The sequence below is a fragment of the Coregonus lavaretus genome (assembly GCF_964263955.1).
Source record: "Coregonus lavaretus genome assembly, chromosome: 12".
In the NCBI taxonomy this organism is placed as follows: Eukaryota; Metazoa; Chordata; class Actinopteri; order Salmoniformes; family Salmonidae; genus Coregonus; species Coregonus lavaretus.
The window spans coordinates 55,100,185-55,162,317 of NC_139999.1; the positions used below are offsets into that span (position 1 = coordinate 55,100,185).

At 42.9% G+C, this 62,133-nt stretch overlaps 3 protein-coding genes across 3 annotated transcripts; all 3 read right to left on the reverse strand.

The window, feature by feature from the left end:
- Positions 1-10,385: 10,385 nt before the first annotated feature.
- LOC311138889 (zinc finger MYM-type protein 1-like) lies at positions 10,386-20,791 on the reverse strand (the record flags this gene model as incomplete). The annotated part of the gene is made up of 3 exons (XM_084173680.1): positions 10,386-11,420; positions 11,613-11,691; positions 20,775-20,791. The coding sequence occupies 3 exons, from the start codon at positions 20,789-20,791 to the stop codon at positions 10,893-10,895; spliced, it is 624 nt and encodes a 207-aa protein (XP_084029806.1). The 3' UTR covers positions 10,386-10,892.
- A 357-nt stretch (positions 20,792-21,148) lies between these two features.
- LOC311138609 (uncharacterized protein) lies at positions 21,149-28,608 on the reverse strand. Its single transcript, XM_084173367.1, has 4 exons — positions 26,040-28,608; positions 25,656-25,851; positions 25,425-25,552; positions 21,149-25,344 (listed from the first exon to the last, which is right to left on the reverse strand). The coding sequence occupies exons 1-4, from the start codon at positions 26,178-26,180 to the stop codon at positions 24,985-24,987; spliced, it is 825 nt and encodes a 274-aa protein (XP_084029493.1). The 5' UTR covers positions 26,181-28,608; the 3' UTR covers positions 21,149-24,984.
- A 79-nt stretch (positions 28,609-28,687) lies between these two features.
- On the reverse strand, positions 28,688-40,444 carry LOC311138608 (1,25-dihydroxyvitamin D(3) 24-hydroxylase, mitochondrial-like). Its single transcript, XM_084173366.1, has 12 exons — positions 40,046-40,444; positions 39,699-39,889; positions 39,480-39,573; positions 39,298-39,391; positions 38,950-39,041; positions 38,431-38,542; positions 36,556-36,707; positions 35,763-35,929; positions 34,568-34,646; positions 34,248-34,445; positions 32,891-33,002; positions 28,688-29,141 (listed from the first exon to the last, which is right to left on the reverse strand). Exons 1-11 carry the CDS (start codon positions 40,304-40,306, stop codon positions 32,892-32,894), a joined length of 1,551 nt encoding a protein of 516 aa, XP_084029492.1. The 5' UTR covers positions 40,307-40,444; the 3' UTR covers positions 28,688-29,141; position 32,891.
- Between the last annotated feature and the right edge of the window lie 21,689 nt (positions 40,445-62,133).

The following is a 62,133-nucleotide window of genomic DNA, read 5'->3' on the forward strand; positions in this document are numbered from 1 at the left end:
CGTTGTTTTAGAAAAAACGATGACTATCAAAATGATATACAGTGTGTATATACAGATTCAATCCTCTCTGATTTCAAATGGGATCAAGATCCTGACTGGACCATCAGAATCAGCAGTATCAGCACTTGCACAGAGACCAAGTTATTGTAGACTCCATAGTTCTCCTCTCCGTGCCTTTGTTCCTCGCATCCTAAATTGGTAGGAAACACATTTTAAGAGTCATTCGAATGAAGGTGCATGAAAAAAATAACAAGACAGTGGTAGTTATAATGCACAATGACTGCTTCAAGGTCATCTTTTACAGAAAGGTTGTCAGTGGAAGTGAAGCTGTAGAATACACATGGGTATGCAGTAGGCAGCAGAATTGGGCTCAAGATCTATCTGATTTCACAAGCATCTCAGTACGAGTGCTGATCTAGGATCAGCCCCCACTGTCCATAATCTGATTCATTATGCTCTAAATGGCAAAACTGATCCGAGGTCAGCACTCCTACGTAGTAAACTCTGAGACATGTTTTGAATATGGGCCCAGGGGAGCTCTGTCTTGATTGTGTCATGCTTGACTGCATTATTATGAGGAGCTTATAGCAATACAGCTGGGCAGTGTAGTGTACAGGCACCATAAGACTGCATGTGAATCAGACCTGGGTTAAAATACTATTTCAAATTATTATCAAAAGTTGTGCTTGATTGAGTTTGCCTGTTGCAATGGAGACAATTAGAAAAGTCCCAATAGTGCTAACCCCGCCCACCTGGCAGATTAAAGCAAACGCTCAAAGTATTTGAAAGATTTCAAATAGTCTTTGAATCCAGGTCGGATGTGAATGTAGTTAACATACACAGCATAGCTAGTCCTCTAACTCCACAGTAGCTAGCACTGCTGTATTCACTTTATGATAGATCAGCTCCCCTTCTAGCGTCTGGAAGGAGAAAAGGCCCTCTCCAGTGTCACACATCCTGGGGATAGCACAGTTTACCGTTTTGTTATTGGTGAATGGCTTATAAAAAATAAATGTGGTACAATATTCAATAAGTAAGGGATAATCAACGAAGGGCTATGCTCTGGAAAATAATGAACGACGTGGAAGGTGTGTTCCACGACGCGCTAGTGGAGTGGAACTGACCTTCCACGGAGTTGCATTATTTTCCAATTGACCCATAGAGCCCCGAGTTGATTAACCCTTTTATACCATAGCTATAATTTGTTCATTTGCAGGTAGAAATGTGTTCAACAGTAGCTAGCAAGTTTACTAGATAGCGACAGTAATTGCCTTGATAACCAAACAAACAGACTAGCTATTTTAGCTAACCAAACCATCAGTCATAGTTTGCCATTATGAAAATCGAATTCAACAATGCCAATAATGTTTTCAATTTGACTTTTGCTTTCTGTGTTCGTAAATTCACACCGATTTCAGAGCACTCTCATCTGAGTGTGCCAGAGTGCAGAATAACTGACACATTTTCGAACGCCCAACACCCATTGAATATGAATGACCGGTGTCAGTAAACGTTGGCAAAAGAAAAATGTAGTTAAATTGTTGCCAGCAGCACAGTTACAGTCAACAACGCTCTAGATAACTAGCTCTGCTAGGGCGAGTAAAATGGTCAGAGTGAGGTGTTCCCTCATTTGTGTCTGGAAGTAGCTAGCAAGCTAGCCAACTTTAGCCAGTTAGCTTGGGTGCTTGACTGCCATTGAGGACCTCTGACTGGTCAAAGGACTGGATAGGTATCAACCGTCTCACTTTCACCTATCAAGCTGTTTCAGATCAAGGGTCACTGGTAATGGAGTAAAGGAGAGCGAGTCCATTGGGCTCAATCCTGCATCCATCCTGTCCCCTAGCAGTATATTGTACACAAGCCTCTTGGTCTGTAAGGTCACTTTGTATTTAGATGTATATGATGTATGGTTTTAAATAAACATACAATACAGTACCCTCTATTATACCATTAATACTGACTGTTTCTTTACCCAAATCCTCACCTCCCAGCATCGAACGTGAACCAGGTTTGATGCCGACCGTAACGGCGAAGTGACCGCAGTGGCCAGGATTGGATTTTTAGACTAGGGTTCTGGATGTCCCACAGCCCAGAAAGTGTCACATGTGATCTGAAGAATACATTCTCCATTGAAATCCATACAATGTGATGGCTTCAGGAGTACATGGAACTTACATTTACATTTTAGTCATTTAGCAGACAACTTCTCTAGGAAAAGGGAACAGAATGCAATAATAAGCCAAATAAATATTTAAAAGGTGCAATCCAAGCTATTCACAGCCATTTTGGTAGTTGAAATGAATGAAATGTAACTTATGCAATTTATAGTTTAAAAATATGGTTAAATATCCATAGCTCCATCTATGAGTGTGAGAGTGCTTACTTTTTTAGAGCCCATCCCTCAGCTTTATATGAATCAAATGTATTTATAATGCCCTTTTTACATCAGCAGATGTCACAAAGTGCTATACAGAAACCCAGCCTAAAACCCCAAACAGCAAGCAATGCAGACGTAGAAGCACCGTAGCTAGGAAAAACTCCCTAGAAAGGCAGGAACCTAGGAAGAAACCTAGAGAGGAAACAGGCTCTGAGGGGTGGCCAGTCCTCTTCTGGCTGTGCCGGGTGGAGGTTATAAGAGTACATGGCCATTTAAAGCCAGATTGTTCTTCAAGATGTTCAAACGTTCATAGATGTCCAGCAGGGTCAAATAATAATCAGTGGTTGTAGAGGGTGCAACAGGTCAGTACCTCAGGAGTAAATGTCAAGTTGGCTTTTCATAGCCGAGCATTCAGAGGTCGAGACAGCAGGTGCGGTAGAGAGAGCGAGAGAGTCGAAAACAGCAGGTCCGGGACAAGGTAGCACGTCCAGTGAACAGGTCATGGTTCCCTAGCCGCAGGCAGAACAGTTCAAACGGGAGCAGCAGCACGACCAGGTGGAATGGGGACAGCCAGGAGTCATTAGGCCAGGTAGTCCTGAGGCATGATCCTAATATACAATTAAGTAGAGGCGCTTTCAGTTTGTTATATTTCGAATTAAGGATTTTGGCCTTTAAAGCATGTTTCTCATATTTTTTGCCCCATTTATTCAAAGCATTTGATCAGTATAGTAGCTTGTTGTATCATTACTGGACTATTATGCGAACGTGGTCTATACCCCTGTGCTCTCAATGTACACTACCAGTCAAAAGTTTGGACACACCTACTCATTCAAATTTTTTTTTTTTTTTTTTTTACAATTCTTTAAATTGTAGAATAATAGTGAAGACATCAAAACTATGAAATAACACATATGGAATCATATTTGAGATTCTTCAAATAGCCACCCTTTGCCTTGATGACAGCTTTGCACACTCTTGGCATTCTCTCAACCAGCTTCATGAGGTAGTCACCTGGAATGCATATCAATTACAGGTGTGCCTTCTTAAAAGTTGATTTGTGGAATTTCTTTCCTTCTTAATGATTTTGAGCCAATCAGTTGTGTTGTGACAAGGTATACAGAAGATAGCCCTATTTGGTAAAAGACCAAGTCCATATTATGGCAAGAACAGCTCAAATAAGCAAAGAGAAACGACAGTCCATCATTACTTTAAGACATGAAGGTCAGTCAATACGGAAAATTTCAAGAACTTTGAAAGTTTCATCAAGTGCAGTCGCAAAAACCATCAAGCACTATGATGAAACTGGCTCTCATGAAGACCACCACAGGAATGGAAGACCCAGAGTTACCTCTGCTGCAGAGGATAAGTTCATTAGAGTTACCAGCCTCAGAAATTGCAGCCCAAATAACTCATCTCAACATCAACTGTTCAGAGGGGACTGTGTGAATCATGCATTCATGGTCAAATTGCTGCAAAGAAACCTCTATAAAGGACACCAATAAGAAGAAGAGACTTGCTTGGGCCAAGAAACATGAGCAATGGACATTAGACCTTATTTGATATTTTTGATCCAATCGCCATGTCTTTGTGAGACGCGGTGTGGGTGAACGGATGATCTCCGCATGTGTAGTTCCCACCGTAAAGCATGGAGGAGGAGGTGTTATGGTGTGGGGGTGCGTTGCTGGTGACACGGTCTGTGATTTATTTAGAATTCAAGGCACACTTAACCAGCATGGCTTCCACAGCATTCTGCAGCGATACGCCATCCCATCTGGTTTGGGCTTAGTGGGACTATCATTTGTTTTTCAACAGGACAATGACCCAACACACCTCCAGGCTGTGTAAGGGCTATTTTACCAAGAAGGAGAGTGATGGAGTGCTGATGACCTGGCCTCGACAATCCCCCGATCTCAACCCAATTGAGATGGTTTGGGATTAGTCGGACGGCAGAGTGAAGGAAAAGCAGCCAACAAGTGCTCAGCATATGTGGGAACTCCTTCAAGACTGTTGGAAAAGCATTCCAGGTGAAGCTGGTTGAGAGAATGCCAAGAGTGTGCAAAGCTGTCATCAAGGCAAAGGGTGGCTATTTGAAGAATCTCAAATATGACATAGATTTGGATTTGTTTAACACCTTTTTGGTTACTAAACTCAGCAAAAAAAGAAACGTCCCATTTTCAGGACCCTGTCTTTCAAAAGACAATTAGTAAAAATCCAAATAACTTCACAGATCTTCATTGTAAAGGGTTTAAACACTGTTTCCCATGCTTGTAAAGATACCCAGGGTCCCTGCTCATCTGCGTGAACGTGCCTTAGGCATGCTGCAAGGAGGCATGAGGACTGCAGATGTGGCCAGGGCAATAAATTGCAATGTCCATACTGTGAGACGCCTAAGACAGCGCTACAGGGAGACAGGACGGACAGCTGATCATCCTTGCAGTGGCAGACAACGTGTAACAACACCTTCACAGGATCGCAACAACAACTGCCCCAGTTACACCAGGAACGCACAATCCCTCCATCAGTGCACAGACTGTCCGCAATAGGCTGAGAGAGGCTGGACTGAGGGCTTGTAGGCCTGTTGTAAGGCAGGTCCTCACCAGACATCACCGGCAACAACGTCGCCTATGGGCACAAACCCACCGTCGCTGGACCAGACAGGACTGGCAAAAAGTGCTCTTCACTGACGAGTCGTGGTTTTGTCTCACCAGGGGTGATGGTCAGATTCGCGTTTATCGTCGAAGGAATGAGCATTACACTGAGGCCTGTACTCTGGAGCGGGATCGATTTAGAGGTGGAGGGTCCGTCATGGTCTGGGGGAGGTGTGTCACAGCATCATCGGACTGAGCTTGTTGTCATTGCAGGCAATCTCAACGCTGTGCATTACAGGGAACACATCCTCCTCCCTCATGTGGTACCCTTCCTGCAGGCTCATCCTGACATGACCCTCCAGCATGACAATGCCACCAGCCATACTGCTCGTTCTGTGTGTGATTTCCTGCAAGACAGGAATGTCAGTGTTCTGCCATGGCCAGCGAAGAGCCCGGATCTCAATCCCATTGAGCACGTCTGGGACCTGTTGGATCGGAGGGTGAGGGAACTTGCAGGTGCCTTGGTGGAAGAGTGGGTTAACATCTCACAGCAAGAACTGGCAAATATGGTGCAGTCCATGAGGAGGAGATGCACTGCAGTACTTAATGCATCTGGTGGCCACACCAGATACTGACTGTTACTTTTGATTTTGACCCCCCCTTTGTTCAGGGACACATTATTCAATTTATGTTAGTCACATGTCTGTGGAACTTCTTCAGTTTATGTCTCAGTTGTTGAATCTTGTTATGTTCATACAAATATTGACACGTTAATATTGACAGTGAGAGGACGTTTCTTTTTTTGCTGAGTTTACATGATTCCATATGTGTTATTTCATAGTTTTGATGTCTTCACTATTACTCTACAATGTAGAAAATAGTAAAAATGCACCATTCCTTGGCTTCCAACTCAGTTAGGAGTTGTTGAAAGATACACTTTTAGAATGTGGTAGTTAAAGTCAAGTCAACTCAATTCAATATAATACATCTTTCAGTTAATGTGTCCCACACTCACCTGAATCACATGCAAAAGCCTTTGGTGAGTCATCGTTGAAAGTCAGAACCCCTGCATGCTTCTTTTTATCCCATGGTGGTCTAATAACATTTCTTATTTTTGAAAGTATAATAGGACAAATGGACAAAAGAAAGAAGGCAAATGTCCGCTCCCTGTTCGCTGCTCCCAAAGGTGATCTTTAATAATAAAGCCTTAGTGATACAATAACAACACTTCAACCAACACAGTCTTTGTCAGGATGTTGAAACATTGTTATTCAAAAGCTACGTCCAAGCTCACTTTGGGAGCAGCAAACAGGAAGCAAATGCTTACCCTCTTTATATATCTACATCTTTATACTTCGCAATAATTATATCTCTATCTTTTCTTGGCCATCCCCTCTGCTACGTTTGAGACAGCAATTAGTCTCCTGTCAACAAATGAATGAAAGAACCACCACTCAATTTCATTGATAAAATATAAAAGAAAAAAACAACAACAACCACAATTACAACAGAGGTTGTGAGCAGTTTAGCGGATTACTATTTAAACTATGGTACTACTCTGGTATTTGAGATTGGTTGCTTACTTTGTGGTAACAGTGGAAGTTGGCCACTTGTTCATTTGAGAACCGATCTGGTCCTTTACTGGAGGATTTACTGAGAACGAGCCAGCACCTTCGATAGATCTAGAGAATGATTAGAGTACAACTCTTCCAGTAAAGCCATACTTCATAACGTAACTGTATTACTTTCTTCTCCTTTATCTTCATGCAAGATAAACTCAATATTAAGTCGATATACACTGAGTGTACAAAACATTAGGAACACCTGCTCTTTCCATTAAATAGACTGACCAGATGAATCCAGGTGAAAGATATGATCCCTTACTGATGTCACTTGTCAAATCCACTTCAATCAGTGTATATGAAGGGGAGCAGACAGGTTAAATAAGGATTTTTAAGCCTCGAGACAATTGAAACATGGATTGTATATGTGTGCCTTTCAGAGGGTGAATTGGCAAAACTAAAGATTTAAGTGCCTTTGAACGGGGTATGGTAGTAACTGCCAGGCGCACCGGTTTAAGTGTTTCAAGAACTGCTACGTTTTTCACGCTCAACAGTTTCCCATGTGTATGAAGAATGGTCCACCCCCCAAAGGACATCCAGCCAACTTGACACAATTGTGGGAAGCATTGGAGTCATCATGAGCCAGCATCACTGTGGAATGCTTTCGACACCTTGTAGAGTCCATGCCTCGACGAATTGAGGCTGTTCTGAGGGCAAAAGGGGGTGCAACTCAATATTAGGAAGGTGTTCCTAATGATTTGTACACTCAGTGTATATTCAGAGAGAAAGAAAGAGAGAGAGAGATTCTACAGCAGCAGACAAGTGCAGTGATAAAATTGTCAATATTATACTGTTGCAAAATACGCATAATGGATGAAGTGTTCAGTCTGACAGTCCAACCCCATTAAATAATCAACATATTATCAGATCAAATCGACTACTCCCACTCAAAGGAGTGATCTACAGTACAGGCACAACAGGTGGATTCAGGACCATGGTCAGCGCATAAACTGGACACCAGCTTGGCACTGGATTAGAATATTATTGCACAAAGAAGCAAGGAAAAATTAGAAAGCCCTGAAAGTGTTTTCATTAAGCCCAAAAGTGCACACTTTTTGCCATATGAAAACAGCCACACACAATACAATGCAAACACTTTAAGTCTACATCTTGAACTGTACGGTGGGAATGAAATGAATAGCTCACTTTGAATGAGAAAACACTACTGTATACAGCGCATTCGGAAAGTATTCAGACCCCTTTACCTTTTCCACATTTTGTTACATTACAGCCTTATTCTAAAATGGATTAAATTGTTTTTTCCCCTCATCAATCTGCACACAATACCCCATTATGACAAAGCAAAAACAGGCTTTTAGAAATGTTTGCTAATGTATATATAAAAAATAAAAAACTTTAGTGCTGCAGAGAGACCTTCCTGCTGGAAGGTTCTCCCATCTCCAAAGAGGAACTATGGAGCTCTGTCAGATTGACCATTGGGTTCTTAGTCACCTCCCTGACCAAGGCCCTTCTCCCCCGATTGCTCAGTTTGGCCGGGCAGCCAGCTCTAGGAAGACTCTTGGTGGTTCCAAACTTCTTCCATTTAAGAATGATGGAGGCCACTGTGTTCTTGGGGACCTTCAATGCTGCAGAAATTTTTTGGTACCCTTCCCCAGATCTGTGCCTTGACACAATCCTGTCTCGGAGCTCTACGGACAATTCCTTCGACCTCATGGCTTGGTTTTTGCTCTGACATGCACTGTCAACTATGAGACCTTATATAGACAGGTGTGTGCCTTTCCAAATCATGTCCAATAAATTGTAGAAACATCTCAAGGAAGATCAATGGAAACAGGATGCACCTGAGCTCAATTTCGAGTCTCATAGCAAAGGGTCTGAATACTAAGGTATTTCCGTTTTTTATTTTTAATACATTTGCAAAAAATTCTTAACCTGTTTTCGCTTTGTCATTATGGGGTATTGCGTGTAAATTGATGAGGTCAAAAATGAATTTAATCCATTTTAGAATAAGGCTGTAACGTAACAAAATTTGGAAAAAGTCAAATGGTCTGAATACTATCCAAATGCACTGTAGGCATTCAGGCATGAAAACATGAAATCATTATACATAATACCACGGTGGGTATGAATACAGTAGCTTACTTTCAATATAAGCATATAGGCCTGGGTTACCAAGGCAGGCATGAAAACATTAGGCTAAATCATAGCCTAAATAAACAGTATTCAGGGTTACTTTTCTTGTTTCATGTTTTACCGCACAAGGCGTAGAAGCCTACAGGCTTGGTGTTGAAGAGATTATTCCATCATTGTCCAAAGAGTCACTGAGTTCTCTTTCAAAGGACAACAGGGCTAGATTGTTGAGACGTGCAGTCAGCATGCAATATCTGATAGATATTTTGATATGGCCTGTAGTGGAGAAGAGTCTCTCAACACTATATGAAGTCATAGGAAGGCTGATGATGAGCCTTAGTAGTCTATTGATGTTAGGGAAAATGTCAGGGCTGCATGCAGCGGTCCAAAACTTCAATATGGGATGGGAACTTCCTGACCTCCCCCCACTTTTCGACACAGTTGCTGAATAAACACGGTTAACCTATGAACGTGATCACATTGGGCCAGCAGTGATTATTTCAATGCAAAAGTCCTAGACCCTAGCAGACAGGCCGCTGCTGCTCTCATTATTCCATATTTATCCTCCTGGAACCGGGTGTGCAGCTCAGTCAGATGAGAATTCGTTTTTTGATCATATTTGGATATGAATTTACACATTTCCCAAAGATTGTCCTTATTAAGGGCCTCTTTACTCTCCCTATGTCATAGGCAGCACATTAGTTTGAAGTTAGGGGAAGCAAAAAAATTATAATACAAATTACATGCATCTATCATAGCATTTGCAGACTAATGTAAGATAGCAGCATACTATTCCTAATGTGATATAAACACATTTCATACAATTCTACGTCACTTTACTTTCCATGACTGGAGACAATAGCAGACTCTTTAATACGACAAAGATGACAGGGTAGTCTACTCTGCTGACACTGACAAACTGATTATCAATAAAAACGACCTTGTCTTGATTGCAACCAATCTAATCGAGGCCTATGAAAAGGGGAGACACATATTGTGGGCTATGACGTCCATCTAGCCTGGAAGATGAAATTAGTGTCCTAAAAAAAAACTTTACAAGAGCATGGACAGTGAGTATGCGCACTCAACGGTGATATGGCCGATGCTCTCCGCTATAGTGCCAATAATATAGGTTACTGTTGGGAGTTGAGAATTTTGAACCAAAGACAGGTTAGAGTTTTTTCTTTGTCTCTCTTTTGTGTTTTTCCAGCGATTGTATTTTGAAATATCATGATAGGCCTACTTTAGATGCTTTTCACTGACAGCCGCAAATCACCTATTTGAAATACTGTGCGTGCTGCCCTAATTGTGCGCTTCCAGACTATAGTCTATAACCTGGCCTTGTGATTTAAAACAATTCACAGCAATTTTTTTAAAGAATCTAATGATCCTCTGTGACAATATCATGCTCTCTGGTTTAGTGTTTTGAAGGATTTTATTAATTTTTGTACAGATAGGAGTAATAATATAATTTTGGCAAGTTCAATTACATTCACTAGAGTAAGCTTCCCTAGCCTATTTTACAAACCGCCTATGCCCTATGTCCACGTAGTGCTATGTCCTGTTTAGCGCACAGCATAATAATGTCCAGAACCACTTTGACCAGTGGCGGCTGGTGAAAAATATTCTCGGTGGGGCTGTGCCATACTTTTTTTTTCCTGTAACCATCGCGATATATTTTAACACAAACTGCAGGACAGCAGTGCTCAGTGAAACATTCAGTAATTATTTAATGCCAATATTAAAAAGTTGAGGCATTCTTACACAAAAACATATTACACAAACCCAAGCCTTTCATTTGCATTTAAAGTGAACTTTTCACCATTGGTAGTAAACAGGCAACGCAACAGGCATGCTGTCAGAACAGAGTGGAAAGTGGACAATAACATGAAATTATTATAAAGTTTATAGGAAATCTTACACTGTATAAAAGGATGTATAATATAGAAATGGATATCAAGTGGATGAACTCAAACCTTTGACTGGAAGAATAGCATACAGTATTTTATGATCATACTAAATGTGACTAATTGTTAATGTGCTCCAGAACTGCAACAATTAATTGATACAAAACAACATATATACAGTAATATTAGCAAAGACACTATTAAGACTTTCTAGAGTACCATATATAACTGGATTTTTTATGCTAAGGTCAACTATATACAAAGAAACATGCGGCCAGAGCTGCTCTGTGTGTGTGTGTCTGTCATCTTATTTGTACAGGAATTTTGCCCGTCTGTCCTTCTGAGTGGCAAACCTCTCAATGACCCTTTGATTAAAGTCAGGAATGTCCCTGACAAGTTTCTTCTCCATGGAGAGCATGGCCAGAGCGTTCAGGCGATCCTGTGTCATGCTGTTTCTCAGGAAGGTCTTGATCCTTTTCAGTGTAGAGAAGCACCTTTCTGACTCAGCAGTTGTCATGGGTGTGGTGATGAGGATCTTGAGGAGGCTGGCAGTCTCTGTGAAAGTGCTCTGAAGGTTGTTCTCCATGAAGAACTGGTACAGGGGCACTGCACCACTACAAGCCTTGAACTCACTGTTCTCATAGATGAGGGACAGTTCGGTTTTGAGCTTGGCCTTGTTCAACATGGGGTACGCCTCCACGGTTGTTTCAAGCGCTGTATCGGGGAACTTCACACTGTGTTGTGGGAACAACTCTCCGTGCAATAGTGTTGCGCTGATGAGGTGCTGGGTGAAGGAGAACCTCTCTTTGGCATGACTCAGGATGGTATCACATACCTGTAAAAGATACATCATCAGCTTTAATTTGCAATTAAGCTATTTTGATGCAAGTGATCCTGACTGACACATGCCTATGTCCAACTCAAGTATATGATTACCAAGGTGCTGATTGTTCAGGGTTTTGGCTACATACTACCAGGCCTGAAAAAAGTTCTAGGGGGAAACACTGACAATTACATCACAACTTACCTCTATAGCCAACCTCTGTTGTTCTCCTGGTCCCAGCATCCTCCGTCGCTTGATGGGCTGTTGCTGCTCGTCAGATGCGCTGTCCCCACACAAAGAGGGAATTGAGGCCCTGGGTCCAAAAAATAAAGTTTAATTTGATAACTTGCAATCAGACTTCTTAACTCACTGTAATTCCCCCTCAACACACAACCAGTGACTTTTATATATATATATATATATATATATATATATAGACAGACAGACAGACAGACAGATAGTGTGTATATACACACAAACTATGTCTAGTAACTGCTTTTAACCTGTGATGTACATAATTAACTGATGTTATTACGTTTTAAAGCCTTTTTCTATTACATTTGTGAGAGGGATGCAACATCATTTTGTTCTGCTGTGCACTTAGCAATAAAGTTAATCTTCAATAACAACTAGGCCTCTTCTAGAAATTGACCTGGTGGACACCTGAATAATTATTACAAACTGTGTAGTACTTTCCTGCATTATTATCAACGTCTGATTGTGTCTTCTCTTTCCTTTTAAAATACTAAAACAAATATAATTGTGACGGCTCTATGATAATCACTCACTTTGATGACCAGACACATTTAGGCTTTTAAACTGTTGTAAGTGAACTATTCATCTTTCTAACAACATCTTTATCAGCCAATAGTAAATATAGTTATTTACCTGATTGTTAGCATGCTGTCTGTGAACCTCTGGACAAGTGCTTTAATGAAGACAGGGTCGATGTTCCTCTTCTGCAGCTGGCTGAAAAGCATGTCCACATTTGGCATGATCTTGTGGAACAGTGCCAGGAAAAAACAGAAAGCCTCGTCTTCGAGCATCCTCACAAAGCCCCCCGCCTCTCTGACAGTCGGGGCATCAAAGTTCCCAGAGTCTCTGATGGTCTGGAAACACGTTAGGAGGTCATCCCTGTACTCGTACACAGTGTTTACAGCGCGACTGTGGAAGTTCCACCGTGTTGTAGAGGCTCTGGGGAGTCTATGCGCAACCACTTCGTCAAGCACGGTGGTTCGCTTGGGAGACCTGGAGAAGAAAGCAGAAAATCCTGCAAGGTCGGAAAAGAAAGTGCCGATCCTGGGGATGCGTGAAGTAGCCTGCTGCATGATGAGGTTCAGCTGATGTGCATAGCAGTGGACGTAGTGCGCATTTTCGTACACATCCACTATTTTACGCTGCACTCCGCCGGTGGCTCCCCTCATCACACTTGCTCCGTCGTAAGCCTGGGCAATAAGTTTGGCCTTTTGTCCATGTGAGAGTATGGTGCTGAGCCTCTCCAGCAGCGCTGTAGCGATGGTGTCGGCGGTTGCGTTCTCGATCAAAATGAACTCGAAAAAACGCTCTTGGACGTTACTTTTAGCATCGATGTAGCGTATCACAAGCACCAACTGGCAGTGGGTGGAAACGTCAGTAGTCTCGTCAGCTTGAATGGCGATAAAATCAGCACTCTTTACTTCCTCCAGGATGTAATCCTTAAGCACTGACAGCATACAGTCCAACAGCTCGTTCTGTATCGTCTTTGACGTGCCCTTAAAAACGGTAGCTGTCTTCAGGTGCTCCTCCAGCACACTGTCGAGGGAGGCAACAAAATCCACTAAGCCCCGGAAAATGCCGGGGTTGTCCGAGGAGTCAGTCTCCTCGTGCCCACGCAAGGCCAACTCAAAAGCCCCACAGAACTTCACACAATCGATAATTTTGGATAGAATGTGCCTGTTTTTATCCACCTCCTCATTGTGTTTCCTCACCGCAATCCTGTGGCCGTCATCCAGCTGCGTAGCAATGTTCACCCTTCCTAATACAGCTAGCTTTACAGAGTTGTCCATGTGTGCCCTGGTGTTCTCATGTTTCTTTACCTTCTCTGACAGGTGCTTCATATCCCTCACTCCGGTACCTGTCCATGCTGAATCTGACCCCGTCGTTTTAAAAAGCAAGCACGGAAAGCAAAATAAAGCATTAGCATCAGTGCACCCAGCTAGCCAAGCCTTCCTGGTGTACCAGCTACGGGAGAAGCCGCGCATATACTGCTTCCCTTTCTCGCTAGCCTGCTGTCTGATTGAGAGGTCAGGTTGATCTGGGCCCAGCTCTTTCACCCGAACTTTCTCTGACAAAGTTCTCCTCTCAAACGGATCTTGGAGGAGAGATTTCACCGAGTTAGGGTTGGGTCTTGGAGGAGTAACATTTGCGCTCGCCATTGTCGTCTAGTAAAAATGGCGCCACTGGAGCCCGGTCCTTATTTTATCAGGGGCGAGCTTGGGGCGATAAAATAATCGCCCTCCTTGGATTCGATTTAAGATCGCTGATTGGCTACATTTTATGTCATACATTCATATCTTAAATTAGCAATTGGCTTAACTGCTACGTAGACCCGCCTCCTCGGGGCACTTTCTGTATCGCCCAGAGCTGACGAGGCGTTTGACAGGCAGAGGAAAGGTTGCGAATATGATTTTCTATCATATCTTACACATATTACTGTGTGCATTCCATATTTCAAACACACAAATATTGACATACTGATGTTTTTATTATTATTATTATTTTTATTTATTTTTTATTTATTTTTTAAAAATAATTTTATTTAAGGGGGCGGCGCCCTAGCGCCCTCTATCGGCCAGCCGCCACTGACTTTGACGTGATCACGTCAGGGAAAAAATATGAAACTGCGATGCGCATTCTGACTGAGTGACAGGAACCAGTAAAAGTTGATGACAGAAAAAGTTGAGGACACACAGACACACCCCTCAGCACGCTGCTCCTAATCTGCAGCTTTTTTGGTCTATAAACATGCAGGGAGATAGGTATTTTGCCAACCTGTGGAGTGTTTGGTGCCGAATTCTTCAAACAATCCGCGGCTTCACGGAGAAACTCAGATATAGACTTGAGCAGAGTAGCTACATCCAAGGCGAAAGAACATGCCGTTGAATGCTCGACTTCAGCGATATCTTTCACTTTAGCCACTAAAGGCTTTGAACCAATGACTTGCTTGACCTCGCCCACTTCTATTGATTGACATACCGATTGCAATTATGGAAATGAAATGAAAAGAGTTCTGACTAGGAGGGATACAGCTTTTGTCATATTTAACTTTTCGTAGCAGGTTAGGAGAAGTTATGCAGCAGGTTAGGATAATTAACGTAGCACGTTAGGAGAATTTAGGTTAAGCTTAGGAAAGGGGATGGCTAAAATGGTCTAGTCAATGTGCCCCCTCCGCAAAATACTGCTGACAGATAAAAATGAAGTTTAGTAATTATTTAAAATCAGGACAAATCTGAGAGGGCAAGTGCCCTTGTGCCCCCTATGGGCATGGTGCCTCTGGTGTGGAGTGTATAAACAGCATTGAAGCCATGCACTCAACAACTCTTCAAATACACACTTTTCAGTCTCACTTTAAACAAACTATAACGTGTGAAGACTTTATAAGGCCGACATAGATGCTTCACAAATTATTTATAAGTAAAATGATCATAAGTCCACATTTAGCAAAGCACATATCTAAGGACTGGTTATATCACCCTTAGATAGTGTATATCTGTTAATACATTATTTGAATGGCATCGAAGTATGCTTTCTAAAGGGCTTATGAAGGTTTAATCTAGCTTTAATTTATCTGCAATGATGATGGATCACCTTATAATAGGCTATATTAATAAAAACAATAAGCATTCATTAGCAGCTAACTAGTCATGAAGTCTGTCAAGACTCCCTCCGAAGCTGCCACCTCTCCTTGTTCAGGCAGGCTTTGGCGTTCGTCGTCACCGGCCTTCTAGCCACTGCCGCTCCTCATTTCATAATTCCATTGGTTTTGTCTTATTCATCACACACACCTGGTTCATATCCCCTCATCAGTACCTGTATAAGTGTTCCCTCTGCCCCCTTGTCTTTGTGTGTGATTGTTTATTGTGAGGATAGGGAAGTTCGATGGAGCTCCTTGTATTTTGTATCGCCAGGTTATTTTCCCTGTGTGCCTTGTTGGTTCCAGTGCGCCTGTTTTGCACACTGGACTGTTTTGACGCATTACTGCATAACTCTGTTTTCCGAAATAAATCCTGTTGTTCTGTGATTTACCCTCCTGCGCCTGACTCCTTCAACTCACCCATCACAGAATCACACACCCGTCATGGAGTCAGCAGGAGAAGAGCACATGCAATGGATTGGGTTCTTCAGGTCGTCCAACGCCTGGAGAGGAGAAGACCCGATCTTTCGGGACCAGCTGGCCGACCGGATCCAGACACCCACACCCCAGCACCCAGAGGGATCCATATATCCCGACCACAGGATTTCGACGGGACAGCTGCTCTCTGCCAGGGATTCCTCCTATTACTGGAGTTGTACTATTCGAACATCAGCCCAGCTCCATTGGAGCGGGAGAAGGTGTCCACCCTCGTCTCCTGCCTCTCGGGGAAAACCCTGGAGTGGGCAATGCGGTCGGAGTGAAGGAGGAGCCGCGTTGGACAACTACGGGGAGTTTGCTTGCCTCTTTCGGGCCGTCTTCGATCACCCGCCCGAAGGTAGAGAGGCAGGCGAGCGGCTGGTCCACCTGAGGCAGGGGACGAGGACAGCGCAGGACTTCGCCCTTTAGTTTTGGACTCTAGTGGCTGGGTCAGGGTGGAACGAGCTGGCCCTCATCGACCACTTCCGGTGCCATCTACGAGAAGATATCCGATGGGAGCTAGCCTGCCGGGACACCATGTTGTCCTTCAATCAACTGGTGGACATGGCCATCTGGTTGGACAATCTGTTGGCTGCTAGAGGACGTCCTGGAATGGGCATGCCCGTTCCACCCCCCCCCCCCCCCCCCACCTCCCCCAACCCGGATCACGAGCTGATGGAGCGGGGTGGAGCGGCGATCCGGGAGAGTGGAGGAATACTTTTTTCTGCACGCTGTCGTCTGCGTTCTTTTGGGTCTGGAGGCGGCAGGCAGGGCACTCTCGCATCACCCCAGGTATCGAACACCCACACTCGTTCAGAGCCCTCTGCTGTGCACTGTACCCTACACATCCACTTTCCTGATTACACAGTAGTTCCCCAGTGTAAGGCGCTGGTCGATTCAGGCGCAGCTGGGAACTTTATGGACAGGTCATTTGCATATAGTCTAGGCATTACATTGGTTCCCCTATCCATTCCACTCCCCATCAGACAGTCAACCATTAGGGTCCGGGTTCGTTAGGGAAGTTACAGCACCAGTCACTATGGTTACGCACAAGACCCATAGAGAGCAAGTCACCTTTTTTATTATTCAGTCTCTTGATTTCCCTGTTATGTTAGGTCTTCCCTGGTTAGCACTACACAACCACACCTTTTCATGGCCGCAGAGGGTTCTCACGGGGTGGTTGCGAGAGTGTCAAGGTAGGTGTCTAGTTGTTTCTGTTGGTGCAACCACGGTGGAAAGTCCAGACACTACCTCCACCGTGCACATTCCCTCCGAATACCTCGATTTGGCGCACGTGTTTTCCAAATTGCAGGTGACCAAATTACCACCTCATCGGGCGGGGGATTGCGCGATAAACCTCCGGGTAGACGCTGTGCCTCCCAGGAGTCATGTGTATCCCCTGTCGCAGGCTGAAATGGAGGCTATGGAGACATACGTCTCCGAGTCCCTGTGTCAGGGGTTCATACGTCCCTCCACTTCGCCCGCCTCCTCAAGTTTATTTTTTGTGAAGAAGAAAGACGGAGGTCTGCGCCATTGCATTGATTACCAAGCACTGAACAAGGGGACAGTACGTTATAGTTATCCTCTACCCCTCATTCCATCTGTAATCGAGTCAATGCATGGGGCGCGCTTTTTCACAAAATTAGATCTCCGGAGTGTGTACAACCTGGTGCGTGTCCGAGAGGGGGCAGAGTGGAAGACAGCATTCAGCACAACCACGGGGCATTACGAATACCTGGTGATGCCGTACGGTTTGATGAATGCTCCATCAGTCTTCCAGTCCTTTGTGAACGAGGTGTTTCGGGACATGCTTGGTCATGGTGTAGTGGTCTACGTCGATGACATTCTGGTGTATTCCGCTACGTGCGCCGAACATGTGTCCCTGGTTCGCAAAGTGCTGGCCCGACTGTTGGAACATGACATTTATGCCAAGGCAGGAAAGTGTCTGTTTTTCCAACAGTCCATCTCCTTCCTCGAATACCGCATTACCACCTCAGGTGTGGAGATGGAGGGAGATCGAATTTCAGCCGTGCGTAATTGGCCGACACCAACCACGGTTAAGGAGGTGCAGTGCTTTATTGGCTTTGCCAACTACTATCAGAGGTTTATCCAGGGCTTTGGCAAGGTCGCAGCTCCCATCACATCTCTGTTGAAGGGTGGGCCGTCCCGGCTCCGCTGGTCTGCTGAGGCTGACGGGGCCTTCAGTAACCTGAGGGTTCTGTTCACCTTAGCCCCGGTACTGGCCCATCCCGATCCATCACTACCGTTCGTAGTGGAGGTGGATGCATCCGAGGTAGGGATAGGCGCTGTCCTATCTCAACGCTCGGGCACGCCACCCAAGCTCCGCCCCTGTGCCTTCTTCTCCAAGAAGCTCAGTCCGGCGGAGCAGAACTACGACGTTGGTGATGGGGAGCTGTTGGCTGTTGTCCGAGCCCTGACCGTGTGGAGGCACCGGCTCTAGGGGGCGAAACAACCTTTCCTCGTCTGGACGGACCACCGTAACCGGGAGTATATCCGGGCAGTTAGGAGGCTGAACCCTCGCCAGGCCAGATGGGCCCTATTCTTCACCCGGTTTGATTTTACATCCCAGGTACGAAGAACGTGAAGGCAGACACACTGTCACGGCTGTACGACACAGAGGAGAGGCCCATAGACAACACCCCCATACTCCCGGCCTCCTGCATTGTGGCATCGGTAGTGTGGGTGGTGGACGCGGACATAGAGCGGGCGTTACGCACAGAGCCATCTCCACCTCAGTGTCCAGCTGGGCTGCAGTATGTGTCGTCTCTTGTCCGTGACCGTCTGATCTATTGGGTACACATGTCCCCCTCCTCTGGTCACCCAGGTATCGGTCATACAGTGCGCTGCCTGACCGGAAAGTACTGGTGGCCTACCTTAGCTAAGGACGTGAGGGTGTATGTCTCCTCCTGCTCGGTGTGCGCCCAGAGTAAAGCACCTAGGCACCTCCCAGCGGGTAAGTTACAGCCCTTACCAGTTCCACAACGGCCTTGGTCCCACTTGTGTATTGACTTTCTCACTGATCTTCCCCTCTCTCAGGGTAACACCACCATCCTGGTTGTTGTGGACCGCTTTTCAAAAGCCTGCCGCCTCCTTCCTCTGCCCGGTCTCCCCACTGCCCTGCAGACTGTGAAGGCCCTGTTTACTCACGTCTTCTGGCACTACGGGGTGCAAGAGGACATAGTGTCTGACTGGGGTGCCCAGTTTACATTCAGGGTCTGGAAGGCGTTCATGGAATGTTTGTAGGTCTCGGTCAGCCTGACCTCTGGTTTTCACCCCGAGATTAATGGGCAGGCGGAACGGGTGAATCAGGATGTGGGTAGGTAATTAATCTAGGCCTACATTTTCTCGATTTTTGGTCTTGGCCATTGTGGAGAGGTTGGAGTCTGTTTGATTGAGTGTGTGGACAGGTGTCTTTTATACAGGTAACGAGTTCAAACAGGTGCAGTTAATGAGTGGAGAACAGGAGGGCTTCTTAAAGAAAAACTAACAGGTCTTGTGAGAGACGGAATTCTTACTGGTTGGTAGGTGATCAAATACTTATGTCATGCAATAAAATGCAAATGAATTACTTAAAAATCATACAATGTGATTTTCTGGATTTTTGTTTTAGATTCCGTCTCTCACAGTTGAAGTGTACCTATGATACAAATTACAGACCTCTACATGCTTTGTAAGTAGGAAAACCTGCAAAATCGGCAGTGTATCAAATACTTGTTCTCTCCACTGTACATAACTTTCAGTGGCATACAGTATACTCTTATTTGCATAGCCTTGTATTCGCAAAGCAACAAATTATATTTGTTTTGAGTTCAGCTCCACACACATTTCAGGTGAATGACACTTGGCAGCGGTGCAAAGCAAAGACCATATTGAGAAACCAAGGGTAATGTTACTGTCACCCGTTTTATAACACTTGCCAATGTTTTTGTGTACTTCACGTCAAGGCTTTGAGTTCGAAGCTTTTGAAATACCAGAACATGAGGATAATATTGAGTCTGTGTCAATCAGGTGGTGACAGACAGTCCCCTTTGGGAAAACACATATTGTAAAGGCCTTGTTTGAAGATAAACATGCTGCATGTGTGCACAGTGTGATATTTTCAAAGGGGAAAGAATGTTTATTTGTCCTTAAATATGCTCTTATGAAGATCTGGTCCACTTAAACCTGGACTTTAGTCAAATATCATGATAGTTGTATACACTTGACTTAAGAGGCCACCAATAATGTACACAAATAGTGTTGTACAGTGTGATGCATCAAATCAAATATTTTTATTAGTAAAGAAACATACAATACATTTTCACTTGATGTGTTATGACTGAACTTAAAAATGCATATAAAAAAGCATGATATGCTCTATGATGATATAACTATATTATACTGATAATACTAATACATTACTACATAATTATTTGGACTATTTAATTATTACTAGATGTATACTACATAATTTTTTTTTCCTGTATCACATTCATTGATTTAGTAGTCTTCTTCAATTTCCTGTTGCATGCAATTCAGCTTTTAGCTCCCATATATACTGAAATAAAACTAAATTAAACATTACTGCAGATTCATTTTCACAATGTCAACATAAATTATGTAATAAGAAATTACAATATTATGTAATTCAGTCCAAATAAGTTCCTTCTTGTGATACAAGACATCTCAACTTGACCATAAAGTAGATGTTTTGAACAGTAGATGGTACACTGTCTTAAATACCCAGCTGTGTATTTCAAATCAGTGTATGGTGTGTGTGAAATTATATAATAATATTAATGAAATTAAATATATTGAATATGATGCAATATAGTCATATTTCTCCACACTGGAAACTTCTCCCTATAGGATCCCAATTGGTTGATTAAAAATATATATATAATTCATATTATTCTTATCAATAAGACATTAAAACAAAGTTATATCAGTTTGTCAGAGTCTGGTCTAGTGATAGTGCTGTCAACTTTTGATCTCACATTGCTCCTTGCGGCATGGGGTTTATACCTGTATTCCTCTACAGAGTAAATTTGAAAGTGTTAAATCAACACTATAAGTGTTAAATTTATCACTGTCAGCGAGTACATATGGTCCCACTCTACACAGAGTAAAAAGTACACTGATCAAAGTGTTACATTTATAGTGTTGATTTAACACTGAGTGCAAAACGTTAACACTGCGGGTGTTGATCAAATTTAACACTAAGAGGTAATCAACACTTTGAGTGTTATAGTGACACTCACTAGTGTTGATCTAGGGTGACTCCTATTAGAGTAAAAATGTGTTTACTCTATTCAGTGTTAATTTATTTAATCTTCCTCCATGTAAAATAACTCAAGCAAAGCTGTTTCAACATTCAAATATGTTTATTATGACCAAACCATAAGTCTCAGCCTTGGCTTAAACTGTTATCAAGTGACAGTAGGGGAAAATGTAGCCCAACAAATCCCTTGCTCCATATGACATGAGCAAATCAAAAGGTTTGTGGTACATGATGTCATTTACATGAAATACCTTGCATGGTGGACTTCACTTCAAAACAACTTTAAATGCATGCAAATGATCATCAAAACATAAGGTTTCATGAGCTGACCCAACCAAAAAAACATTTTCCTCTTTCAGAACAATAGCCTTAATTTTGTAAAATACTGGCATTTAAATGACTACTTCACCACATATGACCAAATCAAGACGATATTCTGTGCCATGGTGCATTACCCATTTAACTGAGAAAACATTTGTGTGCACTGAGACATTCAACTTGGCAGCAATCTCATGGCCTTCTTTCAGGTCATTGAGCCTTGACATCTTTCCTGGACCTATAGCTAGTCTATCCTGGCTGAACGTTTCACAATTATATGCCATGTACTTTTGGTGTTTCTTGGCTAAGGTCATAGTGACATTCTTAAAACTCTTCAGTCGTTTTTTTAATAAATTATGTTTTGCCTCATAGCGCATACACCACGAGTGAAGAATGGGCCCAACATTCCTTATACAACGAGGATAATGTATCATGAAGTGGTGTTTCGGTAACAGATTTCTATCAGGAAACAAATACTTGAAAAGCCTATGATGTTCAGCAATTAGGTGCTTCAGATAGATAGTCATGCCCTCTGTTAGTATAGGAGAAAACCCAATATTTACAATTTGTAGTAGTAACAGAAGCAGCTGCCAGTATGTATCTTTCTGTTCCAGATCACCAAATATCAATGGAAAATTACAGAGAAGACACCAAGACTGAATAGCATTTAGACCCAAATCATTGCTCCCATCATCCAATTTGACTGCAGGTGGACAATTCCTCCTCTCTGTGTAGCCATAGTTATATACTGTAACAAATTACCTCAAATTGTGCAAATCCTTCTAAAATGTAATGCATTATATCAACAGAAAAATTGTCTGTAGTATTGAAGTACTGCAGAGAGTTCAATAAGCAAGCATGCTTCACACCGTACACGAGGTAGTGTTGGGTTTGACTGAATAGTTTGACAACGGTCTGAGTGCAAGTGTTTTGTTCGTAAAGTCACTCTTGGGTCATCCTCAGAGAACACAGTTTGAAAGTCCACTTTCTCAGTGAGGCACAAACGGCAACAATAACGAGCACTAAATGATTCCACAAAACCAAACAGGCAATGTATACCAAGATTACCTCCAGTTACTTGGACAATACTGCCATGTATACGACCACTGAAGAAGGGAACTTAAATACCCTCAGTCTCAAGCACTTTCAAATCCCTTACTATTGGCTCAAGAATAGAATCAAAGGTCCTGGGTATGGAAGAGTGCACATAAGTGAAAATGTACCAAAATTGAATTAAACTTGGGGGGAACATTTCTCAAAGTAAAGTTTATACCTCTCAACTTGTGAATACTCTTTTTTGATCCCAATGGTCCCTAGCAAAAGTATTCATCCCCCTTGGCATTTTTCCTATTTTGTTGTATTTCAACCTGTAATTTAAATTGATTTTTATTTGGATTTCATGTAATGAACATACACAAAATAGTCCAAATTAGTGAAGTGAAAAAAATAACTTGTTTCAAAAAAAATCTTTTTAAAAAATTACGGAAAAGTGGTGCGTGCATATGTATTCACCCCCTTTGCTATGAAGCCCCTAAATAAGATCTGGTGCAACCAATTACCTTCAGAAGTCACACATATAGTTAAATAAAGTCCACCTGTGTGCAATCTAAGTGTCACATGATCTCAGTATATATACACACACACGTTCTGAAAGGCCCCAGAGTCTGCAACACCACTAAGCAAGGGGCACCACCAAGCAAGCGGCACCATGAAGACCAAGGAGCTCTCCAAACAGGTCAGGGACAAAGTTGTGGAGAAGTACAGATCAGGGTTGGGTTATAAAAACATATCTGAAACTTTGAACATCCCACGGAGCACCATTAAATCCATTATTTAAAAAATGGAAAGAATATGGCACCACAACAAACCTGCCAAGAGTGGGCCGCCCACCAAAACTCACGGACTAGGCAAGGATGGCATTAATCAGAGGCAACAAAGAGACCAAAGATAACCCTGAAGGAGCTGCAAAGCTCCACAGCGGAGATTGGCGTATCTGTCCATAGGACCACTTTAAGCCGTACACTCCACAGAGCTGGGCCAGATAAAACCCATTGCTTAAAGAAAAAAATAAGCAAACACGTTTGGTGTTCGCCAAAAGGCATGTGGGAGACTCCCCAAACATATGGAAGAAGGTACTCTGGTCAGATTAGACTAAAATTGAGCTTTTTGGCCATCAAGGAAAACGCTATGTCTGGCGCAAACCCAACACCTCTCATCACCCCAAGAACACCATCCCCACAGTGAAGCATGGTGGTGGCAGCATCATGCTGTGGGGCTGTTTTTCATCGGCAGGGACTGGGAATCTGCTCAGAATTGAAGGAATGATGGATGGCGCTAAATACAGGGAAATTCTTGAGGGAAACCTGTTACAGTCTTCCAGAGATTTGAGACTGGGACTGAGGTTCACCTTCCAGCAGGACAATGACCCTAAGCATACTGCTAAAGCAACACTCAAGTGGTTTAATGGGAAACATTTAAAAGTATTGGAATGGCCTAGTCAAAGCCCAGACCTCAATCCAATTGAGAATCTGTGGTATGACTTAAAGATTACTATACACCAGCGGAACCCATTCAACTTGAAGGAGCTGGAGCAGTTTTGCCTTGAAGAATGGGCAAAAATCCCAGTGGCTAGATGTGCCAAGCTTATAGAGACATACCCCAAGAGAGTTGCAGCTGTAATTGCTGCAAAAGGTGGCTCTACAAAGTATTGACTTTGGGGGGGTGAATAGTTATGCACGCTCAAGTTCTGTTATTTTGTCTTATTTCTTGTTTGTTTGCATGTTGTGTAAATCAAATGACACAAACCCCCCAAAAATCCATTTTAATTCCAGGTTGTAAGGCAACAAAATAGGAAATATGCCAAGGGGGGTGAATACTTTCACAAGCCACTGTAGTCCATCTTCCAAATCAAAGTAAACTAAAATTGTGCCCTGAGTTAAACATGCCACTTTGGGTTCTTCAAAATTGACTGCAATGTCTCGAGAATTGGAACGTAAGAAAATGTATCAGTTATGACTATTTGATCATAGGTTCCAGTAGTTTTGTTTCTTCTACAGTATTGTCAAATCTAACCAAGGACTTTCTCAACTGGTTGAACTGCTCCCCATTTTTGTATGAAATAAGCACTTCGTTTTGATATTGAATTCAACAATGTGAAAGGATTTTCAATATCCTGAAAAGAATGTTGGATTTTTCAGACAGTTTCTTTGTCTTTTGAAGATATACATGTAAGAGCGGTCGTTTTAGCTTGACTCTGTATCTCTTGAACTGCTTCTTCCACGGAAGATACAAAACTATTTACAGTTGTCTGACCTACACTTGCAGCCTGCAGTTGTGCAATAGCAGACGCACACATATCAAGTGTGTTCTTGTTAGATATTGGTACAACATGGTTTCAACTAGAATTTTAAGGAAAATTAGCATTACTTGGCTGATTATCAACAGCTGTTTTAGCATCCAAGTTAGCCATTTAACACAATTTGACAGTCTCTGGAATGTGCCCTGTTCAAATGCTTCCTAAAGCCTGAAAATTTACCAAATACACAACAACAATCTGCTTGACCACATTTTAGTCTAAGAATTCTACAAGGGCACATTCCATGCATCAACTAGAGATGCCTCACGAGCAAGTTGGTACTTCCATGACTAGCATGGCAAACAAAACGTATCATAAGCTCAGCAACCCTTGGAGTCTCCTTAACCTTCCCAATGTCTATGTTGTACACAGTTGTCTGTATGAAGGTGTACATGTTGCGCAGCATTGTATTGTAAGCAGTACCAAAAACAAAGTGAGTCTTGAAAAGCTCATTGAAGGCACCAAGAGAACTCGTTGACTTGCACGGCAAGGCTCGCTTGTCCAGGATGATGAAGTAAGCATGGATGCTGCTCTTCCTGGTCCCGACTGCAAGAAGATATGGTTGGCGCCTCTGGTCAATCGCATCAAGGTGCTCCTGGATACTGGTTCCTGCCTGAAGACGACAAAAACAAACTCCATTAGTTCATCATAACGGCTGCAGCACTGTCCAAGAATAAGAATGCCAATACAAACCTTTTGGAATATCACAAGATGCTGTTCAGCTTGGGATGGAGACATCTTGCCTGGTCTTTTGCGGCCTTGTGATGAAGGAGGAATCAAATGGAGTAGGGGAAGGATGGAGGAAAGGTCAGCGTCCCATCCTAAACAAAGAAGAGATCCTGATTAAAATGGTAGTTCCATCATCAGTGACATTAACATTTCAGAGTTATTTGAAATATAAATGATAAATTATGATCATCTAACCGTCAGCATTCGTGTCAGCTCCCTCATCAACTGCAGATTCTGCCATCTGGATCAGCTCCTGAAGTTCAGCTCCCTGAGTGGCCTTGCTTAGGGTCTTGCTTAGCATGATGATCTTTTGCTTGAATGTAGTTGGCCACCTCTCCAAAAACTTGGCTGATGTTCCCTCTCCAAACAGCAGCACAAAATCCTGTTCAATCTGAAACAAATAAGACAAAGAACAAAAACATTAGTTTTGTGCAAGTCAATTTCTTTCTCACAAAACATTCCACTTAATTTGAGTATATCACCAGCATACACATTAATTGAACTACTATTACAGAAGTGGCATCTAGAGATGAAATGCAATTTATACAACTTAAAACTGTTCTTTAAAAAAAGTCTTACCAAGCCCTTCACATCCAGAAAGCGTGGAAATTCGGTTAGGATGGTGGAGCATTTACTCGGGTCGTGGGTCATCTTCTTCCTGTACTCAAAGGTCAATTTCATCTTCTGTTTGACTGTTTCTTCATCAGAAGAATACTTCATAAGAGAAATGACCTCTCTGCACTGGTCTTCACTCACGGTAACCAAAGTGGATGGACTGGACTCCCTCTCAGCAGTTGGCCCTCCAGAGTATAGTTGAGTTTCTCAGATTAAGCCAATTTTCTCTGAACGGTTTTGATTCTATACGAGAGGTACCCTTCTCCACTATTAGGGTCATAATAATGTTCCTTAAGAAAATGAACATGGTTACTAATTTTAAAAGAAAAAAAGAAATAACCATAACCCATTTGCTCAGATACCATACCAGACTAATTAAACGCAGATGCCCTTTGTCATATCCATTTGCGGTGTAGGGATCCTTCAGGTATGGGAACAAGGAGACGATGCCTTGTGCAAACGTTTCTCTCACACTGCGCGGTGGTGATGTCTTGACAAGAATATAATATTATGTTTAGGCGGCAATCAGAATCTCCACAAGCAGCATTGGTCCCCAGTCAGCTAAAAATCAGGAGTGATTTTTGAAGCAGTATCATGGCCATCGAGTTTGATACAAGATAAATCTTCTACCAATAGCAGTGGATGGTCAGCAGTAGACTAACCAATTATGTGACTGAGATACTGATACAGAAGTCATTTTTAACATTCAGCAGATATGGGAGCAAGTAAAGCTCAACAGGTTTCCTTATGAATCTTTCCCTTAAACTTACCCGTGAGTCTCTGTGACAAACATTAAAACAACAACCTACAATTAGAATTGCAATCGTAATGGTAAGAGTAATCAGACTGACTTGTAAATGTATGAAAACAATACATTTATTTCCAATCACAAATTAAATGTTTACCTCCAATCAAAAGGTTTTCAAGTGTCAGGTCAATGATCTTGACATATTTTTGTTCAGCGTTGAATTTCAGGGTTGAATATGGACACGGGCTAATTAGTCCAGTAAAATACACTCATAATTCCAGCTAGACACTGTAGTATGTTGTCATGTTCTAGGAGCAGTCTTACAAGATCGCCAGAATGAACTGGTGATAAAGCGAGTGGGAAACGCAGTTAGCTAGACTAGCTAGCTGCCGATGCAATGGCCACAATATTTATCTAAAAGCATCACCCACAAGTCGAAAATTCAGTTATAATTTAGCTAAATAAACAACTCACCTTAATCTGATTAGTCCTCAATATATAGTAAGCAGCTGAAATAAAGAGAACAAACTAACATGAGGCTGAAAAAGCTTGGTGCTGAAATGAGACGGGCCCATGGAACCACCAAGTAGAGCAAACTAACTGCACGGGACAGGGGCGAGCTACTTAGCTAGCATGCTAGCTATCTAGCAAAAACGTGTAAAAAGTGAAACGCAAGTAACTCTTACGTTAGCTGCACACACACAATCAAAACTGTTAGACGTTTTATGTTACACTGCAGTCTGACAACCAAGTATCAAGTATTTAAATTAAAATAGCAAAATAATATCAGTGAAATAATTGTTTAAAACTCACCTTTGCGTGGAACAAATTAGGATTTTGTTGATCCAACAATGGCGTCAAGAAAAGAGGAAATTTTAACGGCAGAAACTGAATTTGTGGGCGGGGTTGTGATGATGTTTACACTTACTGAGTAAAAGTCTACACTGATAGAGTAAAATGTTATACCTTAGCAATTAACACCAGTTATCAGCACTGACGCTAGGGGTCATTTGGCACTGCCAGTTGTTAAAACAACTCTATGGGAGTCGATCACTTTTGACACTGTTCATTTAACACTGGTGATTTTACCTCTCTCCCCTCTTTTCATAAGATGTTAAATCAGTAAGATGCATGCAAATGCTATATGCAAATGCTATGTAATGAAACTGGCAGGGAGCACGTCTCGAACCCTCAACCTTCTAGCCCGAAGTCCAGCGCGCCATCGACTGTGTCCCCAAAAGCATGCTCCCGTGGCGGAGTCGATATCCGCGCTTATAAACCCAGGGTCGTTACAGTATGCTCCCTCAAATACACTAAATTCCCAAAGCAGAAATTAACAATATTACCACTTTTTCAGGAGATTATGTATTTCAGACAATTGATACCAGATTAGTAAAAAATCCTAAACATTTACAGTTAAGTACATTTATGAAATCTATATTATAATAGGTTCATATTATACCCATCTATTACCATTACAGCTACTTGTAATATTAAAGACGACTGTAGCAGAACGCTGAATGGCAGAGGGGGGCAGTGGACATTACCTTTTATCTCTATGATATTTTTTGTTATAAGACTAGCCGTACTATGGTGTGTGGATAGTTGAGGTAGCTATTGCTAATGCAGGTTTGACTGAATAGGAGCCCTGAGCTGAGCACAAGAGCCGGTAAGATTACCATGGAGCATTCCATGACATTATCACATGCAAATAACACTTGATTACTATGATATACCAAAGCCATACATCATTAGGTCCTTATCTTCTGTGTGTGGCCATGATACAGTTGTATTAATCTTAAATCATATTCCACAAAGTAACTTAAATGTCAAACATTGAAAATACTGCAACAAAAACAAAAAGTGGATGAAATATATTTAGTTTTATTTGAATATAATCTCTCTAAGAAATACAATGTTTTAAATGTACATCATGTTGACACTATTATTGCAATTTATACACAAAATATACATAAGTAGCCTTTATACATGTACTGTATATAATTTATCATACAAAGACACAACATATACAAACGTCATAATTTAATTAATATTTTCGACATAAGAACAGTTGTTTAAGATTAGTGGGCAGTAAAGTGCAGTTATTGGTCAACAAGTAGGCTAACTCTCATAGTTAATAGTTTAAATACATTTATATTAGTTTGAGGTATATGTGACAGGATTACATAAAAATATATTTATATCTGATATTTTCTCTTTGTTATTTACAGAGCAGCAATATAGGGAGTCTCTCTGGACGTTCAGGCCCAGAACTATTATCTTTCTGTTGTGAGGTCTGAATGATCTGTATTTGAAGCCTGTTTAGGAAAAAATAACACATGGAATCAAATATAACATTTCACAGCCTGCTAATATGTTTCCTTACTTTTTGGGAGTTGAATGTACCTTTTTAACATTATGTATTTTGTGTTTAGACAACGGGTGGGCCTAATCCTGAATGCTGATTGGTTAAAACCGCATTCCAGACGGTGTTTATTCAACAAGTGTGTGTGTGTGTGTGTGTTATATTCATTTGAGATATGATATATACAGTGTACATATATATATACAGTGAGGGAAAAAAGTATTTGACCCACTGTTGATTTTGTACGTTTGCCCACTGACAAATACATGATCAGTCTATAATTAATGGTAGGTTTATTTGAACAGTGAGAGACAGAATATCAACAAAAAAATAACCGAAAAACACATGTAAAAAATGTTATAAATTGATTTGCATTTTAATGAGGGAAATAAGTATTTGACCCCCTCTCAATCAGAAAGATTTCTGGCTCCCAGGTGTCTTTTATACAGGTAGCGAGCTGAGATTAGGAGCACACTCTTAAAGGGAGTGCTCCTAATCTCAGCTTGTTACCTGTATAAAAGACACCTGTCCACAGAAGCAATCAATCAATCAGATTCCAAACTCTCCACCATGGCCAAGACCAAAGAGCTCTCCAAGGATGTCAGGGACAAGATTGTAGACCTACACAAGGCTGGCATGGGCTACAAGACCATCGCCAAGCAGCTTGGTGAGAAGGTGACAACAGTTGGTGCGATTATTCGCAAATGGAAGAAACACAAAATAACTCTCAATCTCCCTCGGCCTGGGGCTCCATGCAAGATCTCACCTCGTGGAGTTGCAATGATCATGAGAACGGTGAGGAATCAGCCCAGAACTACACGGGAGGGTCTTGTCAATGATTTCAAGTCAGCTGGGACCATAGTCACCAAGAAAACAATTGGTAACACACTACGCCGTGAAGGACTGAAATCCTGCAGCGCCCGCAAGGTCCCCCTGCTCAAGAAAGCACATATACATGCCCATCTGAAGTTTGCCAATGAACATCTGAATGATTCAGAGGAGAACTGGGTGAAAGTGTTGTGGTCAGATGAGACCAAAATGGAGCTCTTTGGCATCAACTCAACTTGCCGTGTTTGGAGGAGGAGGAATGCTGCCTATGACCCCAAGAACACCATCCCCACTGTCAAACATGGAGGTGGAAACATTATGCTTTGGGGGTGTTTTTCTGCTAAGGGGAGAGGACAACTTCACCACATCAAAGGGATGATGGACGGGGCCATGTACCGTCAAATCTTGGGTGAGAACCTCCTTCCCTCAGCCAGGGCATTGAAAATGGGTCGTGGATGGGTATTCCAGCATGACAATGACCCAAAACACACGGCCAAGGCAACAAAGGAGTGGCTCAAGAAGAAGCACATTAAGGTCCTGGAGTGGCCTAGCCAGTCTCCAGACCTTAATCCCTTAGAACATCTGTGGAGGGAGCTGAAGGTTCGAGTTGCCAAACGTCAGCCTCGAAACCTTAATGACTTGGAGAAGATCTGCAAAGAGGAGTGGGACAAAATCCCTCCTGAGATGTGTGCAAACCTGGTGGCCAACTACAAGAAACGTCTGACCTCTGTGATTGCCAACAAGGGTTTTGCCACCAAGTACTAAGTCATGTTTTGCAGAGGGGTCAAATACTTATTTCCCTCATTAAAATGCAAATCAATTTATAACATTTTGACATGTGTTTTTCTGGATTTTTTTGTTGTTATTCTGTCTCTCACTGTTCAGATAAACCTACCATTAAAATTCTAGACTGATCATTTCTTTGTCAGTGGGCAAACGTACAAAATCAGCAGGGGATCAAATACTTTTTTCCCACACTGTGTATTTTTATATATATATATATATGTATGTGTATGTGTGTATGTATAAATATATGTATATACAGTGCATTCGGAAAGTATTCAGACTTGACTTTTTCCACATTTTGGTAGATTAAAGCCTTATTTTAAAATTGATGAAATTGTTTTTTCCCCCTCATCAATCTACACACAATACCTCATAATGACAAAACAAAAACAGGATTTTTGAAATTTTTGCTAATAGAAAGTACAAATAAAACGGAAATATCACATTTACATAAGTATTCAGACCTTTTACTCAGTACTTTGTTGAAGCACCTTTGGCAGTGATTACAGCCTCGAGTCTTCTTGGGTATGACTCTACAAGCTTGGCAGACCTGTATTTGGGGAGTTTCTCCCATTCTTCTCTACAGATCCTCTCAAGCTCTGTCAGGTTGGATGGGGAGCGTTGCTGCACAGCTATTTTCAGGTCTCTCCAGAGATGTTCGAACGGGTTCAAGTCCGGGCTCTGGCTGGGCCACTCAAGGACATTCAGAGACTTGTCCTGAAGCCACTACTGCGTTGTCTTGGCTGTGTGCTTAGGGTCGTTGTCCTGTTGGAAGGTGAACCTTCGCCCCAGTCTGAGGTCCTGAGAGCTCAGGAGCAGGTTTTCCTCAAGGATCTCTCTGTACTTTGCTCCGTTCATCTTTGCCTCGATCCTGACTAGTCTTCCAATACCTGTCGCTGAAAAACATCCCCACAGCATGATCATGCCACCACCATGCTTCACCGTAGGGATGGTGCCAGGTTTCCTCCAGACGTGACGCTTGTTAGATATTACTTGCTAGATATTACTGCACTGTGGGAACTAGAAGCACAAGCATTTCGCTACACTCGCAATAACATCTGCTAACCATGTGTATGTGACCAATACATTTGATTTGATTTGATTTGGCATTCAGGCCAAAGAGTTCAATCTTGGTTTCATCAGACCAGAGAATCTTGTTTATCATGGTCTTAGAGTCTTTAGGTGCCTTTTGGCAAACTCCAAGCGGGCTGTCATGTGCCTTTTACTGAGGAGTGGCTTCTGTCTGGCCACTCTACCATAAAGGCCTGATTGGTGGAGTGCTGCAGAGATGGTTGTCCTTCTGGAAGGTTCTCCCATCTCCATAGAGGAACTCTAGAGCTCTGTCAGAGTGACCATCGGGTTCTTGGTCACCTGCCTGACCAAGGCCCTTCTCCCCCGATTGCTCAGTTTGGCCGGGCGGACAGCTCTAGGAAGAGTCTTGGTGGTTCCAAACTTCTTCCATTTAAGAATGATGGAAGCCACTGTGTTCTTGGGGACTTTCAATGCTTCAGACATTTTTTGGTACCCTTCCCCAGATCGGTGCCTTGACACAATCCTGTCTCTGAGCTCTACGGACAATTCCTTCGACCTCATGGCTTGGTTTTTGCTCTGACATGCACTGTCAACTGTTGGACCTTATATAGACAGGTGTGTGCCTTTCCAAATCATGTCCAATCAATTGAATTTACCACAGGTGGACTCCAATCAAGTTGTAGAAACATCTCAAGGATGATCAATGGAAACAGGATGTACCGGAGCTCAATTTCAAGTCTCATAGCAAAAGGTCTGAATACTTATATAAATAAGGTATTTCTGTTGTTTATTTTTAAAACATTTGCAAACATTTCTAAAAACCTGCGTTTGCTTTGTCATTATGGGGTATTGTGTGTAGATAGCTGAGGATTTTTATTTATTGAATCAATTTTAGAATAATGCTGTAAAGTCAAGTGGTCTGAATACTTTCCGAAGGCACTATTATATATATATATATATATATATATATATATATATATATTTGTCTTTACTCTGATTTAAGCTTCAGTATATGGATGATTTTTAGGTATATTCAAGAGTGAATGTTATTCTTACCTCATCGTCTAATGAAAGCCACAGGGAGTTCACGGTTGGGAACTAGCGTCCCCGAATGGATAGTATCAACTGGTTCACTATCTGTCGCCACAATTTCATAATCTCTGACGACCTGATAGAAAGGGAGAAATCATTAGATTATGACAACCAAATCATTAGAAAGGACAACCAGTATCAATTGAGGTAAGACTCACAAAATATTTTTCAAGGTTAACACACATTGTTGGACAAAGTCTTCTTGGAACTTAAGGTTATACAGTGCCTTCAGAAAGTATTCATACCCCTTGACTTATTTCACGTTTTGTTGTGTTACAGCCTGAATTCAAAATGAATTAAATAGATTTTTCTTCTCACCCATCTACACACAATACCCCATAATGACAAAGTGAAAACATGTTTTTAGAAATTTTAGCGAAAATATCGAAAATTAAATACAGAAATATCTTGCCTGTGCTTAGCTCTATTCTGTGTATTTTTATCCTAAAGAAAGTTTTACTTTAGTGCCTTATTGCAAACAGGATGCATGTTTTGGAATAGTTTTGTTCTGAACAGACTTCCTTCTTTTCACTCTGTCATTTAGGTTAGTATTGTGGAGTAACTACACTGTTCTTGATCCATCCTCATTCTCCTATCACAGCCATTAAACTGTTTTAAAGTCACCATCCCTGAGTGGTTTCCTTCCTTTCCGGTAAATGAGTTAGGAAGGATGCCTGTATCTTTGTGGTGATTGGGTGTATTGATACACCATTAAGGAAAAGCTTAAGTGTAATTAATAACTTCACTATGCTCAAAGGGATATTCAATGTCTGTTTTTTCTTTTACCCATCTACCAATAGGTGCCCTTGTTTGTGAGCCATTGGATCTGTGTTTGAAATTCACTGCTCGACTGAGGGACCTTACAGATAATTGTATGTGTGTTGTACACAGATGAGGTAGTCATAAAAAAATAATGTTCAACACTATGATTGCACACAGAGTGAGTCCATGCAACTTATGTGACTTGTTAAGCAGATTTTTACTCCTGAACTTATTTAAGCTTGCCATATCAAAGGGGTTGAAAACTTACTGACTCAAGACATTTCAGCTTTTCATTTTTAATTAATTTGTAACAATTTCTAAAAACATAATTATTGGGGTATTGTGTGTAGGCTAGTGACACAAAATATAAATGCAATCCATATTAAATTCAGGCTATAACACAACAAAATGTGGGAAGGGACTGTATACATTTAAACTTGACACAGGAAGAGGGAGTAATATACTGTATATCGCCCACAGGTGTTCAGCACTACCTGCGGTGATACTCCCATGTTGGCAACTTGGTGGCCACTTTGGGGGCACATGAGGTTGTTCTTACCCAGCAGAGTGCCAACTGCAGCTGTAGCTCTGCCAGACGCCGCCCAATGCACATCCTCTTCCCAATACCAAACGGCACATGGGCAAAGGGGTTGATGGTGCTGCTCTCTTTTAGCCAACGCTCTGGCTTAAACCGGCTGCTGTCGTCAAAGTACTCCTCATTGGCACCCAGAGCGTGGCTGTTGATCATCAACACTGTCTGCAAAGGAAAAACAAAAATCTTGATTAGACATCAATCAAAATGTACGTGTGAATTGATCCGAGACTGTAATCGCCCCAACATGAGCTCTTAAATGAGGGAATTTGAAGTAATCCACTTACCCCCTTGGGAATGGAGTAATCCCCCAACACAGTGTCTTTGTCTAAGGTCCGACTCGTGAAGGGAACTGATGGCGATAACCTGCAGGAATTTGAAAAAAGTGTTTGGGAATATAGTGTTGAAGCAGGAGGATACATGTACATATAAGCTCTTTAGGATCAGTTAAACATACTCAAACAATTTTTAAAAGGCAAGTTGAAAGGAAATATAACTAATCCCCTGTCAAACATCCTAAACATTCCCTGCGTGACTTTCCGCATTAAACTCGAGAAACACTTGTAAATCGAACGTCTGTATATCAAAAAGAAGACCGATTTTGGTTTGTAACCCTGAAATGTTTTTCTTTCAACTCACCAAATTGAGCCCTGTTTCAAATGATCACTCTTTGAGAATAACTGTTCTAGATGCGAGATGCGCATCACTTCACACTGCCAACTTTTTTCATTTGGAAAAATATTCTGTTCTATTTTATTCTGACATATTACTTTTTTTTTTACTATAAAATAGGTGTGTGATGACTGTGATAAGGGCTCGGGAAATAAAAGTTTATTGTCTGCTAAATTAACAAAACAAGGCAATTCCATTGCAGAGCCATAGTCTTCTACAAGCAAGCTCCACTGCTGAGGTTACTGCCTTTTTGAAGATTGTGTTCCACAATATAATATAACTAGTTGATATTATGGTTTCAATAAGTCAATCTTAAATGGCACTTGTTTTTTTATTGACTGAATATATATGGGGCAATTTAGCAATTAGGATTTGTTATCTTGAATGGTTATGATACATTTGGCATTGTTGCACACTGTTGGCAAATAGGCCTAGATAAATGTATAACTTTTTACCGGCCTTGTGTTCTAAATTATTTTTTTATTTTTTTATTTGAGTACTTGAGTTCAATATAATTTATTAAGGCAGAACCTAAGAAAATGTTTTGTGTTCTGTTCCCCCTGTGAAGAAACAGTGTAGAATTGCAGGAAATTGTTAAAAAATTGCAACAACTAAATTTTAGTTCTTTTGTTTGTTTCATTCAAATTATTATTGGTGTTTTTTGCACCCCCACTTTCAGACAAAGTCAAGCGCCCATGCCTCGACTAATTTGTTTTGGACTTGTGTACCGGTTTGAGTGACATACAGTGCAGTTCGTGACTACAGTGTTATTGTTTTTGCGTCACATTCCAGTGTAATGTCTTACTGTACCTCATGGACTCCTTGAGGCAGGCCTTGATGTAGGGCATTCTCTGGAGGTGCTCAGCACTGGGAGTCTGACTGGCAGGAAGAACCTCTCTGATTTCTTGGAGCAGCTTCCTCTGAACGCAGGGGTTACGGGAGAGGTTGAAAATAGCCCACAGCATGCTGTTGGCAGTCTAGAAAACATCAGCAGAGGAAGAGAAAGAGAGCGCGAGAGGGGAGAGTTGTCAGACTCATTCAGAGAGATACTATAAACTGCAGTAAATGGAGCTGAGGAATGTGACGGGTTCCTCAAGGGCTGTTTCTGTCACATCCGGACTGCAGACCAGATTTCCTTAGCCTTTGAACCACTACTACTACAGTTTGCACCTGTTTGTTTCTTCTCTCACAGGGAGGGAATACCACTTCAAGTGTAGAGTAAATTAGTTCAAACAACGTATGGGAGTAAGGAATGAAGTCAACAACAATAAAGGATTAAGTGTAATGTTTTCCCCTCTTATTTTTCTGAAAATAGAGGAGCAAAATAGGCACTTGTGCAATTGAATGATACATCTGGCCCTATCCTTGTTTGAACGACCAAGATTCAAACCCGGGTCTCAAGACTGTGTTAGCCCGCTAAGCTAAAGCCTAGGCATAAAGCAAGTCTTCGGGTGACAAGCAATGTTACTCATCACAGTTCACCGGAAAAAAATTGAGGCCCATCACACTTCAGTGTTGTGATGCTAAATTATTAGTAAGGATACTCATCATGCGAGCGTGGTTCACTGAACCATCACTGTTACATTTGTCAACTTATCCTTACCGTCTCCACTCCTCCGATCTGGAGTTCTGTGATGGCGGCGTACAGCTCTTTCTTGGACAGCTGACTGTGGCGGTAGATGTCACACAGGAAGTCGTCACTGGGCCCTGTTGCCCCTGCATGGCGCTTTATCTTCTTGTCTATGTAGACTTTGGCTGGGGACAACAACAAGAGACAAACGTGAAATAATGAACTGAAAGATGTAAAAAAAAGACTAGGTAACAATGACTTTGCATATAGTCCATTTTTAAAGCCATTCTAATGGTCAACTTTATTCACCAAAACATGGATTCCATTTGTGGAAAGCTGAAACCAGTCATAAAACAATGATAATTATAAACTTCTACAAACAAGTAATCTATAGTAAACAAGCCATAAAATGAACTCACTTCCACTCCCTATCGCTACTTTCAAAAGCCCTCAACCATCTTTTATCTCCAGAATCTGGCCACGAGCACAACATACATGGCCACTGTTTACAGGTTGGGAATGAGCGATGAGCCCCCTTAAATGCAACAAAAGTCAAAAAGTCTAAATAATGCTAATTTAACCATTCTCCTTTTTATTTAAAATGCTATTTTGAACTGCTACAATGGTAAATATTAAAATAAAAGCTTTTTCCAAATCAAACGTTAGTGGAAACGAAGACTGTTCTCAGGACTGGACTGGTTGTAGCTAGATATGTTCGAATCACGTCAGGGACAATTTTAGGATTTTAGCTAACCCTAACCCCTTTCCTAACCTTAACCTAATTCTGCTAACGTGCCACGTTCATTCTCCTAACCTACCATGTTAATTACCCTAACCTGCTGCGTAAGTACTCTTAACCTGCTATGAAAAGTCACTTCTGCTAGTCAAAACCAGCAGACCTGCCCTGAGAGCAGTGTGAGTATCCACTAATGCGATACAGCCCACCTCTATGGTAAAAAAATAAATAATCCCATGTGGCTGCATTTATCATCCCGGGACAATCCCGTATTTCAGCACCTTTTCATCTGAACCAACTTTTTTTTTTTTTCTGTCAGCAAGGTGTATCAATTAATTCAGGCTACAAGAGTGAAGTTCTAATGACGATCGCCAAATGTCATTACACTTTGTGCTTTTGATTGGATGCTGGAATTATTTGAGTGGACTGAACGTGCGCAGGTAGCCTACTTTTTGAAGTGATTTGTTTGACAATCAGATGAAAACATCTGGACAGGTTGTGTTCATGCCACATTTAAAATTCTTCATTTTACCATTAAATTACATGTCTTTACAATTAGGCCTTAAGGCCACACACACACACACACACCACACACACAATAGAGCCCCCCCCCCCCCCCCCCCCGAATGTCACGGTATAATTCACACTCTGTGTGTGTGTGTGTGTGTGTGTGTAAGAGAGGGTGGACATGTGCCTACAAGCCATCGCCAAGCAAGCAGCACTGATCGCAGAGGCACCCGGTTCATATATCTCTCTCTCCTATCACCTGACTGGAAATGTGTTCAAAGTGGTTATTGGGTCATACTTCCTCTAGAGAAAGAGCTGCGGAGCACATGCTGTGAGTGGAGGGATTGGGGGGTGCCAAGGGAGGGGTTGGAAGTGAACGTGGCAGGCATTGAGATTTCAACAGGGGGAGAGAGGACATGGAGAGGAGGTTACTTAGAGGTAGGGCAGTTGAAAGTGAGAGCAGGGTGGGGTAGGGGGGTTGCTTTAGTGGTGGTTAGGTGCGATGGGGTTGCTTTAGTGGTGTTTGGGAGCGAGATCAGGGGGCATTGAGGTTTCAGGGGGAAGAGAGGGGACATGGAGGGCAGGTTTCTTCAGAGGGATGGGGAGGGGAGTTGGAACCGAGAGTTGGGGGGCATTGAAGAGGTTTTAGAGGGAGGTGTCTTTACCTGTGCTGAATATACGGTCCCATGCTCTGGTGTGGTCCTGCCATGTTTTGGTGTTCAGTTTTTTGTGGAGCTCCACTGGCGTGACCATCATCATGCCAAATGTGCTCATCATCTACACATCCACAGAGAGAGAGAGGGGAAGAGAGAGAGAGAGAGACTTTAAATGTAACAATTTATTGTGGAGGTATTTCAATATCAATTTATAGCACAGGACCATGGTTACTATAACAAAATGTTGTTTAAAAGATGTTGTAAATACATGCATGTCTCCTGGCTGCTGAAGATATTGGTTTCCCCCAGTAAATTTCTGCCTGCCCAGTGCTCAGTTTCAGATATTGATTCATCAATAACTGTAGCAGTGGTGATTAGCCCACTCACTAAAGTGAACTCGGTGAACTGCGCTCTATCTATAGACTCAGAGCGATATAGCTATGTCACAAAAATATCACTAAGATCATCCCCAATCCAGGGGTCTTCATGCAAATAGTAACTGGATGTGTAAAATCAATGACCACTTACCGTCTTTATGGATGTGATAAAGGTCATAGCCTCCTCGTTGACATTGTCATGCAGAAGTCCGAAACGTTTGTCGTAGAGCACTAAGCAAATGGCTGTAATGAGATAATAAACAAAACATTGAAAACATTTAACAAAATGAATTCATGTATTATTGATGTAACTTTTCCTCAGTAACAAATCAATTATAAGACTTGTACTTAATTTTATTTTTTAAAACAATTAAGTTATCATTAGAATATTTCGAATGATTTAATACATCCAAATTACATATAAGCAACAATCTTTACTGTAACAATTTATATCTAGCTAGAAATATGTTATGTATAGTATAATCAATAGGCTACTTACTCTCCATTGACCATTTATTCAATTCGAAGTACAAGTCCTCAAATTGTCCATTGTCAGTCACTTGTCCAATTCTACTAACAAAATCGGCCAACACCTACATTTTGGAGACAATGAAAAGTCATTATTTGATCAAATTCAACTTCAACTGTGCAGTTTTACCGCAGAGAAATTATCTTACAAACCTGGTTTATTTTTCCATCAAGTTTCGCGACTTCTGTGGGTTTCATCAGTTTCTGCTGAAACGCGCTTCTCACCCTCTGCCAGTCTTCCCCTTCCCTGAAAATCAGCAGGAAATATATTAATTATTAGGCTATAGGCTACGTCTGTTAAAATAGATTATCTGTATATTTCTGTTAGGCAAATAGCATGATATCATAGGAATACTGAAAAGTGCCACTTACAGAATAAGAAGTCCATATGCCTCGTCTCTTAAGTCTCGGTATGCTTTCCAGGGTTTGATCTCCAGACGCTGCGGGTAAGCGCTCTCCTTTCTGTAGAGTGCCTCCAGCAAGCAAGGTGCGCCAATATGGACCGATTCAAAGGAGCCGAGTTTCATCCGGAAAATCTTACCGAATTTCTTATGGTAATCAATCTAAAAGGAAGAAATATCAGACACAAAACATTTAATGCACCAATAAAACAATTTAATCAGTTATTAAAACGAAATAAAATAAAACATCTGTCGAAATCATTTTTCTATTCTTCATACTATTATTCTTATCATTATAATATTTGTTTTATCATTTACCAATGCATTGTGTTGTCTTTGCAGCCCTCCTTTGCGTAGTAGTTCTATCAAACTGCCAAATAAGGGCCAGTTGGTGGGTCCAGGTATCGAGTCAAGGCTCTGAGTCTGCGAGGGAAGACCGTGTCGACAAGGCGCAACCAATGTAGCATCCTTCGGGTCCAGGACGCACACTGAAGATGTTGGCTTGAAGTGCTGCAAACCAACAGTTTTCTTTTTTAACAGTTCGACTATCTGTGGTACCCTTTGGATGTGTGACCTCATTCTCAAGCTGTGATAGGCTAATAAATAATAAATACTGGGGCACTTGGCGCTCAACACAAATTAATTTATTTGCGTTGTTGGAAACTTTGAAGATTCAGTGTTCTCGTTTCTTGGAACTGTGACGCCTGCCACAATATATATACTCGGACAGTGTTTATTCATAACCAATCAGGGATCGGTCTTGAATGGTGTGGCCGGCGAGCCCACACCATTCATTTATGGATCCACATTGTGAGGATCGCATGACCCCAGATAGACCGAGGAAGTGCCCTTGCCCCATGCTTTATAAATAAACATATCGGCCTAAACTGAAGGTGACGCGGTTCGCTTGAACTATACTGGAGTTCATGATTGGGAGAACTCTGAAACTTTGGCAAAGTCAATACTACTACCACACTTCGGCCATTTGCGCAAATATTTTCTAAATAGCCTAAGCTCCGTGTGTTCTATTTGGCAATGATGCACAATATGTTTTTCCACAAGTGATGGAAAATACTATAAATTAGTTCAATATCATAAATAGGTTAGATTATTTTTTTAATAGTTTGCTGAAATGGTGAATCCACAACTTCCATCAGTAGTTTGTCCATATAAATATAACTAATAATTATAATTCATAGAAATAGAACTAGGCCTACTTATCATTCTTCTATTATATGGTTTTATAACCAGAAGCCCATACCAGAAAGATATGGAAGGCTCTTTCATGATGGCATATCAATCAACTTTTTGACATGACTGTAAACAAAATCTAGTTGAGGGATGAGTTTCCCCAATGTGTTGAGCTTCATACCCAACATGTCAGCAGTCACACCATGAGGGCATGTCAGCGATGGGGATGGCATGTTTATGGATTTTGAAGGCCCATGTTGTTGCCCTATAAAAGTGCTTACTCACTGAGTGTCAGATGCCATCGTAATAACCTTGAACCCTGATAAATGTTTGCTAGTGTGCTTAGGGTCTGGAGGGTCTTACAGCCCCAAACAGACAAGCACACACAGGTACTACCAGACGCTCACACAACACACAAACACAAATGCATGACACTGACACGTGTATAGATACAGTGCATTCGGAAAGTATTCAGACCCCTTCACTTTTTCCACATTTTGTTACGTTACAGCCTTATTCTACAATAGATTCAATAAATGTTTCCCTCATCAATCTACACAAAATACCACATAATGACAAATAATAAAAAACAGAAATTGCTTATTTACATAAGTATTCAGACCCTTTGCTATGAGACTCGAAATTGAGTTTCCATTGATCATCCTTGAGATGTTTCTACAACTTGATTGGAGTCCACCTGTGGTAAATTCAATTGATTGGACATGATTAGGAAAGGCACACACCTGTCTACAGTGCATTCGGAAAGTATTCAGACCCCTTGACTTTATCCACATTTTGTTGTAAGGAAAGTATTCAGACCCCCACATATCACATTTACATAAGTATTCAGACCCTTTACTCAGTACTCTTTTGAAGCACCTTTGGCAGCGATTACAGCCTCTAGTCTTCACGGGTAGGACGCTACAAGCTTGGCACACCTGTATTTGGGGAGTTTCTCCCACTCCTCTCTGCAGATCCTTTCAAGCTCTGTCAGGTTGGATAGGGAGCGTCGCTGCACAGCTATTTTCAGATCTCTCCAGAGATGTTCGATCGGGTTCAAGTCCGGGCTCTGGCTGGGCCACTCTAGGACATTCAGAGACTTGTCCCGAAGCCACTCCTGCGTTGTCTTGTCTGTGTGTTTAGGGTCGTTGTCCTGTTGAAAGGTGAACCTTCAGCCCCAGTCGTAGGTCCTGAGGGCTCTGGAGCAGGTTTTCATCAAGGATCTCTCGGTACTTTGCTCCATTCATCTTTGCCTTGATGTTGACTAGTCTCCCAGTCCCTGCCACTGAAAAACATCCCCACAGCATGATGCTGCCACCACCATGCTTCACCGTAGGGATGGTGCCAGGTTTCCTCCAGATGTGCTGCTTGGCAATCAGGCCAAAGAGTTCAATCTTGGTTTCATCAGACCAGAGATTCTTGTTTCTCATGGTCTGAGAGTCTTTAGGTGCCTTTTGGTAAACTCCAAGCGGGCGGTCATGTGCCTTTTACCGAGGAGTGGCTTTCGTCTGGCCACGCTACCATAAAGGCCTGATTGGTGGAGTGCTGCAGAGATGAATGTCCATCTGGAAGGTTCTCCCATTTCCACAGAGGAGCTCTGTCAGAGTGACCATCAGGTTCTCGGTCACCTCCCTGACCAAGGCCCTTCTCCCCCGATTGCTCAGTTTGGCCGGGCGGACAGCTCTAGGAAGAGTCTTGGTGGTTCCAAACTTCTTCTATTTAAGAATGATGGAGACCACTGTGTTCTTGGGGACCTTCAATGCTGCAGACATTTTTTGGTACCTTTCCCCAGATCTGTGCCTCGACGCAATCCTGTCTCGGAGCTCTACGGACAATTCCTTCGACCTCATGACTTGGTTTTTGCACTGTCAACTGTGGGACCTTATGAAGGTATGTGTGTACCTTTCCAAATCATGTCCAATCAATTGAATTTACCACAGGTGGACTCCAATCAAGTTGTAGAAACATCTCAAGGATGATCAATGGGAACAGGATGCACTTGAGCTCAATTTCGAGTATCATAGCAAAGGGTCTGTATACTTAAGTAAATAAGGTATTTCTGTTTTTAATTTTTAATACATATGCAAAAATATCTAGTAACCTGTTTTCGCTTTGTCATTATGGGGTATTGTGTGTAGATTGCTGAGGAAATGTTTTTATTTAATCCTTTTTAGAATAAGGCTGTAACGTAACAAAATGTGGAAAAAGTCAAGGGGTCTTAATACTTTCCGAATGCACTGTATTACCTGTGTCAATAGGTGAACAGCTATAATCAGGTGTAAACAGTGGTCACCAGAGTTGGGGTCAATTCCATTTCAGTTAATTCAATTGAGATCATGTGCCGAAACATTTTCCTTCCTTAACATTTTGGTTTTGTGTGCAAGATTAGACTGTGAATGTGGCTTCTTCTCTAAAATATAATGATGTTTTGAGTTTTGCGGCAAATCAACACACAATCTTTTTGTTTAGTTTTTCGAGTCACGTCTTCAATCATTTAGGTTACATCACTAACAGACTGGCACAGAGTCTTCAGTAGTAGATGGTTGATTACATGAGGAACACCAACAATACACTTTGCCCTTACTAACACTTTACCTCTTGTAAATTTGTTGAAGCTCTTGATCCCAGATAGCAACCTGGTCTCAGAGCATTTTGTATTATTCTGTACGTAAATCCACCACACTGCATTTAGTTTGATTTGTTATGTTTCGTATGGTACGTATTAATTTGTGGATGTCTATCACCCATTTTGTACTATATGTTGTGAATTATAATTTGGATTATATGTTACCAAACATACAATATGTTATGAATTTGCAAAATGTTCTATATGTTAACATTTTCTAAATGTATGATATGTTATGAATTCTAGCTAGGTGGCTTATATTAGCTAGCTGGCTAACGTTAACTAGTCTAGGGGTTAGGGTTAAGGTTAGGGTTAGGGTTAGGGAAAGGGTTAGCTAAAAAGGATAAGGGTAGGGTTAGGGTTAGGGTTAGGGTTAGCTAAAATGGTTAAGGTTAGGGGAAGGGTTAGTTAACATGCTAAGTAGTTGCAAAGTAGCTAAAAAGTAGTAAGTAGTTGAAAAGTTGATAATTAGATAAAATGCTAAACTTGTCCGTGATGAGATTCGAACTCGCAACCTTTGGGTTGCTAGATGCTTGCGTTATACGTCCACCCTGACCAACCATACTACATTCTTTTTTTGCCTTAAGTAACCATTTGTCTTATGTAACCATACCAAACGTTACATATCATACTAATTTGGTATCCCGGATTTACATTTGCTATGTTACGTCTAGTCTATGAGACCAGGCTGCAGATAGAGTGTTCACCCGCACATTCCTGCTAATAACCCATCCACAACCGCCCGACTATATCACTTATAATGTGATAAAGGGAAAATCTGAGGCCTGCACTTGACCCTAACCCGCAAATATACAAAATGCAATATAGAGTCAGAGATGGCGGAACCATTTTTTGACAGGCCTTTTTAGATAGGCCTATGTTTAAGCAATAAGGCATGAGAACCCAGGGATTCTTGTGTGATAACTCCCAATTAACGGCTGTTATGTTTCACTATATTGGATCACTCCAATATATTGGTATCACTCCACGGCGGAGGGATACATCCGAGGTGAGGATTTACAGATTTACTCCCGTGTACATCTGTGTCACGGCTGGGGTCCGCCCCTATATATAGACACACGTTCTCCACATCATTTTTGAGGTGCCTCTAGTAACGTAGAGGATTGGAGTGATCCATATAGCTCACATAACTGTGGTTACATACGTAACCTTCGTTATGTTTCACTATATTGGATCACTCCAATATATTGGTATACCCGTACCAGATGTAGTCGGTGCTAGAGGGACCTGGCCAGCCAGCGGCGAAGTCCCAGCGCAGAACTAAGACGCAGGGGCCGTCAATGTGGAAGGGGAGGCGACGCCCAGGACCGCTGAACCAACCGCAGAGGGAGGTGCCACATTTACCCGATAGTACCTAGCAAAGGTGCAAGAGGAAGCTCAGCTGGCCGCAGTACAGATATCAGCGAGGGGCACTCCTCTCAGTAGAGCCCAGGACGCAGCCACACCTCGTGTTGAATGTGCCACCACAGATCCCAGCACTGGCCTGCCAGCCAGGTGGTATGCTGTCGTAATCATGTCTATGATCCAGTGAGAGAGATTCTGCTTTGATAGCCCAGCCCCCAGGACTCTCTCACCATAGCAGACAAAGAGCTGGTCTGTTGTTCTCACTGACCATGTCTGCTCCACTTAGGCAGCCAGTGCCCGCACAGGGCACAGCATGCCGGAGGGAGGGCCAGACTCCCCCGCCACTGACAGGATAAAAGGGATGTTCTGATGCCTGTCTGACAGAACCTTCGGGAGGAATGATAGGTTGGGGCGGAGAGATATACTCCTCCCACCGGGGTCCATCCGGTAGCACTCAGAACTTACCGAAAAAGCATGGAACTCACCCACCCTCTTCATGGAAGTAATCGCTACCAAGAAAACCACCTTCATAGAGAGGTGTTTCAGGGAGGCAGACTCCAACGGTTCAAAAGGTGGCTTTGTCAAAGCTACCAAGACCACATCCAGATCCCAGCTCGCCATTGAGCGGGTCCTAGCTGGACGCAGGCGACGAACCCCCTTCATAAACCTGGAGACCAAGGGATGGCGCCCCACTGGCCTGTCTATCCACCCCACATGGCAGGCAGATATAGTGGCCAAATACCCTCTCAGTATAGAGGCTGCCAAACCCTTATCCAAGCGAGACTGCAGGTATTGGAGGACATATTGCACCCCGCATGACTCGGGCACAACCTCAATACCAGTGCACCAAGAGCAGAACAACCGCCAGAGCAACTGGTATACCGCGGTTGTAGCCGGTGCCATTACGCCCTCATGTGTTCATTACGCCCTCATGTAGTTCTAACATGGACCATTGGTGCCGTTCAGCGGCCAAGCTCACAGACTGAGGCGGTGCTGTCTCAGATGCCACAGAGTTCCCCCTGCCTGAGACAGCAGGTCGGGTCTCAGGAGCAGTTGCCAAGGTGTCCCAGACAACAGGGACAGGAGAAGGCTGAACCAGGGTCGTCTGGGCCAGTATGGGGCCACCAGCAGCAGATGATGCTCCGCCATTCTGGTCCTGTCCAGCACAGCCTGGATCAGGGGAAAAGTGGGGAATGTGTAAAGCGCCAACCCTGGCCACATCCTCAGCATCTCCACCCCACCTGAGAGAAAGGAGCAACAGCACCACCTCAACAATGCCCTGAGGCACTGTGCGGTCACCCGCAGCTGGCGGTGATGGTGACGCTTCGGGCGCAGCCGGTGGGAGTTGAACCACCGTTGAAGAAGCCAGAGATGGAGTAGGCCCAGGGGAATCAGCAACGAGGCCGCTGTCAGCAAGCCCAACATACATTGGCAGGTCAGGGTGGATACCACCCTCCCCTGCCGAAAGTGGTCGAAAAGATAAGATCGCCTGAACCCTTCTGGTGGGCAGGCATGCTCTCATAAGGACTGAGTCCTGTTCCATGCCAATGAAGGCCACCCATTGAGGCTGCGGAGGTCCAGAATTGGTCGAAACCCTCCGTCTCTTTTTGGGACCACAAAATAAGTGGAGTAGAAACCCCTAGCCGTTCTGATGTCTCGGCCACCGTGGTGACTCGAAGGCCCCTGAAGGACGGGGGCCAGCACCGGAATTGGAGTCGGTACCCCTCAAGCATTGTGGACAACACCCAGGAGGACTCCACACCCTCCTCCCACTTTGCCCTTTGAGAGGGGAGCAGCGGCCAAGGCCGGGGAAGGATGTGTCAGGGGTCCTGCCGGGGCCCGCCTCTCCTCTGGCGCCCCGAGCGCCTGGGTCCCCCAGGCACGGCCCTATGGCGGTGACAGTTGACAGGTTGTTGCTTCACCGCACGCTGTGCCCCTCCCAGTTGTTGTCCCTCAGCACGAGGTGATGGGGCAGGAGAGGGACACCCCCGTCGTCCGTCTGCCTTGGAGCCAGGGCCTGAAGAGGCGGCATGAACCGTCTCGGGGTCTCCCGGCCCCTACGAACCTTATCGGTCTGCTCCATGAATGTTATCAACCCCTGGTCCAAACATCAGCCCGCAACATAACTCCATCATGGTCCAGTCTCTGCTGTGAGTCGGAAGCACCCCATGGCAGAGGCCCAGCTCTCCTGCAAGGTCTCACGGAACTCAGCAGAGATGGGGACAGATGGAGAGTCATCACTGTGCACGAGTTTGATGTCCAGTGCAGTGGCTACCCGAGTCAGTAGGCTCCTCATAGCCTCTCGAGCCGCTGGGGGTGATGAAGCCCCGGTGCCGGCTTCTGATGGCCTGTCAGCTTGGTATCCCCGGTCACAGCGGTGAGCAGTGCCAGCATCGTCCCCCAGGAACAGCCTATCACTGGCCAACAGGGAACAGCTGTTGTCGCCACCGAAGCTATCAACCTCCTGATGCAGGGCATGCGCCCTCCGTTCAAGGTGGTCACAGCGGTCTGACTCCTGCCCCCATCCTGGACTGGCAGCAGATGGGCTCTGCCTGCAGTGGCTCCGGCCACGCTTCCTGGGTGGGGTACTGGGTCCAGTAGAGGGACTAACAGCTTGCTGGCGCACCACTCCTGAGGGAGGGAGCTCGTCAACAGCCTGAGCCCGAACCTGGCCGACCCACTCGCGCATGGCCTCCATTCGCGCCCGGCGCAGGTGTTCTGAAAACACCACACAAAACAGGCATCCAGTACGGCGCTCCACCGCCCTCTCCGCGTGGCTCAAACCCAGGCAGTGCATACACGGGGTATACAGATTCCCAGGGGGGATGCCACCATCACAGCAGCATGTTAAAGCAATTCACAACACACACATAGAACAAGCCAGTCGGCAGGTTGTGTAAGGTAAATTACAGTTTGTGCAGCAAGAGCCACCATACTAATGGATGCACATGGAGTCGTAGTGTAACGCTAACGAATATATATATATATAGGGGCGGACCCCAGCCGTGACACAGGTGTACACGGGAGTAAATCTGTAAATCCTCACCTCGGATGTATCCCTCCACCGCGGAGTGACACCAATATATTGGAGTGATCCATATAGCTCACATAACCATGGTTACATACGTAACCTTCGTTCTTAGGCCCAAGGCGAAGCCAAGGGCCGGGAAACAGCCCTTAGGAGGGAGTTATCACACAATAATTTCCGGGTTCGTGGGCCTTATTGCTTTTATATAACGGTTGCCAAAATATTTTTTACAAATCATGTTTTATCTATTTCATTCTTCCACCAGATGATATAGTCCAGGCAAAAGCCAGTTGTTAGTTCTAAAATGGCTAAACAAACAGGCTGGTCTTTAATTCTATTTTCATGTTTTGACCCAGTAGTTCATTCTATTTATTCCACGTTGCTATGCTAAACAAATCATTGGCATGTAGCTAGCTAACAGAGGTTCAATGATGACGAGAGACAAGAACTTCAATAAATAATGATTTAATAAATATTTTATAAATAGGCAACAAGAACTTCAGCAAATAATGATTTAAAAAATAATGTATAAATAGGCAGCAAACAGTCAATAAGTCAATGAGATAGTTATGGAGGATAGCTAGTCTAACGTTACTTCTCCTTTGCTTGCTAGCTAGCCAACTAAAGGTAACACAGAATCACCTGTATCAATATTGCAGTCCCGTAATTGTATTCCTCTAGTGTTAGTATTTTTATATATTTTTTAAACTCGGCATCATTGGGAAGACCTCGTAAGGAAGCATTTCATGATAAAGTCTACACATTTACATTTACATTTTAGTCATTTAGCAGACGCTCTTATCCAGAGCTTATGCTCTTATCCAGAGCGACTTACAGAGCGACTTACACCAGTTGTATTCGGCGCAGATTATAAGGTCCTGTGTAGATTGTTTGCAACCAGCAACTATCAGGAAATAACACAGATAATTTTTTCCCCCGCACTTTATATTTATGAATGCCTGGCTGGGCTGCCAAAAAATTATGGTATTATGGCATCATGGCATTTTGCATGGATTCTCGTAAATAACTAACAGCTATATACCAATCAGCATCCAGGATCCAAACAACCCGTTTTATAATTCTGCTTATAATTTCCGACATTTCGGTAGGCTATTTGTTAGTCAACTTGTCTATAATTAGATGCATACAGCTTTTCTTCTCTGTCATTACTTGTTGCCCTTGAAGACTAAATAAACCCTTACTCACCAGACTAATGTCATAAATCGATAGAATGAATGCTTCGATTTAGTTGACATCGGTAAAGTTTGTTTTCTTTTTCCTCTTTCATCTCTGCTTCTTTTGCGCAGCAAAGACGTTTAGGGAGCAGGGAGAAAATGCAATAAAATGTCCACCTTTAATTTCCACCTTTACAGACGGTCCCTAACCGTGCATTTATTCTCTCAAGAAGCTGAAATAAATAAATAATATTTCTCCACTCCTTTTCCTGAGTAAAAATGTATATTTGGTGTATCATTTTACTGCTAGAAATGCTTAATTCTGCTGGAGTTAATATTAGACTATGTAAGAGGTTATAAACCTACAGTCAGTGTCCAGATTTGAGTTAGGCTACTATTCCATTTAACCCATCTGAACAGTACAGTTCCCATGACATGACCTTTTGAAGTCCTCGTCTTGTGACTGAGGAATTTGTATAGCGCCTCACAATCATCCATAACATAGCCTGCACTGCTATCATCCTTTTTTAAATTCGATTTCATTTGATATTTTATAAACAATACAAAACATACACATACAAACGGCTACATCATGCAAACACTACATCACACCTACCCAGACCCGCTAGCCCCAAACCCTATCTCCAGTACCCTTATCAATTTCTGCCACAAACTGCACGATTTTGTTTCTCTCCGTAGATAATAAAGCATTTGACATTTCCATATCTCTGACATCCATCTTTCCAACACCACCCATAACTTTTGAATTTTGTAACATTTCCAGGAGGCATGAATTATTGAGTCATTAGTAGTTTTACACTTCAGACATGACTCTGTCGTTGTGAATTTTGTCTCATAATAAATTCTATACATAAATGTGTACTGGATTAAACTTACATTTTCGTTAACTGTAATCTCGTTAGTTATGTTCCAGCATTCCCTCCATCTTGTTCAAATATCAGCTTTTTTTTTGTTTTTGTTTCAAAAAAAAATTCTAAGAGATTGTCAGTTGTGTAGGCTCTCTGCATGGTTTTGTATACCTATGAATATCCTTTTCTGACTCAAAAAGGATTCCCTCAAGATTGCTCTGATTGCTCTCAAGATTTCAAATCGAAATGTTGTGATATAAAACTTTTAAGTTGGATGTATTTGAAAATATCTACATTTGTCAAACCAAAATTGCTTTTTAAAGCTGTCATGGAAATACAGTAAATGTATTTCTTATTACCAAGTCATTTACGGTTTCTATGCCTTTAGTTTTCCATGTGGGCCAATTTATCGATTAATTCTGAAAAGCTTTTCCAAGGACTGTTCCATAAGGTTGTGTTTCTAGGGAGTGATACTGGTTCTGCTATCATCCTCTTTTACCACTTCACCAAATCTTTCCCAAACATTAGACAACTGTTCTGGCCCTCCCTTCTATTTATTTTCAACTCTCCATTTCGTAGCTTTTCTCTTACTGAATTAAACTTCAACATTGTCCTTTTTGCCTCAGTGGATTGCCTTTAACTTTTTCTTCCCATGTTCCCAAAACAATTTGGCAATTGGCGTGTATTTGGCCTGCTACAGTTAGGCCCTAAAGCTTAGGCTTAGGCTACGCACTAACGGCAGATAAAAATAATGGAAGAAAAATCTCAATAAATGAATTGCACAGGAATGATATTATGGATATTGTCTGTAATTTTTATCATAGGTACACTTCAACTGTGAGAGGCGGAATCTAAAACAAAAATCCAGAAAATCACATTGTATGATTTTTAAGTAATTCATTTGCATTTTATTGCATGACATAAGTATTTGATCACCTACCAACAAGTAAGAATTCCGGCTCTCACAGACCTGTTAGTTTTTCTTTAAGAAGCCCTCCTGTTCTCCACTCATTACCTGTATTAACTGCACCTGTTTGAACTCGTTACCTGTATAAAAGACACCTGTCCACACACTCAATCAAACAGACTCCAACCTCTCCACAATGGCCAAGACCAGAAAGCTGTGTAAGGACATCAGGGATAAAATTGTAGACCTGCACAAGGCTGGGATGGGCTACAGGACAATAGGCAAGCGGCTTGGTGAGAAGGCAACAACTGTTGGCGCAATTATTAGAAAATGGAAGAAGTTCCAAGATGACGGTCAATCACCCTCGGTCTGGGGCTCCATGCAAGATCTCACCTCGTGGGGCATCAATGATCATGAGGAAGGTGAGGGATTAGCCCAGAACTACACGGCAGGACCTGGTCAATGACCTGAAGAGAGCTGGGACCACAGTCTCAAAGAAAACCATTAGTAACACACTATGCCGTCATGGATTAAAATCCTGCAGTGCACGCAAGGTCCCCCTGCTCAAGCCAGCGCATGTCCAGGCCTCTCTGAAGTTTGCCAATGACCATCTGGATGATCCAGAGGAGGAATGGGAGAAGGTCATGTGGTCTGATGAGACAAAAATAGAGCTTTTTGGTCTAAACTAAACGTGTTTGGAGGAAGAAGAAGGATGAGTACAACCCCAAGAACACCATCCCAACCGTGAAGCATGGAGGTGGAAACATCATTCGTTGGGGATGCTTTTCTGCAAAGGGGACAGGACGACTGCACCGTATTGAGGGGAGGATGGATGGGGCCATGTATAGCGAGATCTTGGCCAACAACCTCCTTCCCTCAGTAAGAGCATTGAAGATGGGTCGTGGCTGGGTCTTCCAGCATGACAACCACCCGAAACACACAGCCAGGGCAACTAAGGAGTGGCTCCGTAAGAAGCATCTCAAGGTCCTGGAGTGGCCTAGCCAGTCTCCAGACCTGAACCCAATAGAACATATTTGGAGGGAGCTGAAAGTCCATATTGCCCAGCGACAGCCCCGAAACCTGAAGGATCTGGAGAAGGTCTGTATGGAGGAGTGGGCCAAAATCCCTGCTGCAGCCTTGAGGGGGTTAACATGCTTAAATGTCTTAATCACGTCGGCCACGGAGAAGGAGAGGCCACAGTCAGTGGGTCTCGTCAGTGGCACTTTGTTATCCTCAAAGCGGGAGAAGGTGGTGTTTAGGTTGTTTGGAAGCGAGACGTCGGTGTTGGCGATGTGGCTGGTTTTCCTTTTGTAGTCTGTGATTGTCTGTAGACCCTGCCACATACGTCTCGTGTCTGAGCCGTTGAATTGCGACTCTTTGCCAGTATAATTGCCTTGCGGAGTGAGTAGCTACACTGTTTGTATTCTGCCATATTCCCAGTCACCTTGCCATGGTTGAATGCGGTGGTTCGCGCTTTCAGATTTGCACGAATGCTGCCATCTATCCACAGTTTCTGGTTAGGGTAGGTTTTAATAGTCACAGTGGGCACAACATCATCTATACACTTCCTGATAAACTCAGTCACCGTTTCAGTGTATTCGTCTAAATTATTTTTGGAAGCTACCCCGGAACATATCCCAGTCTGCGTGATCAAAACAATCTTGAAGCTTGGATTCCGATTGGTCAGACCAGCGTTGAATAGTCCTTAGCACGAGTATTTCCTATTTGAGTTTCTGCCTATAGGAAGGGAGGAGCAAAATGGAGTCGTGGTCAGATTTGCCGAAAGGAGGGCGGGGGAGGGCCTTATAACCATTCCGGAAGTTCGAATAGCAATGGTCAAGGATTTTGGCAGCGCGAGTACAACAGTCGATATGTTGATAGAATTTCGGCAGCCTTGTCCAAAAATGTGCTTTGTTAAAATCAGTCAATTGAAATAAATTAACTAGGCCCTACTCTATGGATTTCACATGACTGGGCAGGGGGTGCAGCCATGGGTGGGCATAGGCCCACCCACTTGGCAGCCAGGCCCAGCCAATCATAATGAGTTTTTCCCCACAATAGGGCTTTATGCCATCCAATGCTCTGGCAACAGCTCTGGTGAACATTCCTGCAGTCAGCATGCCAATTGCACGCTCCCTCAAAACTTGAGACATCTGTGGCATCATGGGACCAACACTTTCCATGTTGCGTTTATATTTTTGTTCAGTTTAATTATCATTGGGGTACAATTAGAACTATAATAATGGTGTCCCAGTTTATCTAACCTGCTATCTCAGTCTACCAAATGCGAACTGAAAATACAGTGGGGAAAAAAAGTATTTAGTCAGCCACCAATTGTGCAAGTTCTCCCACTTAAAAAGATGAGAGAGGCCTGTAATTTTCATCATAGGTACACGTCAACTATGACAGACTAATTGAGGGAAAAAAATCCAGAAAATCACATTGTAGGATTCTTAATGAATTTATTTGCAAATTATGGTGGAAAATAAGTATTTGGTCACCTACAAACAAGCAAGATTTCTGGCTCTCACAGACCTGTAAATTCTTCTTTAAGAGGCTCCTCTGTCCTCCACTCGTTACCTGTATTAATGACACCTGTTTGAACTTGTTATCAGTATAAAAGACACCTGTCCACAACCTCAAACAGTCACACTCCAAACTCCACTATGGCCAAGACCAAAGAGCTGTCAAAGGACACCAGAAACAAAATTGTAGACCTGCACCAGGCTGGGAAGACTGAATCTGCAATAGGTAAGCAGCTTGGTTTGAAGAAATCAACTGTGGGAGCAATTATTAGGAAATGGAAGACATACAAGACCACTGATAATCTCCCTCGATCTGGGGCTCCACGCAAGTTCTCACCCCGTGGGGTCAAAATGATCACAAGAACGGTGAACAAAAATCCCAGAACCACACGGGGGGACCTAGTGAATGACCTGCAGAGAGCTGGGACCAAAGTAACAAAGCCTACCATCAGTAACACACTACGCCGCCAGGGACTCAAATCCTGCAGTGCCAGACGTGTCCCCCTGCTTAAGCCAGTACATGTCCAGGCCCGTCTGAAGTTTGCTAGAGTGCATTTGGATGATCCAGAAGAGGATTGGGAGAATGTCATATGGTCAGATGAAACCAAAATATAACTTTTTGGTAAAAACTCAACTCGTCGTGTTTGGAGGACAAAGAATGCTGAGTTGCATCCAAAGAACACCATACCTACTGTGAAGCATGGGGGTGGAAACATCATGCTTTGGGGCTGTTTTTCTGCAAAGGGACCAGGACGACTGATCTGTGTAAAGGAAAGAATGAATGGGGCCATGTATCGTGAGATTTTGAGTGAAAACCTCCTTCCATCAGCTAGGGCATTGAAGATGAAACGTGGCTGGGTCTTTCAGCATGACAATGATCCCAAACACACCGCCCGGGCAACGAAGGAGTGGCTTCGTAAGAACCATTTCAAGGTCCTGGAGTGGCCTAGCCAGTCTCCAGATCTCAACCCCATAGAAAATCTTTGGAGGGAGTTGAAAGTCTGTGTTGCCCAGCGACAGCCCCAAAACATCACTGCTCTAGAGGAGATCTGCATGGAGGAATGGGCCAAAATACCAGCAACAGTGTGTGAAAATCTTGTGAAGATTTACAGAAAACGTTTGACCTGTGTCATTGCCAACAAAGGGTATATAACAAAGTATTGAGAAACTTTTGTTATTGACCAAATACTTATTTTCCACCATAATTTGCAAATACATTTATTAAAAATCCTACAATGTGATTTTCTGAAGAAAAAAAATCTCATTTTGTCTGTCATAGTTGACGTGTACCTACGATGAAAATTACAGGCCTCTCTCATCTTTTTAAGTGGGAGAACTTGCACAATTGGTGGCTGACTAAATACTTTTTTTCTCCACTGTATGTACACAAATGGGTGTGTCATGCCTCCTGTGAATATGATATCAAACATTTGTTTTTTGTGTGAGGATTTCAGAAATGTATCATGTGTTGAGATAATATTTTGGATAGATGTCAAAAGAGGTTACAGAAGACAGAAATGTGAAAGGTGTCCCACTTATTCCGATATCACCCTACATCCTCTGATGTCGTTCCACACACTATTAATAGGCATTTCGCCACCTGACTGAGGAAACAAAATAGATCTCTGCCACCTGTTTTTCCGCAATGATCATTAACCTTTTGTCGGGTGGCATGCATTGACGCTGCATGTTGTCTCGGATGTTTGGGAAGCACTCCCAACTTCCCACTCAGTTTTTCTACATGGTCAGTGACCCATCGAGAAGGTGTGCTTTCTTTCTCACTTTGAAGAGGTTCTGAGACCATGTGACAATGAGGAGAAGAGATCCACAATTACTGATATGGACTGGAGTCTTCTCGAGGTAGGGACTGCAGATCATTGCGGTCCGTCTTCTGTCCGAGGGTGTGTGTGTGTTTGAGAGAGAGAAAGAGTCATAGAGAATGGATAGAGGAGGACCATTGAAAGTCACATGCCAAATTGACTGAAGTGAATTCTTAATGTAGCGCCATCATCTGACATGACACACACAGACTGAGAGTGACAGTGCCCACCTCTGTCAGACGTACTTCTTTCTCTCTTTACGACCGCTTCATTAAAAGATGAAAGCGCTTAGGAGCTTCCTGTTGCATGCTGGGAAGTGAGGGTTGTTTACCTCAATGTGACTGACAGCTGCAAGTTAACATAACAGTGTTATGACAACTGGTGTACTGTGTAACATATACAGTGAGGGAAAAAAGTATTTGATCCCCTGCTGATTTTGTACGTTTGCCCACTGACAAAGAAATGATCAGTCTATAATTTTAATGGTAGCTTTATTTGAACAGTGAGAATAAATAAAATAACTGTCAATCTCCCTCGGCCTGGGGCTCCATGCAAGATCTCACCTCGTGGAGTTGCAATGATCATGAGAACGGTGAGGAATCAGCCCAGAACTACATGGGAGGATCTTGTCAATGATCTCAAGGCAGCTGGGACCATAGTCACCAAGAAAACAATTGGTAACACACTACGCCGTGAAGGACTGAAATCCTGCAGCGCCCGCAAGGTCCCCCTGCTCAAGAAAGCACATATACAGGGCCGTCTGAAGTTTGCCAATGAACATCTGAATGATTCAGAGGAGAACTGGGTGAAAGTGTTGTGGTCAGATGAGACCAAAATCGAGCTCTTTGGCATCAACTAAACTCGCCGTGTTTGGAGGAGGAGGAATGCTGCCTACGACCCCAAGAACACCATCCCCACCGTCAAACATGGAGGTGGAAACATTATGCTTTGGTGTTGTTTTTCTGCTAAGGGGACAGGATAACTTCACCGCATCAAAGGGACGATGGACGGGGCCATGTACCGTCAAATCTTGGGTGAGAACCTCCTTCCCTCAGCCAGGGCATTGAAAATGGGTCGTGGATGGGTATTCCAGCATGACAATGACCCAAAACACACGGCCAAGGCAACAAAGGAGTGGCTCAAGAAGAAGCACATTAAGGTCCTGGAGTGGCCTAGCCAGTCTCCAGACCTTAATCCCATAGAACATCTGTGGAGGGAGCTGAAGGTTCGAGTTGCCAAACGTCAGGCTCGAAACCTTAATGACTTGGAGAAGATCTGCAAAGAGGAGTGGGACAAAATCCCTCCAGAGATGTGTGCAAACCTGTTGGCCAACTACAAGAAACATCTAACCTCTGTGACTGCCAACAAGGGTTTTGCCACCAAGTACTAAGTCATGTTTTGCAGAGGGGTCAAATACTTATTTCCCTCATTAAAATACAAATCAATTTATAATATTTTTGACATGTGTTTTTCTGGATTTTTTTGTTGTTATTCTGTCTCTCACTGTTCAAATAAACCTACCATTAAAATTATAGACTGATCATGTCTTGTCAGTGGGCAAACAAACAAAATCAGCAGGGGATCAAATACTTTTTTCCCTCACTGTAGCTTACGCTTCTCAATGAAGCTGTGTTGAGATTCTTCTTCTGTATTTGGTGTCTCATTCATAAAGAGATCAAATAAAAATGCTGCTACGAAGGGGACTTTTCAGAGATGGACAAATATGGCCGGACAATTGCTGTCACTCGCTCGGTGAAAAACATTCCTTGGTGTGTACAGTAACAATCTCAGGTTTCATTGGGGGAGTGGAAAATGTTGCTCAATGTGGTAGTAAATACTCACTGCGCACATGCTCAGGAATTCACTTGCTCAGAAAGCGTGATAAACAGAGTCAAAAGAAGACAAGCATTTTGGGACAGTACAATAACTTGGCCATGCATATCCCCCACTCAATTAGAGACCCACCATGGAAACAAGTGTGTACATGTGCGCTGAAAAATGCTTACATGTAACACACATAGGGCATTGTCCCCAACCCGTTTTTTCTTTCATCATCCATGTGTGTTTACAATCTCCTCTCTGGCAAAAAAGAAATACTCTGCATCACTCACAGCACAGGTTAGTCACAACACCTGTCTGACTTTGGTGCTAGAAAGCAGGCAATGCCAAGGCTGTGTTGATATGGCCAGAGACACACAGAGAGCCCTCGGGTCATTCTGTTGATCAGATAAAAATGTGTTTCATGCTTTTTTAGCTAGCAGTGACCTAGCTAGTTGTTTTGTAAAGTGCAGGCTGTATCTGCTCAACTCTTCCCACGCAGTTAAGCTTGGGGAGGGTGGTGGTGGGGGTGAGGGTGAGGGGGGTAATGGAGTCACTACTTTGTTATGAGGCCCTGTGTGTGCGCCAGCGCAGCGCCGGGTTCAGGAGGGTGCTTGTGTTCCCTGCTCTGAACTCCAGCAACCCTTCAGCGAACTAGAGCGAGTGAGAGAGGGAGGGAGAGAGAGAAAGAGGGTGAGTGAGTGAGCAAGATAACATGCACCGTTTGACCTTGCTGCCAACAGGGTGGAAAGCTGTGCTGTTGTGCCCCTCCATCTGTGATACGACCCACACCGGGCCTCTAGCCTCATTTGCGTTGATGTGACAACAACACCCAACCCCTCCCACATTGAAACCCCCTCACCCATGTTCTTTTCTACTTGAGCAATCTGATAAGGGAGGGAGAGCTGGTGCCAGGTGTATCTCCAGAGCAGGAAAACTAATCCTCTGTGCTCCCCAATAGGAAAGTGTTATTATGCTTTGTGTGCGCCAATCACTAACCAGCTAGGCTGTCACTACGATTACAACATGTTTCCCGCAAAAGGGGGTGTAAACAAATATCAAACCAGAACAGGGTTCACTTTGAGAAATACCACCCACCTCTGTAGAACTATGTAGGCCGTGGGCTGCATTTACTAAGACCCCCTGATCTAAGCTTGCTAACTAGGCTAATGGTGCGTTTGGATGGTTCTCTGGATCTCGTGTCTCCCAGTTGGTGAAGTCATAACTATGACATAAATGCATTTGAGTGCTTTTGTATTTGGACAACTCTTCAACCAATGAGATTTTAGCTAGATGGTTAAGCAAGCTAGCATTGCTAATAATACATGAGTTAGCATGCTTACATTGCAATGTGTCAAACCATAGACTGTATGGGTCAAACTACACTCGGCCTCCCGAGTGGCACAGTGCTAGCTGTGCCACTAGAGACCCTGGTTCGAATCCAGGCTCTGTCGTAGCTGGCCGTGACCGGGAGACCCATGGGGCAGCGCATAATTGGCCCTGCGTCGTCCAGGGTAGGGGAGGGAATGGCCGGCAGGGATGTAGAGCATGGTGTTTGCAACGCCAGGGTTGTGGGTTCAATTCCCATGGGAGGCCAGTATGAAAAATAAAATAATGTATGCACTAACTATAAGAGCGTCTGCTAAAATGATTTAAAAAAATTAAAATTTTAAACTATCTGCATTATCAAGATTGTAAATGGCTTTGTTTTACCATTATTTAGTCGGAAAGGTGAAAGGTCAGTGATTAAAGTCACAACGTGTAAACTGGTAATTCTGGCACAAATTTCCCACTTTGAACTCCGACTCGAGGGTCGTTCTAGTAGTTATTTCCGACTCACAATCTTTTAGCTCGGAATTTCCGACACCACTGAGGCACAAGTTGAAATATTTTCAACCCCATAATGCAACACACTTTGAAAGGTGGTGACCAACGATGGTCGCCAACTTGACAAAAATGACCCACTCGAACGCGCCCAAGTGCTTAAAAAATTAGAAGAGTGAAAAATCATGCAGGGTGACTAATAAAAGTGATAGAATAAAATGTAGATAAAATCTTACAAAAATCTTATGTTCATTATTTGTATTGTAATGGGTTGCTCCTTTAACGTTACAGAATTGCATTTGGTCCATAATATCTTCCTCATTGTCATAGTGGATTTAAAAAAGGAATACCATATTTGAACATTCTTAATGTGTTTTCTTACCGTCCAACGATAAACAACTGTTCGAATTTACATACTCTAGTGGATTTGAGTATCGGCAATCTGATTGGCCAGTGAGAGAGGTGGACGGGTACAGGATGCAAACCAGATAGATGAGTACAGCAGTGTTGATCTCTGCATGTACAGAGGAGGCACAAATGACCATCCCATGTCCACCTGGCCGCCCATGTGGCTGGCTTCCTTCCCAGGGGGCAATGGGGCCATGGAGTGACTGACCTCCTACAGGTATTACACATTGATGTGTAAGCTTCGCTGATGGTTAACTGCTCACTGCGTAATCACGGCAACAAGGACACGGTCTCTTGAACCGATTTCGTGTACTATATTTCTTTCAACCTCATCGATTTCTCCACGCATATTTAGACTTTGTAGCCATAAACGTGTTATTCCGCTGTGACCATGGACCACAAATACCTGCAAAACAAGCACAGGGTGGGATATTTGAGTTTTGACATCTTGATTGGTCATCTTGAGAGGGTCAGATTACTGTAAGGTTAAGGTTGATGGAAAATGTGTCAATTTCTGTGCAACTCAATCCTCAGTACACGACATGACACGAACAATCACACACAACACTCAACAGTCCAGGGCTATATAGGGGTGGTGATGAGATGATGAGGTGCAGGTGCGCTGGACGTGATTAGGGTGCGTTGGGTTTCCATTCCGGTGTTGCCGAGGTGGTGCGCTCAGACCGGTGGCTCAGTAGACCGGCGAATCAGAGCACCAGAGGGGAGCAACGGGAGGAGACGTGACAGTGTGTTTGATTTTACTATCCTTTTGGGGACCAGAAGTCCTCAAAAGGATATTAAAAGAAGGAACATTTTGCTCGTCACAAGGAAAAATGATATTTTAGGCCTTTCCTAGGGGTTAGGTTTAGGGTTACAATTAGGGTTAGAATTAGCGTTAGGGTTAGGTTTCGGATTAGGGGTTTCGGGTTTGGGTTAGGGGTTAGGAAAAATTGGACTTTGAATGGGAATCAATTGTTTGGTCCCCACAAGGATAGTAAAACAAATGTGTGTGTGTCCTTGTGTGTGTCATCTGATCATGTCATCTTGTCATGTGACTGTAGCTTCTCATGTTTTCAGAAACTACAGTCATTGTGCCACCTACTGGATACAGGGCTGTCTATAGCTCATGCAGGGCCTTATTCATAAAGCGTCTCAGGGTAACATTAGGAGTGCTGATCTATGATCAGATTTGACTTTTTAGATCGCATCACAAGATTAGATGGACAGGGGGGACCTGATCCTAGATCAGCATGCCTATTCTGAGATGCCTCATGAATACCAGCCCTGGCTCAAATAAATACATTTGGATTTAACATTCTCTGCCCCGATTGTGCACACTGTCGACGCATATTGGATGTAGTGTAGATTAACACTGTAACAGTCAGTGGCAACAGATCATTCAGGGCAGGTGGGGCAGAGCCATTGAGTTAATAAAGACGCATACAAACCTGGTCTCTTTTTTTGCTTTCTTGAGTAAGGCAGCTCCAAAATGCAGGTGTTTCAGCCTAGCTCAGTGCTTTTTGTGGTTGTGCGGCAGCCAGCGGAAAATACGGAGTGTAGGGGTTGGTAATGTTCTCTAGTTGCACCGTGATTGGCTCAGTGTTCTTTCACTCATGAGGACACTACGTCGCCGCAAAATCTATGGGGAGAGAAATTATTAAGAGAAATTATAGATAAAACGTATCGGTGCTCCTCGGCCATTAGACATAAACATTACACAACAAGTTGGAAATCGCAAATTCACCAATGAGTGGTTTGGAAAGAATCAGTGGCTAACTGCAAGCATTGCAAAGCAATCATTAGCCTTCAGTGGAGTGGGTGTGTGGTCCAAGTCTGGGTTTAAGGGTCTCTTTTCCAAGCTTAAAAGGATAAACGTTCAACATTAGCCATGCTGTCAATCCAGCATGACTTCTGCTGCGTTCAAAACAACTAGAAACTCGGAACTGGGAAATCTCAGACTTCAGTGAGTTCAAGACAACTGGGAACTCAGAAAAAATTAGCTCCAACTGGGAAAATACGTTTTGAACGGTCATCTAAATCGGAATTCCAAGTCGGGAACTCGGGCCTCTTTCTAGAGCTCCGACCTGAAGATCACTGACGTCATGATTCGACCTTGTTTTTTCTCGGGTTCCCAGTTGTCTTGAAAGCACCATAAATCCAGAGAATGCCAGACTTTGATGACAAAGTTTGATGACAAAATTTGCCCACGAAGGCCAACTTCCTGTTCAAGTGAGCACAGCACAACAAGGGGAGTCAAAAATGTATTGTATGCTGCTGCATAAATTATGTAATATGCCAGGGAGATATGTATACTGTAGCTAAGAAAGTAATACTAAGTGTATGTTTCTGTAGTAAGCTGTTAGTAGCCCATGTGCCTTGCCCTAATAATTTGGTCCCTTTTCCCCTCATAACTTAGCCTACTGTTCTGACTTGGTGGTGCACATGTAGCCCATAGCCTGTTTTAGAGAAATGTAATCATCATATATTGTAAGAGCTTTCATTGTCTGCGTATATACCCCTTTTATTTATCCTATGGTTCTGACTTGGTGTACAGGGAGAATACTGTAAGAACGGCCCATGTTCTGAATTCTGTCGCTGTACGTTTCAAAAGTGCTGAACAAATAGTTATATTGACTACGTCCGTCCTAGCTCACTTATTAATGTCTTAATCGAAATTACGGATTGCCTCTTATCCGCTTGTCATCCCCTTATGCCATAGTTTGTATGTCTCAATTGTCAGTAGAAACCACATTTATTTAAGCAAGTCAGCTATATCAGCTATTTCTTTTTAAAGGCAGTAAATGAGGTTGAATGAACTGTTTCTCTGCCAGACAAGGCTCCATTGCCCCA

Coding starts and splice junctions, on each gene's coding strand:
- LOC311138609 (XM_084173367.1), bottom strand. CDS start 26,180: ATGAAGTATTCTTCTGATGAAGAAACAGTCAAACAGAAGATGAAATTG. Junction 25,852..26,039: donor TTCTGGATGTGAAGGGCTTG/GTAAGACTTTTT, acceptor TATTTGTTTCAG/ATTGAACAGGATTTTGTGCT. Junction 25,345..25,424: donor ATCTTGTGATATTCCAAAAG/GTTTGTATTGGC, acceptor TGTCGTCTTCAG/GCAGGAACCAGTATCCAGGA.
- LOC311138608 (XM_084173366.1), bottom strand. CDS start 40,306: ATGAGGTCACACATCCAAAGGGTACCACAGATAGTCGAACTGTTAAAA. Junction 34,647..35,762: donor TGCCTCAAGGAGTCCATGAG/GTACAGTAAGAC, acceptor AAATTCCTGCAG/GTTATCGCCATCAGTTCCCT. Junction 33,003..34,247: donor TGCAGTTGGCACTCTGCTGG/GTAAGAACAACC, acceptor CCTTTCTATCAG/GTCGTCAGAGATTATGAAAT.